The sequence below is a fragment of the Dipodomys ordii genome, unplaced genomic scaffold (assembly GCF_000151885.1).
Source record: "Dipodomys ordii isolate 6190 unplaced genomic scaffold, Dord_2.0 Scaffold177, whole genome shotgun sequence".
NCBI classification, from domain to species: Eukaryota; Metazoa; Chordata; class Mammalia; order Rodentia; family Heteromyidae; genus Dipodomys; species Dipodomys ordii.
This window is the reverse complement of record NW_012267393.1, coordinates 397,008-469,096: the sequence shown is the minus strand read 5'-3', so window position 1 is coordinate 469,096 and position 72,089 is coordinate 397,008. Positions and strand designations below refer to the sequence as shown.

Genomic DNA, 72,089 nt, shown 5'->3' with positions numbered 1-72,089 from the left:
AATCACTGGGAATCAGACAAACCCAGGTCGAAGCAGTCTGCTCCCTCTGCAGGGACCCTCCACTCTTCTTTCACATCTCAGCCTCTGCCTCTCTGCCATGCTTACAGGCTATCTTGGCTCCTGAGGTTGTGGCATGGGCCAACTCTCTCTCACAGCAAGATGAATGTCCATAAATATAAAATAGGAAGACACAAGGTACTAGTAGCTAGAGTTAGGGTAAGAAGAAAGGGGGTGGGTGAAATGCTCCTCTACTGAAAGAACTTCAGAGAATGGGGTAAGGCCATGGAAAGTCCAGCCCTAGTCGACAGGCCAGCATGCAGAGTATACTTTCTCTTTCCCATGTCCTCACCTCTTTCTTCAGTAGTATCCCCGCCACCTCTAAGGCTCTCAGCCTAGACTTTGAAAGTCTCATCTCACCTTGAGGCAGTGCCTACAACAAGGGCATAGCTAAGAACAGAAATCTGGACAGCATTAGAACCAGACAAAAGAGCAAACAAAAGTAAAAACAGAATAGTACCTGGGAAAGAGACAAGAGCAAAGTATCTGTTCATATCCATGGGTAATGGCTGCAGATGAAATCATGACCTACTTCTTCCTTCAATGTGGAGAATAATGTTTTTTGCCCATGGAAATAGCAACCCAAATTCCCAGTTCAGTTAGCCTGGAGAGAGAGGAAGAGCCTGCCTACCAGTCAGAGCAATGGAAGCCATTCTTTCCATGGGAGAAGTACCAAGGGAGCCTGAGGCAGAGGGTAGGTTCCTCCCAAGGCACAGTCCAAAGGCCTACATGAGGTAACTTAGAAGTACTGCTGCCATAACTGCAGGAAATGGAATCCTGGGGGTGGTGTGGTTACAAAAAGAAAGTACCCTCTGGTTTTGTTAGATTTATTTCTAAGTTTATCTAAAAGATTCAGACCAAAGCATCACCCTCACCTCCTTGCACTCACTCCGCAATGACTTCAGAGAAAAGTTGTAGGAACGAAACTGCTCCATCCCAGAAAAAAAAAAAAAGGACTTCCTTTGAGGTTAAGGTGTGAAATGACAAATACTATAGCACTTAAAAGGACCTTTCCAATGCTGACACTTCCTGCTTCCACCTCCAGAGCCACAGCACAGGCTGGGGAGAAGTGATAACCTAATTAGGCTCTTAAAAGATACAGATAAGGGGCTGGGAAGGTGGCTCAGTGGTAGAGCGCTTGCCTTGCATGCATGAGGCCCTGGGTTCGATTCCTCAGCACCACATAAGCAGAAAAAAAAGCTGGAAGTGGCGCTGTGGCTCAAGTGGTAGAGCGCTAGCCTTGAGCTGAAGAGCTGACGGACAGCGCCCAAGCCCAGAGTTCAGGCCCCACAACTGGACCAAAAAAAGAAAAAAAAGAAAAACTTTCATTGCACTCTTTTATAACCGAAGGATCTGACATTAAATGAGATAGGTTGTAAATAGGTTTCTTATTTATGACACCTCCTCAGGGAAAGATATGGAAGGAAAGGACTTTCATTCTCAGAAGTTAGAGGTATAAATCCTGTCATGACCTAAGGGAAAGTATAGACCAATTAGGAAAATGCTTTTCTTTCTCTTTACAGGTTTATAGTATCCAGATTGTAAGAATTATCAGTTACTAAAAGTGTGTTGGATCTAACAGTTACCAGACAGAGACAGTAATGATGAGAAAGTATAACTGCTTTACACAGTGGCAACCAAAAACTTGAGTGGAATGTATTGTGGAGTACCTACATCCACTTTGACAATCCTCCTGGAATTTGACAATATTATCTAAGTCAGCATTATCAACAGAACTTTTTGTAACAACTAAAATGTTTAGCTGTCCAGTATAAGAGCCATTAATCAATCACATGTGGGTTCTAAGTACTTGAAATATGGTTAAGATACCCAAGGAATTTTTTTTTTTGGTCAGTCGTGGGGCTTGAACTCTGGGCTTAGGAGCTATCCTTGTGCTCTTCAGCTCAAGGTGAGAGCTCTACCATTTGAGCCACAGCACCACTTCCGGTTTTCTAGTGGTTTATTGGAGATAAGGCTCACAGACTTTCCTGCCCCGGCTGGCTTTCAACCTCGACCCTCAGATCTCAGCCTCCTGAGTAGCTAGGATTACAGGCATGAGCCACCGGTGCCCAGCTTACCGAGGATTTTTAATTTCTAATTTTATTTAATGTTAATTACCTAGTCATATGTAACTACATGTAGCTAAGTGTGTGCTACACCGAACAACACAGTTCCATGTTCAATCTGTCCTGTTTGGTGCAGTTTGCCAAAGAGTAGGAGAATATGCACAGTAGGAGTTGGTTGTAGAAGTCACTACTATGAGAAGCAAAGCCCTTATGACCAATGATGTTAGGTATAGGCATCATGGCAAGATAAAGTACTTTGGGCATATAAAATCTCCCCAAGTACCTGCTGTGCACACAAAAATTTTGTACAAGGGGCTGGGGAGATGGCTCAGTGGTAGAGTGCTTGCCTTGCAAGCCTGAGGCCCTAGGTTCGATTCTTCAGCACCACATAAGCAAAAAGAGAAAAAGCCGGAGGTGGCACTGTGGCTCAAGTGGTAGAGCGCCAGCCTTGAGCTGAAGAGCTGAGGGACAGTGCCCAGGCCCAGAGTTCAGGCCCCACAACCGGACCCAAAAAAAAAATTTTGTACAAGTGCTAGACATTTGAACTCAGGATCTTGTGCTTGATACGTACTCTCTCACTTAAGCCCTACCTCCACCCCCATTTTTTTTTAGTTTGTTGATGTTTTTGTTTTACTGTGGCTTCTGTGTCTACCCCCATTTTTGTAAGGGTTTGTTGTTGTTGTTGGTTGTTTTCGTATCAATCGTGAGGCTTGAAATTAGGGCCAGAGTGCTGTCTCTAAGCTTTTTTTTCCAGTCCTGGGGCTTGAACTCAGGGCCTAGGCACTGTCTTTGAGCCTCCCTGTGCTCAAAGCAAGCATTCTACCACTTGAGCCATAGCACCACTTCCAGCTTTTTCTGTTTATATGGTACTGATGAATCAAACCCAGGGTTTCGTGCATGCTAGGCAAGCAGTCTACTACTAAGCCACATTCCCAGCCCCTCTGAGCTTTTTTTGTTCAAGGCTCTACTACTTGAGCCACAGCTCCACTTCCATTTTTAAACCATGATCCTCAGATCTCAACTTCCAGGGTAACTAAGATTATAGGTGTGGGACACTGGTGTCTAGCTGTGCTAGTTATTTTTGAGATAGAACCTTACAAACTCTTCTACCTGGGCTGGACCCAAACTATGATCTTCCTGTTGTTAGCTCCCACAGTAGCTAGGATTATACATTTTGTGATTTCAGCCATTTTAAATTTAACAAGACATGTTTTATGGCTGCATCTATGATTTATTGATCTATCATGGACAATGTTCCATGCACACTTGACAAATGCATATATATATATTATATTATATTATATTATATTCTACAGGACATATATCCTGTGGCTATTGAGTGAAGCATTCTATAGATTATCTTGTGACATTGGTAGACAGTTAAATCTTTCAGCTCTTACTGATTTTGTTTGGTTCTATAAATTATCGAGTATTGATGTGCTCAGCAGTTGTTTTGTTGAATTTCTATTTCTTCCTTCAATGGCCTGTTTTTAAAAATAACAAATTGGGTTCACCCCAAGAACTACAAAAACAGCCAACAAAGGAAATAAAGCTCACTGGGCAGTGTCTGTGGCTCACACCTGTAATCCTAGCTACTCAAGAGACTCTACTGCCTCCAACATCCTCCTATAGTCACAAGGTCAAAGGCCAAGTCCTAAGCTTAGCAACAACCAAAGTCAATGCTCACTGGTCTGGAGCCTACCCACTCTAACCTGCTAGATCTATCTATCCAAACATATCCTTTCACTTTTCCCACATACATCATGCTAGTTGGAACTTCCACATACTTCATTTCATCAGTCACTCCTGTCAGCTGGTCCACCCTAACCACATTCTTCCTTTTTCAACCACTTCAAGACCCAGATAAAATGCAACCCTTCAGGAAGCCTTCCTAGTTATCCAGTTTTGAGGGGGCCCTTCTTTCATCACACTTTTTTTTTTTGCTTCTTTTTGAAACTAAGTCTTGCTATATAGCTCAAGGTGTGTGTGTGTGTGTGTGTAGGTGTGTGTGTGTGTGTGTGTGTGTGTGTGTGTACCAAATATTCTACTGGTGCTAGCCTTCTCTGCCTTTTTCTTCAGGCAGATTTCACTTCTTTATTACCAAGAATCTATTGACTCTGTTATTCTGAGGTACAGTACTTTAGTTATCCCCTGGAGTGGCTGAGCTAAACACAAAGAAAATGTAGACATACATTTTATTTTTTGGAAAGGAAAAGCTGAGTCAGTAGAGAAAGCAACAATTCAAAACCTTAGATGTGCTGATTATTCTTTCCAGGATCAGGGATAGTAAGCCAAAAGTGAATTCATTTCTTTGACCAAAAATTATGCAGGTAGTGCGTGCGTGTGTGTGCGTGTGTGTGTGTGTGTGTGTGTGTGTGTGTGTGTGTGTGTAACTTCTTGTGTGTATATAAAGTTTTCTCCAAAGGTTTCCATCCAAGAACTAATCTCAATTCTAGGTGCCTGGAGAAGACAATATCATGTTACAAATAGGGATTAAAAGCTGTTTCCTTTTCTGAGGGCTATTTTTAAAATAGTCCCCAAACATTTATCCTTGAGAATTTAGAGCACCCTGAACAGGAAGTCAATGACCTTTGACCTTTTCCTGACACTTAAAATAGGGCCCAAATAAATAAGTGTTTGTCCTTACCAAAAAATAATCCAAATGTGCAAAAAAAAAAAAGTTTCTGATTTCAAGTAAACAACCTGACAGTAAAAAACAAATTAAGGTTAGCTAGTAGAAAGCCTTCACACCAGCCAGGGAATTCTGCTTTCCCATGTCTGTTCCTAAATGAACCACAAAGAGCAGCTTTTATCTATCTTCCACATCTCGATGAGGAAAATAAAGGTTACAGAAGGTATGGAATTTATCCAAAGATACTCAGATAGAAAGTGGCAAGGCTTGGATTCACAGGCAAGCTTTTAATTCTCAAGCCAAAACTCAAACTCTTAGCTATTTGTGAACCCAGGCAATAGAGAAAATGCAAGCAATAGTAAGACTGGGCAGGCCCCTGTGGGAAAGAACAGCAAAGCGGGATTCATGACATTTCAAGACACAGCATTCCAAGAATGGAAAGCTTCAGGGTAAAGAAGAAACTATGGCTTAGCTGCTAACAGGAAAAGCCAAGAAGGGGAACAGGAGATTCCTTGCTCAGGTTGACACAGATCCCTTCTATCTACACAAATCCTGCTGTTCCATGGGTCACCATGACGAACTGAAGTCTTTGACCAATCATCAGGGTCTTCTTCTGTCAGAAATACACTGGACATAGAAGAAGAAACCACTGAGAAAGGAAAAGAGAGGACCAGTTTGAGTCAGGAAAAACTAATGGGGTAATAAATGAGGGAATGGCTTAGGTAGCTCTAATGTCGTCGTCCTCGTCTTCCCCCGGCCCCCCCCTCCTTCTTTTTGTCAGTCGTGGGGCTTGAACTCTGGGCCTGGGCACTATCCCTGAGCTATTCAGTTCAAGGCAAGCACTCTACCACTTGAGCCACAGTGCTCCTTCCGGTTTTCTGGTGGTTCATTGGGGACTTTCCTATCTAGGCTGGCTTTGAACTGCCATCCTCAGATCACAGCCTCCTGAGTAGCTAGGATCACAGGCATGAGCCACTGGTGTCTAGCATGTTATTCTTCTTATATACACACTATCACAAAAATTGTAAATGGCTCAAATATGCTACTTTAGAAGGTGACTTACCTCCTCACTATGTTGGCATTCATAAGGCCCTCATCTGATAGTGACAATCCTGAGATAATCCTGACTCTGGAGAATGAGTAGAAGCTGAAGTGACTGAAGTGGTAAGGACTCTGGATCATTTCATTTGGAAAATACAGACTTCAAACAAACAGTGTAACTTCACACCTATGTCTCTGTTTATGTCCAGGGATTCTAGAAATAGACTCATCAATTGACTCATTTGTTTGTTCTTTTGATTTTACTCTGAAATACTGCAAACATGCTGTTAGGTTTGGAGAATCTTAACATTAGCCATAAGAGGCAGACTAGCTACCTATATACAATTTTTCCACTTTTACTAAGATATTTTGATTTTATTTGTGTAACTAGAAAAATAGGAAAAACTATACCTTTATTATTCACATTCTAGATGTGGCCCTATATTCTGGAACCTTCCAGAATTTGTAAGTAGTTGTTATGTAGACTACCAGCAAAACCTATAAAAGAGGAGGACAACTAGTTAGAGTAGACTTTTTTCAGCTCTTCCCCCTTCTATCTGTCCCTGACTTCAGATCTAGTTGAAGTATTAGTAGCCATCTTGTGGTACTAGAATGAAAGCAATTGACAAAAAAAAAAGGTGAAAAAGAGTCTGTGATGTTATAGAATCACTATAATAATAGTAGACTTCCTTCCCTACATGTGTTTATCTGAAAGAATAAACTCCTATGTGTTTAAATCACTAGGTGGGTCTCTATTTTAAGTATTTAACTAAGTATAGTATCAGACTGAGCTGCCCATAGATAATAACTATACACAGTGAGAAAGGCATAACAATCAATTACTGGAAGACATAGATATCTGACACTAAACTAAAGTAGGCAGAGTATGGATGGCAGTCAACCCTGTGGGAGGAAAAGGAAGAATAGTACAGGGTGATTTCCCATTTTCAAAATGGCTGCTAGTTTCAGAACAGACCACAGCTGTGATATACAAAGTAGCAGAAATCAGATAGGAAACATGATTTTTCTAACCTGAAGAATCAGTTCACAGAATTTGGGGCTGCAGGAGCTAGAGAGAAAGTCCCACTTTCCCTACCCAAAAAAAGAAAGAGGTAAATGAGTTTCTAATTCTATGTATAAACTCTGCCAAAATTTCTTACAGCCTTCTAAGCAACACATGTGTATTTTAGACTTTAAATATCACAGCTAGGCATATAAGGATAGGAGTAAGGACTGGGGCAAGGCTCAAGTGGTTGAGCACCTATCTAGTATGCACAAAGCCCTGAGTTAAAACTCTAGTACTGCAAAAAAATATTTTTTTCTGTTGGTCTTAGGGCTTGAACTCTGGGCCTGGACGCTGTCCCTCAGCTCTTCAGCTCTTCAGCCACAGCTCCACTTCCAGTTTTCTGGTGGTTCACTGGAGATAAGAATCTCATGGACTTTCCTGCCCAGGCTGGCTTTGAACCCTGATCCTCAGATCTCAGACTCCTGAGTAGCTTGGATTACAGGTGAGAGCCACCTGTGTCTGGCCTTCTGGCCTTTTCTGTTTATGTGGTACTGAGGAATCAAACCCAGGGCTTCATGAATGCTAGGCGAACACAAGATTGTACAGACTTTATAGTTTATATTCTCCCATGTTGCTTGCTAGAAACAGAATAGTATCAACACCCTTCAGCTGAATGTAACAGAATCTAAAGTCTACATCCCCATATTCATACCAGACAGTAAGCAATAAATCATTACTTAAAGTATGAAAAATAGGAACATGTGAAATGACATGGAGATTTTCCCAAAGGTAAAACAAATGGTGGAATTCACAAACAAGGATTTTATAGCCATGTTCATTTAGGTAAAGAAAATAATATAATTAATGAAAATAAGAGGGATCTCAAAGCCAACAACAGTGGGAAGAACTGGTAGAATTTGATTCAAGGCTAGCCCTGGAGAAAAGTTGAGAGACCCTTTCTCCCCAATCTCAACCAACTGCTGAATGTGGTGGCATGCACTAGTCCTCCCAATTATGGAGAAGGCTGAATTTAAGATAATCCCAGTTCCAGGCTAGTCTGGTCAAAAAAGTTGGAGACCCCATCTCAACAGAAAAAGCAGGACACAGTGGTAAATGCCTGTTATTCCAGCTATGTTGGGAAGTATAAACAGGAAAATCATGGCTCAGGCCAAACCTCAGCAAAAAGTGAGACCTGATTTCAAAAATAACCAGAAAAAAAAGTGGGCTAGTGGTATGGCTCAAACAGTAGAGGACTTGCTTAGCGAATGCAAAGCCCTGATTTCAAACCCCCACCACCAAAAGAAAAAGAGAGAGAGATCTCAGAAAAGTCTTTCAATAACACATTCAACCGATAATTCTATAACTGAGAAATACAATATCTAAACTTAAAAATTCACTAGAGATGGCAGAGGGCAGTCATTTAGGAAGAGAAGTAAATCAGTAGCTATCTGAGGAAAAGAGACAAGACTAAAAAAAATAACAGAGTTTAGGTAAACTGCCAGATAACCATGAAAGGGCTTTTACATTTGTTAAGATATAACATTTACAGATTCAAAGAGCTAAACAACCCCTGAAAAAACATAAATACAAAGAAAACCATCCAGTTAAGGGATATTGTACAACTACTTATCCATTCACCAGCTGGTGGATATTTAAATTATTTCTAGTTACTGTAGATTATAAGTTTTTTAAGTATCCACCTATAGGTCTTTGTGTGAAAGACCTCTGAGTCTTTCATGTCTTAAATAGTTAGGTTTGGGATTGTTGTTCATGTGATTAAGTATTTTTTCACTTCAAAAGGAATTATATTCCAAAGTACATGTATTACAGTAGTAATGTTTGATAATGCCAATTATTTGCATCTCTACCGGTAACTGGCATTGTCAAGTTTTCCTGTTTGTTTTGTTCTGAGTCATTCTAATAGGTATGTTAAACTACCTTAAGGTAGTCTCAATTTATTTTTTTGTTTTAGTCTGCTTGGACTGCTATAACAAAAATACCACAGACTGAGTCATTTAAACATCAAACATTTATTTCTCATAGTTTTGGAGTCTGGAAGAGTTCAAGATCAAGAAACCTGTAGATTTGTCTATAAGGCCTCATATCCTAGTTCATAAATGACTATCTTTAATTGTACTCACATGGTAGAATGAAGGCTACAGTGGTTTCTAGGAGTCTCTTTTATAAATATACAATTCCCACTCATGAGTGTTCATTCTAATGCTTAATTATTTGTCAAATACTTCTAATACGTCCCTAAAGACTTCCTAATACTATCATAAGGGGTTAGGAGTCAGACATGTGAATTTGGGAGAACACAAACATTTAATAGATAATAATTTTCCCTTTTAATCGTAAAGATATCCAATTGTTTGGCATTCTTAAAAAGTTTACTCTTAGGAAATAGAAACAAGGTTTTTATTTTTCAGTTAGTTGTTGTTTTCTTTTTGTCTTGTTTGTTCCATTATCTGTCTTTGGAAGGGTAAGAGGGTACAGAAATGGAGGGACTAACAGTGAACAAATGCAACAGTGGTATTCACTAGATACTATGTTAAAATGAAATATACAACTTATGGGTGGAGATAAGAGGGAAAACAGAGAGCAAGGGAAGGGGTGACATTGTCAGAAAAGAAATGTACTCAGTACATGACATGTAACTGTAACCCCCTCTGTATATTACCTTTATAGTAACAAAAAAATTTAAGTTCACTCCTTTCCTACCAAATATAGTGGCATTTGTAATAAATCAACTGACTGCTTTGTACTATTTGTCTAACCTGCTAAAAACATATCATTCTAATTACTATTACTTTGTAAGTCTTAACACCAGAGGTATGAGCTCTCTAAGTATTATTTTCCTTTATAATAGTTTTGCTAATTGCTATAACTTGAATGTCTGCTGAAGACCAATTATCAAAGGTGTGGTCACCAGCCTGTGATATTACTGAGAAGTGGCAGTACCTTCAGAAGGGGAGGGTTGGGTGAAATAGGTTAGTGGAAGCCTGCCTTTAGAGAAAAGTTTTGTTTTGTTTTTACTTTATGATGGTTAGGAAGAAAGTGAAAGAAGGTGTAGGGATGAGGGGTAGGAGACAAATTAAACCCTTCACATGTCCCTAATGACTTACTTTCTTAAACTAAGCATCACCTCTAATTAAAGTATGAACCTCTAGTAAGGTATGAACTCATCAATAGATGAATACATTGAAGAGGGTTTGAGCCTTCATGATCTAGTCATCTCTCAAGAGTGCTGCACTGGGAATTAAGCCTTCAACATACCAGTCCCTGGAAAATAGAGCATTAGGGACTCTGTGCCCTTCTTCTATCTCTCCTTTTGCTTCATGGCCATGTGTGTTGCCTTGCCACAGGCCCAAAGGCAAAGGGCCAAGACAACACAAACTGAAACCTATAAAATCATGAGGCAAAATGAACCTTTCTTCAATATTAATTAGCTCAAGTATTTTACCACAGTGAGAGAAAGCTGCCTTAACATTATTCATGATCTTCCATATTTCTGAGTCAGTTTGCTGGTTCTCTCTCTCCCCCTCTCTCTCTAGATTTTCTGGGGACTGCAGCAAACCTATAGATCAATTGGAGAGAATCATAGAAAATACAGATTTGTGCAATATTGCTAATTTCTTAGCAATATTTTATAGTTTTCTGTGTAAAAATATTATACATCTCTTGTTATTCATATTCCTAGGTATTTGATACATGATGCTGTTGTAAATAATTTATTATCTGATGTTTGAATTGTTGCTATTATATAAAATCTTGCTAAATTTGCTGAATAATAATATAAACATTCAATATCTCTGAATACAATTTTGCTTTCCTTTAAAATCTTTATGCATTTTATTGACTTTTCCTTCCTTAATGCACTGGTTAACACTTCTAGCATATTTTAAATATACATGGAAGAGAGAACATTTTGGGTTTTTTTCCAAATATCACAGGGAAAGTATTAAATATTTTACCATTACGATGATAATGATGGAGGTTTTGATCTTTCCTTTTTTTTCCAGAAAGTCTTTTCAAGGATATTTATAGCCAGTCACCAGAGGCTCACATCTATAATCCTAGCTACTCAGGGGCTGAGCTCTGAGGATCACAGTTTGAAGCAAACCCAGACAGGAAAGTCTATGAGATTTATCTCCAATTAACTACCAAAATGCCAGAAGTGGAGTTACGGCTCAAGTGGTAGAGCACTAGCCTTGAGCACAAAAACTCAGGGACCATACCCAGGCCCAAGTTCAAATCCCAGCACTAGTTTTTTTTTGTTTTTTGTTTTTGGGTCCATTCGTGAGGCCTGAACTCTGGGTCTGGGCACTGTCCCTTAGCTCTTCAGCTCAAGGCTAGCACTTTATCACTTGAGCCACAGCGCCACTTCCAGCTTTTTTCTTTTTGCTTATGTGATGCTGAGGAATCGAACCCAGTGCCTCATGCATGCAAGGCAAGTGCTCTACCACTGAGCCATCTTACCAGCCCCCACAAAAGGTTTTTATCATAAATAGATACTGGACTTTATCAATGACCATTCAGTTTTTCTATTTTTTCATTATTTTTAATTGAGGAATACTGATCTTTTTAAACAGGAAATAAATCTTCCACTAATGAGATATATCAAATTTGATTATTATGCATGTACCCATTTTATAAGTCACTGGATTTGATTCACTCAGGATTTTTGAACTGTGTATATAGGAGCTACTGGCCCTGACATTTTCCTTTCTGATAATGTCCTTGTTAAATTTTCTTAGGACTTTGTTATTATCATAAAAATAGCTGGAAATTTTAGGCAATTTAAAAAACAGATCACCCCAATGCTATCTAAACTACTTCAGGCCATTGAAAAGAAGTGAATATACTCCATTTTATTTTCTGAAGCTAGCACAGCTATAATTGCAAAACTTCATTTAGATAGTTTAAAACTATAATGAATAAAATCTAACAAGACCAAAAGAGAATCTCCCATTCTTATAAAAATAGAAAGCAAAATTACAATGAAAATTGGCAAGAAAGAATTCCTGTTAGCCAGGCACTGGTGGCTCATGCCTAGAATCCTAGCTACTCAGGAGGCTGAGATCTGAGGATTGCGCTTCAAAGCCAGCCTGGGCAGGCAAGTCTGTGAGACTCTAATCTCCAATTAACTACCAGAAAACTGGAAGTGGTACTGTGGCTCAAGAGTAGAGCTCTTGCCTTGGGCTGATGAGCTCAGGGACAGTGCCAAGGCCCAGAATTCAATTCCAACGAAATGCTGCATATGGTTTACTACTATAAGACTACAAAAAGAACCACCTAGAACTATGATAACAATAAACTACTGAAGCTATTTTAGAATGAAGTACCTGCTTTTGAAATATGGATACTTGGTATAACTGGCGCCATCTTGGCACCTTGGTGGATGACAGAGACTTTCTGAGAACTCTAGAATATAGGACATTCTTTGGATTGCAGATGTGTCATAAGTTGTTAAGCTCCAGGAAAATCTTGCTTCCCCTAGATATCGGCCCTTGGTGGCCCCTAATTGTTCACCTAAATGATTTGCTTTGCTTATGTATAACACATTTGTTAGGTTTAAGAGTCTTCACCTGGCTTGCTTTACTTATATAAAACTTCTTTTGTGGGTCCTGGGGCTTGAACTCAGGCCCTGGGCTCTGTCCCTGAGTCTCTCTGTGCTTAAGGCTAATGCTCTACCACTTGAGCCACAGAACCACTTCCAGCTTTTTCTGCATAGTGTATTGGAGATAAGTGTCTCACAGACTTTCCTGCCAGGCTGGCTTCAAACTGTGATCCTCAGATTTCAGCCTCCTGAGTGGCTAGGATTATAGCCATGAGCCACCAGTGCCTAGCTTGAATAACACTTTTGTTAGGTTTAATTCCCTATATCATGTGATTTGATCCCATATAAGCTGTATGCCAGCTGCATTCAGAGATGCAAGTTCTTTAGGACATAAGTCTACTTGTAGACACTGGCATTTTAATAGACTCCCCAATCAACTTTTTAAAGTGTGGCTTCTCTATATCTCGCTGATCAATTTCTTCCATATAACATCTGGAGGCTCCAGCGAGATCCCAGTGCCAGGGGGCACTTGGGTGCCTTGAAGCCACTGGCAGATGGCCTCAGTAGTCAAGCTGCTGGAGAATAGGAACCCCAAAGCAGAGGTGCCTCTTTAGATGATCCAGGGCCTTTTGGTCTTTCCACTGCTCCCACAGCCAGACTGAAGATGCTTGACAGGTCACTAAATTTTTTGAAGTCACTCAGGTGACCTCTGGGCATGAGTGAGTTTCTATTTTATATTTCTCTGTTTCTGTTTTCTGGAGATGGATCTATCTGGACTGCTGGGGCAGGGGAGCAGCGCTCAAGGCCTCACCATCAGACTGTGATGACAGCAGAGGGTTTTTGGTTTCTGTTGAGGAAGGAGATTAGTTTTGATCAGGCCTACCCAGCAGGCTCTCTGACTGCAAGGACAGTAGAGAATTTTGGATTCTGTTAAAGGAGATTGGATGGATCAAGCCTACCCAACAGGCTTTGGTTTCTGTGTTTCTGTTTTGGTCTAGACTTGTTCTATTTTCTTAAGAATTAGTACCAGTTTATAATATGGAGCCTAGTTTTTTTTGTTGTTCTTTATTCTTTTTTTTTTTTTTGTCAGTCATGGGGGCTAAACTCTGGGCCTAGGCACTGTCTCTCAGATCTCTATCTCAAAGCTAGCACCCTACCACTTGAGCCACATGGCCACTTCTGGCTTTTTTCTGTTTATGTGGTGCTGAGGAATCGAACCCATGAGAGGCAAGCACTCTACCACTGAGCCAACTTCCCATCCCCTGTGTTGTTCTTTACTCTTTAGACATCTCTATGGGGTAGAGTCAAAGCTCCAGTTATACCCCGACCTCCAGTGTGTAAGGTCCGCTCCTGGATGGCTAGCAGACTCCACCCTCCTCGCAGCAAAGTCTCCACCCAGTACCTGCGTTACCTAGGCAACTGGGACACCTGGAAGAGGTCACATCTGCATCCGCTGAGGTCACATCCGAATTTGATGTGGCCACACCTTTCCCCGCCCATACCCTACATAAGGCCTAGCCCAGGCCCAGACGCTCTCTTGCTCTTGCTGTTCTTTTCTTGGTCTCTCTGTTCTATTCTAGCTCTCTCTCTCTCTGTTCTTTTCTTGCTCTCTCTCTTTCCCAGCCACGTGGAGTGCCAACCTTGCCTGGTCCCAGCAGGTCTACTGAATGAACCTACCCCTTACCTGAATACCACGTGCGTGCTGGTGCTGTTCTTACTCGGTTACCTCTTTTTAAAACCTAACACATATAATTTGTTGTAAGATGCTATGATGTATACAAAGTCCCTGCCTTCCCTAAAAATTGTATAAAAAGTACTATAACCCTGGTCTCGGGGCCTCTTAGCATCATGGGCTGCTGCCATGTTATGTGGTGGGACCAAGTTCTAGCTTGCAATAAAGACTCCTTTGCTTTTAAAAAAAAAAAAAAATATATAAAAACCTAACACAGTGTATATTGGATAATTTTAAATTAGGGTCTACAGATCATTATGGGAGTCAAAGTTTTTTGGTTTTTTTTGTGGGTGGGTCCAGTCGTGGGGCCTGAACTTTGGTCCTGGGTGCTATCCCTCAGCTCTTCAGCTCAAGGCTAGCGCTCTACCACTTGAGCCACAGGGCCACTTCCAGCTTTTTTCTTATGTGGTGCTGAGGAATCGAACCCAGGGCCTCAGGCATACAAGGCAAGCACTCTACCACTGAGCCACCTTCCAGCCCTCAAAGTTTTTAAATCTAACTAAAAAGTTCTTGTACAGTAGATGCCTACCTTTGGGGTTGGCTGGCCAACCCAAGTCTCCTTTGACCCCAACTTAACCTTGGCAGTTTGGAATGCATTAACTGGGAATCCCAGGTACCTAGACCAATATCCTACATAGACCAAGGAGGAACCGGTTCTCCAAGCCCCTCAAGAGGAAGACGATTTTCCTTCCCCCTACAATCAACCACTGTGCAAGCCTACTGTCCTCCAATGTATGCTTAAGAACTTTCAGCAGGGATTCTGGGGAATACTGGGGGAAATCTAGTCTCTCTGTGAAATATAATTTTGCTTTAGTATAAATTGGTATGTAAAATGCTCTAGTCATAAAATGGGTGAAAAATGTGTAAGGTATGTTAAGTAGGTAGGTTTCATTAGGTAGCCAATAAAGAGAACACCATGCAGTATTAAGGCAGGAAAAGAAATTTGTTTACCAAACTGCTGCCCTCTCTGTGCATGGTTGAAAGGCTTGGCTGAAAAGGGAAGACCCACCCCCAGGGCAGGACTTATCTATGCCAGGGACAGGAAGAGGTGTGGTCAGGTGGGGGAAAGGTGTGGCCACACTGGATCTGGATGTGACCTCAGGTTCTGTGACCCTCCTAAAGTCAGATTGGGAGGTGACCAGATGAGGCCCAGGTTGTAACCTAGAGGAGAGGGAGGTGACTGCTTCTAGGTGTGCCAGTTACTTAGGTAATACAGATACTGGGAAGAAACTAAGCCAAGAGGTGGGGGGTGTCTACACAGGGCCTGCATGGCCCAGAACAGACCTGATAAAATAAGAGTAAGGCCACAAGGTAGGTTAAGTGTTCTGTTTCACACGACCCCACCCCTCCATCAAGCTTACTCCTCCACTTATCTAGAAAGTATTCAAGATATATTCATAAGCTAACTATGCCTTGCTAATAAAGTTGCCTCTCTTCACAGGCCCTGTAGACTAAGACTCACCTAATGTGCTTTGCTAAAAAGTTCTCTAAACAAATTATCTAAGTTTTGGTTATCTGTAAGAATAAGAGTCGGTTTATTTGTTGGCAAAAGTATTTGTTTTCTTTGTTTTTCTAACACTTGACCATGTGGTTCTATAGTGCTATGGGAAAAAGTATCTCTTGCCATGGGAATTCCAGAAAATTTATGGCCAATATGCATTTTTAAAATCTAAGTGCACCTTAAGACCTTAGGTGCACAAATGTGTGTGTGTAAATATGTTCAAAATAATCTGACATTTTTTAATACAAAAAAAACTGTCATCAGGCTGGGAAGGTGGCACAGTGGTAGAGCGCTTGCCTTGCATGCTCAAGGCCCTGGGTTCGATTCCTCAGCACCACATAAGCAAACAGAAAAAAGCCGGAAGTGGCACTGTGGCTCAAGTGGTAGAGCGCTAGCCTTGAGCTGAAGAGCTGAGGGACAGCGCCCAGGCCCAGAGTTCAGGCCCCACGACCGGACCCCAAAAAAAAAAAAAAAAAAAAAACTGTCATCATGGTGTGAGAAAAAGGTTTTATAAAGGTTATTTTAGAAAAAGGTTTTATAAGGGTTATTTTAAATGCAAAATTAAAGCAAAGGGAGTATAAAGAAAAAAGGGAAAGTCTTTAGAAAGGGAATTGAGGAAAAAAAGGGTTTCCTTTGGATAAGGAAAGACTTTACAAAGTAATAATTGTCTTAAATGTTTGTTTCAAAGTGGAGAAAGGAGGAAATTAGGACTACTAAAGGTTCAACTAAGTAGCAGCTGACAATGGTTTCAATCTTAATTAGTATCCTAAAGTGCTATATTCAGTTAAAAATTAACTAGATTGTCTAATCAGTTGCTGTTTCAAAACTCTCATCATTACTGTATTGAGTTTTGCCTTTACAGGTTTGCTCTTCTGTGGCTATTATAGTCAGGCCTACAGAGGGACAGATGACTCTTACAAATTTGTCAGATTTAATTTCAATTCTTAGTAAGTTCCAAGTAAGTCCTGTTTTGAAACTATTCTATTGATCTTGTTGTTGGAAATAAAGGGGCTATTGGCAGACTCATTTGATCTGTTATTCAGCCCCCTTCAACATGAGATTCAGCCAACTGGGACATTATCCCAGCAAGAAGACACCTCCACCCCAAGAAAGTTTGTCCTAGTAACAAGAGACCATCCAGAGACTGTCAGGAAAAAAACTGTTCAGAGAAGAAGGGATAATGTCAGATCCTAAACAGAGTCACTTGTGCTTATCTCTTCAAAAGTAATCAGAGCCAGGAGGTCATCAGAAAATAGTTCATAAGCATGCCTATCTAATATCCATACCTCTCTACTTTGTAACTGGGCAGGAGCTTACACCCTTGTCTATTAATCACTTGTTATAGTGGATAGTAAAATGCTAGGGTTGTCAAATGGGAGATAGTTCAAAATTAACAAAAATCACAGCCCCCTTATCTTCTCAAAACCTTAACTGGCAGTAAATTTTTATCTGGCACCAGCCATGTGAATTTATCTGGTTAGGAAAGGAAAGCAAGGTTAGAGTGTTAGTAAATCAAAACACTCTTTTGGACATGTAAAGAGGTCTTAATAAATATCTGTGAATAATCTAAATACGTTTTCTTGGCATTACATGCCCTGAAGACATTTTAAAAAAGGTTTGTTGGCTTCCCAATAGTTTGATAACATCTCAATAGGACATGGTCCTTAGATTGTGTCCCTATTGAGGGCTGTCAAGAAGCCTTTACAAGGTAATTGTTGTGCACTGTGAAGGTCACCAAAGATCAGGTTCCCCAATAAGACAGGAAAACCTTTTGCAAACTGGAATGCTAAACAGACTGTATTAACCTGCTGTATAAAAATGGCTTTTACACTCCTTCAGATCAATTTTTACCTAGATGGAAGGGACGCTATGCAGTTGTTCTCAGTATCTCTTGGTAAGATAGAACAAGACTTCAGGTCTCTGTCTAGGCAGTTGAGCCCTTACTCAGCTTGAAGCAGTTATAGAAGATGGATCTTCACCCATCAACTCCCCTTAAGATCAAGGGACCAAAGTCAATTTTTTGAAAAAATGAGGCAGGATAGATTAGAAAAAAATAGACATGGGAAAACAGAGGTAGTAAGTATAAACCCTCTTGAGTGTGGAGCCTCATGACCTTCTATGTCTGCCCAGGAAATCCTAGCCTTATTGGAGATAATCTGGTTACTGAAAGTTGTCACACTGGTACACTGTCCCAGGCATCAAAAAGGGGGTTCTGTAGTAGTAAAAGGTAATTGCACAGCCACTGCCACTCCCTGAGAGGCTACCTTAAAACCAGTAGGGCCCCTATTTTATTGACTGTTCCTGGGCCCAGCCTGCTATCCAGGCCAGCATACTCAGAGGAAACACTCCAGAAGGGCATTGGGAGATAGATTTCACTAAAATTAGATGCCCTCCCCCACTTAGGTTAAGTTAATAATGTCGCCTTACTTAAGTTTCTACAGAATTTACAGGCAATTTAGCAGGCCGTATATAAACAGGTCCAGGAGATACTGCCACTACCCAGCTCAGATTCCAGCATGGAGATTCCATTTGGATTTAGAAGTTCTTCAAAGATGACCTCATTCCCATTTGGAATGGACCCTGCATCATCATCATCCTGACCACTGTGGTTAGAGTAGACAGGATCCCTGCCTGGCTCCATCACATGTGACTGAAACCTGCTGACTCGGGATGGAAGTCACATGCCACTTCGGATCTGCTGAAGCTAAGACTCTGCATCATCCTGACCCTTCACCCTCTTAAGACTGTTACTTATTCTGTGTTCTCTTCCTCTGGTTAGTAGTGTTAATCCCCACAAACTGAGACCTCAATGGGTGCATGAGCAAAGAAATGACATAAAAACTCAATTAAGCTCATGGTCCTAAGGGCCCAGTACAGTCCTCTCACTGAAGAATCAATGATTTGATTTTATGTACATAAAACCAGTGGGAAATGAAATATGGATACTGGGCCTAACTGCCTCCATCTTGGCATCTTGGTGGATGATGAGGACTTTCTGAGAACTCAAGAGGTGATATAGACTGTTCTTTGGATTGTAGATGGGTCTTGAGTTGTTAAACTCCAGGAAAGTCTGGCTTTCCCAAGATAATCCTCGCTTGGCTGCCCCTAATTGTTCCCCTAGATGATTTGCTTTGCTTATGTATAACATGTTTGTTAGATTTAAGTGTCCTCACCAGGCTTGCTTTACTTATGTAAAACACTTTTGTTAGGTTTAATTGCCCATACCATATTTGGTTTAAGCCTATATAAGCTGTGTGCTGGCTGTATTCAGGGATGCAAGTTCTTTGGGACATGAGTCCACTTGCAGACTCTGTTTTAATATAAAGACTCACAATTTAACCTCTTAAAATGTGGCTTCTTTGTATCTCACTGATCAAGTTTCCATATAACATTTTCATTGAAACAGAATCATTCAGAATAGGGAAGAATAATTCCTCCCCAGAAACCAACAGAAAAATACATGCCAGAGATAAGAAAAGCTTTGGATGGATAACTGGTAAGAAGTTTAATTCTGTGGCTCTCTAAAGCTGATGTAAGGATTTCTATAGAGGAGAAAAATTTCTTCTGTCACTGGTCACAAAATTAGTATGAAATAAATATATTTCACACTTGCATGAAATAAACATTTGTATTTTGCTTATAAATTTAATCGACTAAAACTCCAAAGTAAAAAATAAAGTTTAACAAGCATAGGAAACTCTAAAATGTTAAAGATGAAGAATTAGCTGGGTCTTAGTAGTTCATGCCTATAATCCTAGCTACTCAGAAGGCCACAATCTGAAAATCAAAGTTCAGAGCCAGCCAGGGAGATAAATCCTCAAGATTATTATCTCCAAATAGCCAGCAAAGAGCCAAAGTGGAGACCTGGCTAAAGTGGTAGAGTACCAGAAATGAGCAAGCAAAAAAGCACGAGCCAGAGGCAAGCGGGGGGAGGGGGGGTGAAGAAAGGGGGAGGAGGAGGAAGAAATAAATATTTGATAAAACCAAGCATTGATAGCAAATGACTGTAATCCTAGCTGCATGTGAGGCTGAGATTAGGAAGATTGCAGTTACAAGCCAGCCAAGGCAGAAAAGTCTGAGATTCTAGTTCATGCCTGTGTGGGAAGTGAGATACTATGTCAAAAATATCCAGGGAAAAGAGGGCTGGGAGGCATGGCTCAGCTATCGATAAGAGTTCCTGCCTAGCAAACATGAGACCCTTAGTTCAAACCTATGTAACACCAAAAAGAGACATAAAATATATATATTTAGTCCATTCAGACTGCTATCATAAAATAACATAGACTGAGTAGCTTACTAATAATAGAAACATTTCTCACAGTTCTAGAAAGTTCAAGATCAAAGGCTAGCCAATTCAGCATCTGGTTAAGGCCTGTTTTTGCTTTCATGGATTTCATCCTTTTTTTATTTTTTCTTTTGGGTCAGTCGTGGGGCCTGAGCTCTGAGCCTGGGTGCTGTCCCTGAGCTCTTCAGCTCAAGGCTAGCACTCTACCACTTGAGCCACAGTGCCACTTACAGCTTTTTCTGCTTATGTAGTGCTGAGGAATCGAACCCAGAGCCTCACGCATGCAAGGCAAGTGCTCTACCACTGAGCTACCTTCCCAGAACCATAGATTTCATCTTCTTATTGCATCCTCACAGGGATGAAAGAACATCCTTATTCTTTATCTCTGTCATGAGCTTATTTTATTAGGTAGGAATCAAATCCCATTCATGGGGACTCTGTTCTCATGACTTAATCATTTCCTTAAAAGTAACCACCTCCTAATCACCTTCCCAACACCAGCAGTTTGGGGATAGCATTTCAATATATGAATTTTTTCCCAAATATTTCTTTATTGAGATTACATGACCACATAAATTTCACAATACTGTGGCATAGTTATACTTAGCTAAAGTAACAAACATCTTTTAATCTTCACAATCTACATTGCTTATAAACACTATGACCTTTAACAATAAAGCTATTTTTTTTTTTACAAATTGGGTGATATGTACATTTCTTTCTGTAAGGTATATTAAGTAGGTTGGTTTCATTAGGTATCTGATGAAGAGAACACCAAGCAGTATTCCAGCAGGAAAAGAAGTTTATTTATCAAACTGCTGACCACCCCCCTCCCCATGCATGGTGGAGAGGCATGGCCAAAAGAGGCAACCCACCCCCGGACCAGGACTTATGTAGGCCAAGGACAGGAAAAGGTCTAGTGAGGTGGGGGAAAGATGTGGCCACATTGGATACGAATGTGGCCTCAGGGCCTGGGACCCTCTTATGGTCTTATGGGCTGACCGGGGCAGCCCAGGATGTTACCTAGCAGAGGATGTGACTTAGCAGGAGGGGGAAGTGACTACTTCCAGGTGTGCCAGTTACCTAGGTAACAGATACTGGGCAGAAACTTAGCCAAGAGGTAGGAAGGTGTCTGCATAGGGCCTGAATGGCCTAGAGCAGCCCTTACACTTTCCTTTTTCTTAGTATCAGCTGTTCCTTCTTTCTCTCTCATTCCCTCTCTCTCATCACCACCCTTGAATTGCTTAGTTCACTTTCATCATGTCCAGTGCAGCTGATGAGCCCCTCTGCTGTATTTTTTCAACTGCTTTCCACTGATTCTGTGCTCTGCTCCCACCTTCCCTCAGATGTGCACATGTATACACCCAATATATGAATTTTGAGGGCATAAATGTTTTGACTACAGAAATAAATTCGATACTCTCCGCCTCAGAGGATACCACTATCCAGATGAACCAGAGAATCCTCAGGGGCACTGTTCAATGTTTCCTTGCCCACATTTTCATGTCCTAGCTTCCTCCACCAACTCTGTAAAGTATGGCAGATTCAGCTGATCTTGTTCATGAGAGGGTCTGGGCAGAAGAAAGAGGAACAGGAGTCAGGCACCAGTGGCTCAAGCCCAGAGGCTGAGATCTGAGGATGATTAGAAGCAAACCTGGGAAGGAAAGTCTTGAGACTCTTATCTCCAATTAACCACCAAAAAGCCTGAAGTGGAGGTGTGGCTCAAATGTTGAAGCTCTAACCTTGAGCAAAAGAAGCTTAGTTAACAGTGCCCAGGCCCTGAGTTCAAGTCCCAGGACCCACACCAAAAAAAAAAAAATAAAGGGAGAAAGAGAAGGAAAGAAATGGCTAACAACTAGGAAGGACATGTAAGGAAGCTGCTGTGAAAACCCCCTCCATCAAACACTCTGACAAACTTGTATGGCATTTGGGATTTGTCCATAATAGGTACTGAGAGAGAAACAAAGCCTGGGGTAGAGAAAACTTAACTCCTTGCCTACCCCACCAATGCCAAGGACTCTAGAGCAGACTGGCAGGCAGCCAGGAGACCTTCCTTTCACTCACAATTCAAGTTTATGCTGATTGCATATGTTACAATGTTATACATTATGAGCTGATCACAGGATGTATACTAGAGCCCCACTCTATTTTCCCAGGTAATTTCCACAGGCATCACCAGCTCATGGGCCTTTATAGTCCCCAAGAGATTAAGTGTGGTCAAGAAGATCTTGGTTCATTTAGATGGCATCTGTGACTAGTTCTTGCCAATGGAAATGATCACTATCTTTTTCCAGGAAAAGTTTGCAAGAATTCATCTCAACCAATAGCCTAGGCATGGTGCCATACATCTGTCATCCCTGCTACAATGAGAAGTGTAAACAGGAATATCATGGTACAGGCTAGCCCAGGCAAAAGATAATAGCCTATCTCGAAAATAACCAGAGCAAGCCAGGCATTGTGCCTTGCTACTCAGGAGGCTGAGATCTGAGAACTGAAGTTCAAAGCCAAGTCAAGCAAGAAATTCCTTAAAACTCATCTCCTATTAATCAACAAAAGCTAGAAAGAGAGCTGTGACTCAAGTAGTAAAACACCAGACTTGCGCAAAAAAGTTCAAGGACAGCTGCCGAGGCCCTTAATTCAAACCCCAGGACTCACACAGAACTAACAAAACTAAAATAACCAGAGAAAAATGTAGCTAAAGCAGTACAACACTCGTCTAGAAAGTATGATCCTCTGAATTCAGACTCCAAGATGACAAAGGAAAAAAAAAAACTAAAAAAAATTATCAGCTCTTATAGTAAAAGGAAATACAGGTTAGTACAGAACAAATAGAAGACATTCCTGAAGATAGGAGAAAAAAGATATCCAAGTGTTATTTTTAGGATGTGAGAATGCCCCACTCAGTTATGAGCCCTGTTACTTGAAGACAGCATTATTAACCCAAAATGTTTGTCCTTGAGTTTTTTCTTTTTCCTTTACTGTCTTAGTTTCACATGCTGTCTCTCACACTGTGCCTAAACAATTCTTGAATATTCAGGCAGCTTTTAGCTTATAGTGTTCCATATGTTTATAGTATAGGACTAGTCTGAGAAACTACCACCTCTTTCCCATTCTCATATCAAGCCACAATTAATTCAGTCTAAGATCACATTAGAGTGAATGTACTTTTTATTGCTCCAGATAATCAGCACACTTCCTATTTGTAATGATATAAGCCATTAAAACCAAAAAAAGGAGAAACCAGACTTCCTATCAGTAAGGCAGATTTAAATTTAAGCAATTAACTGGAAAACAAACAATAAAGCATTTGTAAGCCATTCTAGATCAAATGAACATATCTACCTTATGTTTTTCATCATTTCCCTAAATGCCTGTTGACTTACAGGCATTGTTAAGCTTTCATTCCTGATCTGAGTATTTTCCTACCATTCTAGACCAAATGAACACTTAAATATCCTTTTACCTACCTTATGTTTTGTCATCATTTCCCAAAACACTGGTTGACTTACAGACACTGTTGAGCTTTCATTCTCCAAATGAGTATTTACATCAAAATTGGAAATGAAGTTGGAATGACACACATATATGGCCGAGATGGTGGCTGACGATCAAATCTTTGTGTCCCATTCTATCATGTAGTTATTGCTGCCCTAGGGCTATGAGTGAGAATCCATTTTTCCCATGATCTTTCATTTAAATGGTACCTGGGACTAGTTCTTGCCAATGGAAGTATCTTTTCCGTGATTTAAAAAAAAAGTTAAGTATCAGAAAGATATTCTGACAAATAAATGGAGTAAATCAGGCTTTTCTCACTGTAATCTTGGAGGAATTTCAGTCTATACTCCTCAAGGGCTATGATTCAGCCGGTTCAAAATGTCCATATAACCTTGAGTCATGTACACAAAGCACTACTTTAGGTAATGTTATATGTAACCTTGAGACTAGGTGTACATGGTGTGGCCTTCTGTAACCAACTTTGACCAAATGCCAGTTTTGTGTAGAGGGTGTTTAAATGGGCACAATTGTTAGTATGTTGCCACTGGAGGGCATGGCATGATGAGGTGCTGCTGGGGGACAGAATGTAAAGGTTGTACCAATGGGCAGAATGTGAACCTGTGCACAGAACAAAGCTGGTATGGCTCTTCAGTCTGTGAATCTGTGCTGGGACAGGCCATGAAACAGTGCTGCTTTGCTTTGGCCTGCTGCTACTGTTACTGCTGGTGATGAATCCATGGACATAAACATGACCTCCATCCCCTCTACACTAGGTATCCTTATGTGGCCTGCCCCAATCAGAAAACCTGAGAACTTGCAATACTCTTTCTCTTCTCTCATTCTCTTCTGTGGTCATCTCAAAGAAAAAATTGTTAAAGACAGTATTGTTACAAGAACTAAGGAGCAGGAGACACATGTTGGATATTGTATGAAAAAGAAATAAACCTGTATTTTGTGCAGGTACTGAGATTTTGCTGTTTATATACAAGATAACACTACTTATTCCAAAAGAATGTGTCATAGGTGAACACACATTGAGGCCAAATAATTTTACACTTCGCCCAAATGTGAAAAACACTTATCCCAGGTTAATCTTTGTATGTCCTAGTCTACAGTGTTTAGGAATTGACTTCTTATTTTGAGAATCAGTATGACACTTACTAGACTCAGTCTTTCAGTGTAGCCTGATTCTCCGTAATTCCTTAGAGATTACACAAAATCCCTAAAGTCTTATGGGCCAAGTGAAATAAATTCATTTAAGCCAATCTCAATCTTTGTTATAAGCTTTTACCACGTAACAGGTACATTAAGCCTTCCATTGCTGTGATGAAATATCAGAGATAATCAGCTTAAAAGGAGCAAAGATTTATTTTGGCTCACGGTTTCTGAGATTTTAATCCATGGTCAGTTGACCCATTTTGGGTTTGTAGTGAGGCTGAATATCATGGCAGAGAGCATGTGTAGAATAGCAGCCTAATATGCACTCCTGTAAGCAGAGAGAAGGAGATCAGAATGGACCAGAGACAAGCTATATTCCACAAAAGTACTACCCCAAAAACTCACTCTCTTTATCTTCTCATACCTCTTAAACTGACATCTCCTCCCAAAGACCACTGATGAGATCAGAGTCTCATGATCCTAGCACCTAGCAAAACAAAAGTCTCACTTCTAAATATTGCTGCAATGGGGGTCAAGCCTTTAATACAAAAGCCTTGGGGGATATCGAGATCCAAACCATAACAATATGCAACTGCTTTCCTTGCAAACACTTACTGTTCTCTTTTTTATCTCAAGATCACTGAATGGCAGAAAAGGGCAGATGTAGATGTGTAGGGTCTATGTTATCTGAATCATCCATTTATATTGCTCTACAATCCCAAACAAAAAATTTGAATCCTACTGTGTACTTCCAATGTTTGTTTCCCTCCCAAATGCCTGTTGAAACTCAATCTGTAATCAGTAGTGTTTTAGTACTTTGGGAAAATGAACAGGTCAGAAGAGTTCCTCATTGGGAAAGGAGATTAAAGCCTTTACAGGAGGTTTTACACAGCTTTAACCTTCCATCCCTTCCCCCATATGAGGACACAGCATTTGTCTCTGGAGGATGTAACAAGGCACTCTCTTGGAAGCAGAGAGCTGGCTCTTTACAAGACACACCTATTAATAACACTTTGGTTTTAACCTCTGCTACTGTAAGAAATAATTATTAGTTATAAATTATCTAGTGAATAGCAGTTTGTAATTTCATTAACATTTAATAGATTAATATTCTTGTCATGCTTTCCTTATCTGAACCTAATTTTGAAACTTCTTTGGGGTACTGGAAATTGAACCCAGGGGCTTGCACATGCTAAGTATGTACCCTACCACTTACTTAAACCCCCAACACCTAATCCTAAAAATCTTTTGATGTTCTTAACAAATTTTGATGCCTTCTTATATTAAGAACATTTTGAACAACTTTTTCTTTGTTTGTGGGTGGTGGGGCTTGAACTCTGGGCCTGGGCACTGTTCCTCAGCTCCTCAGCTCAAGGCTAGTACTTGAGCTGAGTGCTCTACCACTTGAGCCACAGTGCCACTTCCAGTTTCCTAGTGGCTTATTCGAGATAAGAGTTTCACGGACTTTCCTGCTGAGGCTGGCTTTGAACACAATCCTCAGATCTCAGCCACCAGAGTAGCTAGGATTACAGGTGTGAGCCACTGGCACCCAAATTGAACAACTTTTTATATTTAAAATATAAGCTGTTTTGTTTATTCACTCCACAAAGAAATTCTGTGAATGTATTCTTTTTTTTGTTTGTTTTCTGTCAATCATGCAGCTTGAACTCAGGGCCTGGTTGCTATCCCTGATAGCTCAAGGCTAGTGTTCTACCACTTTGAGCCACACCTGCCACAATTCTACTTCCAGTTTTCTGGTGGTTAATTAGAGTGTCAATAGACATTCCAGCCCAGGCTAGTTTTGAACCATGATCCTCAGATCTCAGCCTTCTGAGTAGCTAGGATACAGGCATGAACCATCAGTATCTGGCTTATATATCGTTTTAAGACCAAAAAATTAAACATTTCATTGTAATATACAAAATGCCAAGAAGAGGTAAGTCCAGAGTATATTGGTACGCAAAGAGATGAGGAACTTGATGTAATCTAGAAGGAGGTGATTAGGTCCTAAATTTCAATTGGCTTCCCTTCCAGATTCATAATTTTTGAAATCTGTAGCCCAAAGTTTATTGGAAGGCAATAGAAAAAGTTTCTTCAGTGTTAAAAGTAAAATAAAGAAATGGCTCTTTTGTTAAAAGCTGTGTTGATACCTAACTATAACACTTTAAACAACTGAAGGTATATTAGGAGATATAACCTGAAGAAAAGCAGACATGCTAATAAAATAGAAGAGATGGCTGGTGGAGATGAGAGGGTGCTCAAGATGAAAAGATACCAAACTGAATTATTATTATCAAATACCAGGTAGGTATGTCCACTGGGAAGCTGGATATAAAAGTCAAGAACAGAGATCAAGAGAAGAATTCAAGCACAAGAGGCCAATTTAATAAATCACAAATATGTACGTGGTTGACAAAGCAGTTGAAGTAATTAGGATCCTTCCTTCTACAGTACACATAGTTACAAGAGAAACAGGAACTAGTAGTGTGCATACGTGTGTGTGTGAGAGAGAGAGAGAGAGAGAGAGAATATGTGAGAATCAGAGAGAAAGAGCGAAGGTTGGGCTTGGCCAATGAAGAGGAATCAGCAAGGGAACCTGTCTGTAAAAAGAACTAGGGATCAAGTAAATTGAAGGGAAAAAATGTCAAAGTGGCTACTGGGTTTGGCCACTAGGAGGACCCAGAACACTTTGTCAAACAATTTTAGGGAACGAAGTAATTTATTAAAAGTAAAAAAAAAAAAGAATGAAGAACAAAAATAGGAAGTGAAAATACAATAAATGAAGCCTATGGTTTCAAGTAGCATAGTGATGAATCAAAACCAGAAAGATGACTGTGAGCCCATAAAGAACATGAGGGACAATATCAAGAGCATACGAAGGACTCATAAAAACTAAACAGTAAGAGAACAAATAATACGATGAATAAGAGAGCACGCAAGCTGAACAGGCAGTTCTCACAAGAAATATGGGCTGTGGCTCACGTGGTAGAGTGCTAACCTTAAGCAAAAAAAAAAAAAAAGCCCAGGTCCTGAGTGGGAGCCCCAAGGTGGGAACTCACACCCACACCCCATTTTGGGGCTCGCCAAATATCCATAGCCTCAATTCCTACTGTTTTTCCATATAGGTAACCGAAGTGGTCCTGGAGCATCTACAAAAACGAAACCAACCTCTTCAACGTGGCGCGAGCTGAGGCGGGCGCCAGCCGTGGACACCCCAGGCCTCTCCTTCCAGCCCTCGGCGCCTCCATGCCTGTGGGGGGAGACCCGCCTCCCGCTCACAGGACCCGGCCTCACCGGCCTCACAGGAGCCGTGAAGTTCTGGTGAAGTATGGTTGGAGAGTCCGCCGGCCTCAAGCCAGGAGGCCACAGACTCCACCGACCTCGCCACTTCACCTCAGGGAGACACACGTGCTGCACGCCTTTCCGGAGACTTCTGGCCCCGCCTCTCCAGGAAGTCCCGCCCCTCCAGCAATCTCCACCCCTTCCGGCTCCTGCCTGGGTCCCGCCCCTTCCAGAGGCCTCCCTGGGCTCTCTCTCACGTCTCCCGTGGTTGCTTGCTCGATACCATTAGCTCCCCTGGGCGCAAGAAGGGTGGAAAAGACTCTACTCCTTCCTTCATGAGCTTTTGCCCTAGCTGAGGGGGTAGAGAGACCATAAAACATGCATAAATACCCTCAAGGCGTGTATGTGGCATACAGAAAAATGGAGCTGGGTAAGTAGGAATGGGGAAATAAGTACGTCAAGTTTTTGAAAGGCCTCTGGAGACTTTGATCAGTCTTGGGCCATGGCCCAAACCTACCCAGGGGAAAAGCCAGGGTGAGGGACCACCCTCCTTACCCTCCTCACTAAGATGCTGAGGCCTGTGTGTGGCTGAAACAGGAACAACAAGGAGGAGGTGGTAGGAATGATGAACCATGCTCTCTCTGACCTCCTTGACGGTGGAATGGCCATGGTCTCCCAGATTTAGTAAGGATGGACATGGCTACAAGCTGGCCAGTGTGACACAGACACCGTATGACTGCTCCTCCAAGCCCACCATCACTGATAAAGAGGCAAGGTGGCTTTAGAAACTGTAAAAATTGTACCATTGACGCAGCTTTTTCAACCACATACAATCCTTATGTTTAGAGTTGTCAAGTAATGTACAGGATATCCAATTAAATTTTGCAGTTCACATCAATGATTGTTGTAAGAGTAGCGTGAGTAAAACTATTCCTTGTGTAACTGAAATTAAACCATTCCTTGTTTGTGTTTATTTGCTGTATCTGTTATCCCTAAAGTTAAAAGAGTCATGGAATTCAGAAACAGGAACAGTACTGTGCCAAGCCATACGGGAACCTGAAGGAAAAGGAAAAATAGGTGCCCTTCACATATATACATACATGTATATATGTTTTTGTGTCTTTTTTTTGCCAGTCCTGGGGCTTGAACTCAGGGCCTGGGTACTGTCCCTGAGCTTTTCCTCAAGGCAAACACTCTACCATTTGAGCCACAGCACCCCCTCCAGCTTTTTCTGTTTATGTGGTACTGAGGTCGCAAACACAGTGCTTCATGCATGCTAGGCAAGCAGTCTACACCATTAAGCCTACTTCCTAGCCCTTTTGGAGTCATTTTAATGGTTTATTTTCTCCAAAAATTTGTTAGTTGGAAATTTTAACATTTGTATAATAAAATTCACAGTAAGTTTAAGCATTTTATTTATAACCATTACTTTAACAGAAACAAATTGTACAATTTTCAAAATTTCTTGACCAAGTGACCAGTTAGCTTAAGATAAGTGCACTTTACTGAAAGTTACTTTGCAGGCTGCTGTTATGATTGGTATTGCTTAAAAAACATGGCATTGTTTAAAAAGGTATAGTTCAAATAATAGAACCCAGATTTGAGTAAAATACAAATCCAAGGGGGGGGGAGTGAAGAAGGTGGGGGGGAAAGGGATAGTGGGAGAACAAAAAAGGAGGGGGTAATAATGCTCGACAAGAAATGTATTCATTACCTTACTCATGTAACTGTAACCCCTCTGTACAGCATCTTTCCAATAAAATAAAATTAAAAACAAACAAAGCCAAGTGAGAGTGCAAAATACTGAGTTCAAACCCCAGTACTAGCATAAATAACAAAGACGATTTCTAAGTTTAGATAAGATTGTACAAAGAAAAATTCATTAATCAGTTTTACAGGATCCAACTATAATGCTGATTTCATAGTAAAAATTACTGATGTTACATACCACTTAAAATTACTTTAGATGAAATTCCTGCAGGACTTAGAGACTTAATCAGCAAGTTAGTGGGGTTTTGTTTTTTGCTTTTTTTTTTAATAAATCAGAGGTATTCATAGAAAATAACTTTCGGGTAAGAAAAAATTCAAAATTTAGACACTTCATTTAATGTTTCCTATCTCCATCTCTATATGTCTATATTGTTGAATATTTATTTGACATTTTCCCATAATCATTCATGTGTTTCATCCAGTAATTTCCAATTTTTTCTTCCAGCATATTCATTCTTACTAAAGTTTCACATTAATCAAATATATTTTTGTTACTGTAATTTGTAATTAGCAAAGGGATGGGGAGCTTTTTTTAAGTAGGGAGCTTTGTATATAGTCATGTTTAAAATTTTTAAACCTTAATTCTTTCTACTGAGTTCATATTATCACCTCATACAGAAAATTTACATAAAACTTACAACTTATTTGCATCAAGATGCTATTTCAGAATTTTATCATTGATGTTATCTACTACTTGACATCTTTAATTTTTTGTGCCTTAATTATAATTGATCCCAATGCCTCTCAGAAATCACTGTGTGCGCACACACATATATGCCAGTCTTGGGGCTTGAATTCAGGGCCTAGGCACTGCCCTTTTGCTTTCCACTCAAGGCTAGTGTTCTTCCACATGAGCCACAGCTCCACTTCCTGGTTTTTTTGGTGGTGAATTGGAGATGAGAATCTCATGGATTTTCCTGTCAAGGCTGGCTTTGAACCCAGATCCTCAGATCTCAGCCTTCTGAGTAGCTAGAATTACAGGCATGAACCATTTGTGTCTGACTGATAATGACTGTTAAGGTTGACTAAAGTAAGAAGCACATCATTTGCATCCTCAATTTTTAGAGGCAACTTATTATGGACACTAAAAACAAGGCCAAAGGAAGATGACAGAAATTGAAAAGTGAAAGGGCATGAGGTAATTAATGTTATGTGTCATCTTGCTTGCTGATGGTAATCAGTAGCAGTTTGGTTAAATGCTAGTCAAGATCTTCGTCTCACATACCAAAATATAAGGTATCCTCTTAGCTTTACCCAACAGAACGGGGACTTAAGTTGCTAGGCAAACCAGAAAGCTATAAATAACTACCAAAAAAATGGCAAGGGTGAAAGAGGAGCAATGGAAGATTGTGACTATCAAACTTCTAAAGTAAAAAAAAGAAGCAATAGTATTTATATAAGCATATGGTTTATTATCAGCAAAATTAAAAACAAAGACAATTGAAACATTCCTCTAGGAAGTAAGACCACAAGTAAGGAGCAATAGGGTGAGACAGAATTATTACTCTTTTGCCTTATTTATTTGGCAGTACTAAATTCAGAGCCTCATGCTTGCTAAGCAGATGCTATAACACTTGAGCCACACCTTTTTCCATTGGTTATTTTTATTTATTTTATTTTTTGCCAGTCCTGGGGCTTGAACTCAGGGTCCAGGCACTGTCCCTGAGCTTCTTTTGCTCAAGGCTAGCATTCTACCACTTGAGCCACAGCACCACTTCCGGCATATTCTATTTATGTGATATTGAGGAATGGGACCCAGGGTTTTACCTATGCTAGCACTCTACCACTAAGCCACATTCCCAGTCCCATTGCTTTTTTGGGGGGAAGAGGCTGGGGGGGGGCGTTGTCAGTTATGGGCTTCAACTCAGCCTGGGCGCTGTCCCTCAGCTCTTCAGCTCAAGGCGAGTACTCTACTACTTGAGCCACAGCACCACTTCCAGTTTTCTAGTGGTTCATTGGAGATAAGAGTCTCACGGAAGCCGGGCGCTGGGCTCACTCCTGTAATCCTAGCTACTCAGGAGGCTGAGATTTGAGGATCCCAGTTCAAAGCCAGCCCAGGCAGGAAAGTCAGTGAAACTCTTATCTCCAATAAACCACCAGAAAACTGGAAGTGGTGCTGTAGCTCAAGTAGTAGAGTGCTAGCCTTGAGCTGAAGAGCTGAGGGACAGCACTCAGGCCCAGAGTTCAAGCCCCATGACTGAAAAAGAGAGAGAAAGAGAGAGAGAGTTTCATGCACTTTCCTGCCCGGATTAGCTTTGAACCACAACCCTCAGATCTCAGCTTCTTTAGTATGTAGGATTACAGGCATGAGCCACAGATGCCCAGCCCATTGCTTATTTTTAAAGTAGAGTCTTGCTTTATACTCATAACAGCCTGGGTGGCAATCTTCCTACTTGTGCTTCCCAGTGTGCCCAACTGTAGTGCTTCTCCTGTAGCTAGAATAACAGGTATGCCACCACACCTAGCCATTGGTTGAGATGAAGATCTGTGAACTTTTATGCTAGGCTGGCTTTGAACCTCAATTCCCCAATCACAATCTACCAAGTAGCTAAACTACAAGCTTAAACTCCCATACCCAACTTATTTGTCCTTCTTGAACCATTTGTATATATTTTATTTTTTGTGCCAGTCCTGAGGCTTGAATTCAGGGCCTTGGCACTGTCCTTCAACTCTTTTGCTCAAGGCTCTACCACTTGAGCCACACCTCCACTCTGGCTTTATGGGGGTTAATTGAGATAAGAATCTCATGGACTCTTCCTGCCCAGGCTGGTTTTGAACCATGATCCTCAGATCTCAGCCTCCTGAGTAGCTAGGATTACAGGTGTGATCTACGAACTGCCCAGCGTAACAGCTAAGATAGCTTTTGTTGACCAACTGTTATGCAGAAAACAAGTCCCCACAAAACACAACAAACAGAAAGCTATCTCTTAAAAATAATGTGAAGGATCTAAGCACCAGTGGCTCATACCTGTAACCCTAACTACTCAGAAGGCTGAGATCCTGAGGAAAATGGTTGAAGCCATTCTGGACAGGAAAGTCTGTGAGACTCTTACCTCAAATAAATTAGCAAAAAGCCAGAAGTGGCTCAAGTGGTAGAGTGCTAGCCTTGAGCAAAAGCAGCTCAGGGATAGTGAGCAGGCCCTGAGTTCAAGTCCCAGGACCAGCACATGTGCATACACGCACACGTGCGCGCGCACACACACACACACACACACACACAAATCATATGAAGGAATTGATGATTTGGTAAAATAGAAAAGGGGGTGAAGGATGAATTCTGTATTAATGAACCAAAAATCCATAATTCATTTGCTGATCCTAGACATGAGGTAAGAATGAGGATCCAAAGTAATGTGCAACTGCTAAGAGGCAGAGAAATCACAGAGCTCTTGGAAGTATTAAAGGGCACTGAAACACTAAAAAGTAGTCTGTGGTTTGTCAGGGTATTGAATAGGAAGAGGGCATTCTGAAGCTGGGTAGAATAAGAAGACACTAATAAGAAAAATATTTGGCTTCAATTAGAAAATCCAAATTCTCTGAAAAGGAGAGCAAATTTGGGAGACAGAATCTAGATACCGAGGATACAGTATTAGCCTTGAGGATCTGACAGTGGGTACTGTTTGAGTGAACACTGTAGGTTCTTATTGATAACTCTCTGTAGGAAGATTCCTACATCCTGCAGGAAGGGAACAATAAAGGTAAACTAGGAGTAGTCTTAACAGAATCTGCAAACCAGCCTTAATTAAGTCAGCTCAGGCCTGAAGAGATTAAGATCCACTCTGCCTAGCAGAGGGAGGTATGAACCCTTTGTGGAGAAGGTTAAGATCATCGAGAGCCTCTATAATATGTCATATATGATATTTAGCATTTGGTCAAAAAATATTAATGATAGACCAAATGTCCCAGTAAACAAGGGAGCCACAGAGAATCTAAATCATGGAATTATCCTACAAGATTTTTTAAGTAACTGATTCACTGATCCAAGAAAAAACATAGAGAAAATTAAAGAAAAATCCCCAGGGATTTTTCCATCAACAATATATTAGCTGTATTAATGGTATAGTCCTACCAACTTATGTTAAGCAAACAAACTGTAAAAATTAAACTATACAATAATACAAATAAACCTTAAAAACTATGCTTAATTAAGGAATCAAAATGCAAAAAGTAATCTGATTCCATTAGAAAAAGCTTAGCCAGGCACTGGTAGCTCATGCCTATAATCCTAGCTACTCTGGAGCCTGAGATCTAAGCATCATGGTTCAAAGCCAGCCCGGGCAAGAAAGTCTGTGAGACTCTTATCTCCAATAAAACACTCAGAAAACCAGAGGTGGCGCTGTGGCTTAAGTGGTAGAGCGCTGGCCTTGAGCTGAAGAGCTGAGGGACAGTGCCGAAGCCGAGAGTTCAAGCCCCACAACCAACAACAACAACAGAAAAGCTCAAAATCAATTTTAAAAATGAAATAAATAGATTTAGTGATCAAATCACAGACAGTAAAACTCCCAAGTCAAGCAAAGTACCAGTTACCACAGATCACCAGAGGATGGTTACCATCCAAGGTGTCAGGGACAGGAAAAATGTGATCCATGAAGGTTTCCTGAACAGCTCCCTGGGTACTGACTGGAAGTCATGATGGCAGCACAGTGATTCCTGGTTCACATTATATTCATGTGTACTAGACATACACAATTCTGTGTACATCTCCAATTTTTTAATTAAGAACTTCCCCATTCTGAAGAGAGAAAATGTTACCTAACAGAACCAAGACTGGATCCAAGAAGAAACACTTCTATACACATCATAGTAAAAACATTAGACTTGAATAGCAAGGAACTGATTTTAAAAGCCACAAAATCAAAGAAGGAGCTATATTACAATGGAAAGAAAGAATCGCTGCAGACCTCTCCACACAAACCCTCAATCCAAGGAGAGCCTGAAATGATACAATCTAAGCCCTGAAGATCAACAGCTGCCAACCCAAACTGATCTACCTAGTGAAGCTATCATTTACTTTAGATATCGACACTAAAAACTTGCATGACAAAAATTAGAGTTCATGATCACTAAACCAGCATTACAGAGAATACTAAAGGGAGAAATACAATCTGAAGAGAACCACCAAAATCAAAGAAACACATCCGACAAAAATCAATAGGAAACTAATTTAGTAAACACAGTAAGAGGAAAGAAACAAAATATACGTAATCAAGAAAATGGCAGGAAACATAATAACCCTAAACATTAATGGACTCAATTCCCCAATCAAAGGACAAAGAACAGCAGATTGGATCAAAAAACAAGATCCATTCAATGTTTGCATTCTGTTTTGGGTTATTTATAATTGATTAATGCTTCCATTAATTATGATATACAACTTTTACTATAATACCTATATATCACATTTATTGAATAAATCAAAGATGCTAATCTCTGATCTTAGATAAAAGAATTCAGACATACATTTGCAGAAAATAGTATTCCTGGACTGGGAAGGTGGCTCAGTGGTAGAGTGCTTGCCTTGCATGCATGAGGCCCTGAGTTCAATTCCTCAGCAGAAAAAGCTGCAAGTAGTACTGTGGCTCAAGTGGTAGAGCACTAGCCTTGAAATGAAAAGCTGAGGGACAGCGCCCAGGCCCAGAGTTCAGGCCCACGACCAACCCCTCCCCCACCAAAAAAGGGAAAATAATATACCTTTAAATATAAAAAACTATATGAACTATATGCAATTCAGAAATAGAAATACTTTGCCTTTAAATAATTTTTGGAAATAGCTATTCTTTTTATTAACAGGCTGATTATATGATGGATGCTATATTCAAGATTAATAAACGAGTATAAATAAAATTTCATACATACATCATCAAAATAAAAGGAAAGATTCAGCCTAATAGTCACATACGATACTATTCCCTCCTTTTGTAAATAATGAATGATGCTTCATTAGGTGTAGGTACTACATTTTGTTTATGAATTCATCTACTAACAGAATCTTTTTTTGGGTCCGGTCATGGGGCCTGAACTCTGGGCCTGGGTGCTGTCCCTCAGCTCTTCAGCTCAAGGCTAGCACTCTACCACTTGAGTCACAGCGCCACTTTCGGCTTTTTTCTTTTTGCTTATGTGGTGCTGAGGAATCGAACCCAGGGCCTCAGGCATACAAGGCAAGCGCTCTACCACTGAGCCACCTTCCCAGCCCCTACTAACAGAATCTTTTTAAGGTGTTGTTAACCTATAATAGAAAATAGCTTTTCAAATCTTGAAATCTTTCTCTGCTTTACTTTTTTTCTAAATGTTTCTTTTTATTGCAAAGAAAGTTAAGAAGAGTGAAATTGAGCTAAGATATTAAAATAAAGACATTTCAAATAATTAAGATTCCCAATCATGAACATCGATGCTCTCTACATTCTCTGAAAGACAAGGAGAGACTATTTATTTACTTGTCAGAAAAGAACATTGAAGCCTGGAGCACACACAAGCATTGAAACCAGGCCTAGAACCCAATGCTACTGTGGCACTGCTAAAGAACTCACTATCCAGACTCTACCTGTACAGAGGGGATGCATATGAAATGGTGAATATGGTTTAAAAAAAAAAAAGCAAACAAAAAACCTCCTGGTCTTTAAAAAAAAAACGCAAAAAAAAACAAACAAAAAACAAAAAAACCCCAACAACTCCAAATAAGGCTTATGACAGGGACATTTTATTTTTTTTGGTTAAAGCCACAACTGATAGAAATTCCATAAAAACAAACATGTAAACAAGGTATCAAAACTTTGGTTCACTGAAACGTCTCACACCTAAAACATCTGAGGTACAAAGGCACCCTATTAGTGCTAGATAGTCTGGCTCTGCTGCAATCGCTCTGATGTTATCCTTGGAATCAGAGACAGCATAGTATGATGGCAGAGACTGGGGCCCAGGTCACACAGGACTTGTCCCAGTACACTCTCCACTTCAGTCAAACATTGACTCCTCCAAAGACCTGCCTGATAGGAGCTGGAACATATAAAGGTGTCTGTCATGCTGAACTTGACAATGACTTGGGCTGTAGGGCCAGGAAGGGAAATGGCAGAAAAGGACATCAGTCAACTTCTGTTGATCCACAAGGCCTCAAGAATTCCTGTCCTCGTTCATGGAACCACTTATTGGAGACTGTGAAAAGAAAGAAAATATGTTACAATTCCATTGGTTCACCAGCCAAAATCAATGCCTTCCCCGTGTTTCCTATACTGTGCTCTGGAATGAGACCCAAATAAGCACTCTCCTGGGCTTTAAGTTGCTGATGAGCTCTTGAGAAAGACAGATGAGCACACCAATAACTATGAAATTCTACCAGTTTCATAATGTTTATGTGCATGTTGTCATGGGAACAGAGCCCAAAGGTATCTGACAATGTAAGAGAAAAAAAGAGATCTTAGAGCTGGAATGTGAAGTAGAACAGCTGTTACCTTGGGAAGAAGACAAGCACAATTAATGATTCCCACATCAAGGGAGGTACAAGAAGTAGGAACCCTTCGTTGCTATAACCCACTCTTCTGGAAGAGCATCTTGGACCTACCGTGTTTATACAGCTTAGGGCTTTCTCAGCTCTCTAGGCATTTGAGTGTTGCCAAGTAGCAATTTTGGAACTTAACCAGTTTAAGTAGACTGGTACATGACTGAATGGTACTACCGGTGAGCAGGAGAAAAAAACAACTTCAGATGGAAACATCTTTGACTGTGTCAAAATTTGGCAACAGTCGTCTCCCAGCTCTGAGTATAAATCCAAGTATCAAATCCCGGGCTGAGGCTGCCATAAGCACCGTCCCTCAAGCCACTCACCCCATTTGCAGCCCACAAGCACAGGGCAGGCTGCATGTCTTGTTCGGTAGTCACCTTCCCCGCTCCGTAGAAGGTTATACCAGAATACAGCTGTGCCCTGGGAAAAAGGTGGCCTGTTAGAACACATTTTGAAAGAGATAAGGCATAGGGACCTGACTCTAAACACCACAGAACCCTTGTGCTGAGCAGAAACACCCTATTTCCTATGTATGGGGGTCAGGGCTCTGGGACTCCAACAATAGTTAAGTTTCCCAGAAAGCACCTTCCCTACATCATGGGGTCAAAGTTTAGAAACCTACTTGTCCCTGAAGGGACTTCCCTTCCCAAGTAAAAACTGGGACCACAGGTCTACAATATGGGTAGGAAGAGGCTAAGACATAATTACAGACATATTCAAATGGACCAAGCAACAAGACTAGCAGTCATGAATATGCCTGAGCTCTGTTTCAACTTCTCACCCACAAAAAAGACTTACCTTCTTAGGCCAAATCGCAGCCCCCAGATCCGGGAAGACAGTGGCACCACCAGCTTCTACATCACTCATCTGGGAATATAAGGTACAGAGCTTGGCTCCTCTCTCCAAGAAGGGCAAGTAAGCCACAAAGAGCATGCGGAGGTGTTCTGATCACCCTGCCCTGAGCATGTATGGGCCTGCTTGGAGACTCTACTTCATGCCCAATTTCCTACACCTGCTGAATCTGTGTGGACAATCTCCATATTCAAGAGCTGAGGCCCTCAGGAGACCCACATCCAGGCTGTCCTTGAAAGTCAAAAAGTGCCCATCCTAGCACCCATGCCTTGAATCCTCACCTAGCCTGGACCTTGTCTCAGCTGCTGTGCGACCCTGAGCTCCCTACAGGCTCCAATCCCAAGTGTGTCCTCTTTGCCTGGTGGGGGCTCTAGCCACTTGCGGCTCTCTAGTTCAACCCACATGTTCCCAGAAGTTATGTTCTGGATGAACAATTGGGATTCTATGTCTTAGAGGCTCTACAGAGGTACAGAGCGTAACTTCCCTACCTAAGTTGCTTAGAGCAACTATGCCACAAAGGACACGTACAGAGGTACTGTACAGATCACCCTGCTCTGACCGTGTGTGGAGGCTCTCTCTGCTGCATGTCAGGTCTTTCAGTCCTCTCTCCCAGAGAGGCATGAAACTAAACTGAACACACGCTATGTAGCAGCCAGCCTGCACTCATGCCCTCAGGACACCCCCACAAATACCAAAGCACCACTTCTTTTTCCTTTGGCTTTTCTCTCAAGATTTTGGCCTATACTATAATGAAAATTGGAGCTAAAAAATATTTCCACAGGACACATAGCAGACTAACTAAAGGGTATTCGACAGACACAAGATAAATGAATAAGAGGAAAAACCGCTACAGCTTCCCCAGCCCTGGGAATCAAACCCAGGGAAACCCCCACTCCTGCCAGTCTCACCAGCCTCTCCCTCTGGAGACACTAGTCTTTTTCTCCTTTTCCAACATCTCAAGTCCCTTCTCTCTTCCAGGCTTACACATACTCTTTTCTCTGCCAGAAACACATCCCACCAGCTAATTTCCACTCAACCTCAAGTCTCAAACATGTTTCTTCTAAGGGAGGCCTTCTCTGAACCCATGCTTGGGCTACTTTTTTCACAGTGTTTGTCTCCCTGGTAACTAAATAATAATCTCCCCTGTGTTTATTTAAAAGGCTCTCATGTTAGAACCTCAAGTATCCTAAAAGAGACAATGTATGTTCTGTTAACCAGCATATTGACAGCCATAACCACACAATTAAAACTGTAAAGGAAAAACTGAACTTCTGTCTTTAAGTTCCTTGACAGACTTTATGACTTTTTTTTGCCAGTCCTGGGGCTTGAACTCAGGGACTCAGCATTGTCCCTGAGCTTCTTTTGTTCAAGGCTAGCACTCTACCACTTGGGCCACAGCGCCTCTTCCAGCTTTTTCTGTGTATGTGGCACTGGAGAATGGAGCCCAGGGCTTCATGCATGCTAGGCAAGCACTCCATCACTAAGCCACATTCCCAGTACCACTTTACAACTCTAGAGCAGGCCCTCACCTTTCAGAAAAGGCAAACTGTTTCTCTGTAAAGGAAAAGTTCTATGGACAGAGCAAAGGCAGCAAGTGGGAAGCAGGCAATCTAGTCTCTTGGGAAACAAAGGCAGCTCCCATCTAAGAGCATCTCATAACTTCTTCCTCACTCTGCTGCTAGAAGAGAACCCCAGGGCATTCTTCCCAAAAGCCCAAGTAGTACTGTGCCCACCAACAAGCAGGCAGAGTAAGCTTACAACAGAAAATCTTGAAGACATTGCATTAGGTGAAATAAGCCAGCCAACAGAAGGAAAATACTCAGTGATTCCATTTACATGTGGTTACGTGATCAAAATCATAGTGACAAAAAGTAGGATGGTGGCTGCCACAGACCAGCAAAGGGGAATTTGGGATTTTTTTTTTTTTTTTTGGTTGGTCATGGGCTTAAACTCTGCACCTGAGCACTGTCCCTCAGCTCTTCAGCTCAAAGCGAGCGCTCTACCACTTGAGCTTCAGCGCCACTTCCAGTTTTCTGGTGGTTTATTAGAGATAGGAGTCTCACGGTCTTTCCTGCCCAGGCTGGCTTGAACCATGATCCTCAGATCTCAACCTCCTGAGTAGCTAGGATTACAGGCGTGAGCCACCAGCGCCCGGCTTGATCTGGGATTTTTTTTAACAGGGTTTAATTTTACAAGAAGAGTTATGGTAATGGACAGTGGTGATACCACATTAGGAATGTAATTAATATCACTGAAGTACAGTTAAAAATGGTTAAGGTTGTAAATTTTTAGTTATGTATACTTTACCACAATTAAAAAAAGAAAACTTGGAGGGTGCTGAGAAGTATGCAGATCAAGTGGTAAATCATCAGCTTTTCATAAACATAAAGTCCTGGGTTTAAACTCCAGACACACACACACACACACACACACACACACACTGAAAAAAATGTATGGGGGGGGAAAAAGGAGCCAGGGATAATAATAACTCTAGCAGAGGGAGAGACTAGATAAGAACAAAAGTAAGCCCTCTCTAGTCTAGCCAAGAAAGGCACTTACGAACAGAAGGATCATTATTCAACTGGTAGTACCAGCCTTGATGGGAGTGGGATAGGAGAGCCCTCTGGACCCACAGCCCCCTTAGGGCCCATAAACTGCATACATCATACTCACGTAGTTTAAGAATGTGGCCACACGATTCCCAGTCCCTAACTGCTTGAAAACATCTTGCTCATCGCTCTACAAAATTAATGAGAGTAAAGGAGTGGGCCTGGACCCAATACTTACATAGTTAAGAAACGTCGCTAACCTATTTCCCTCCGTTTTGAGGCCGCTGTCAAAAGGTCGCTGCAATAGACAACAACTTTCACCCAAGTTTGCAACCAACTTACCCACCACCCAAAGGACTGGGGTCAAAATGGGCAAGGGAAGGCATTAACTAGCCTGGAAAATGGGCCATAGCCACAGAGGAAACACTGGTCCCAGCATGGCATAGGGGAAAAGAAATATGAACAAGACCTAGTGAAGTCTTCTGCTTTAGAATCTGGGCAAAGAACCACAAGTTTAGGGCTAGGGTAACATTCCCTATATCTACAGGGAACAGCCAGGCTCCATTAGACTCAGCAAATGCTGTGATTCCAGATATAGGCTTCATTAGTAACAGAGTTTTCCTGGTGAGGTGGGAGATGGGAACAAGGTAATGCAGAGGCTGAAGTGCTCCTTCTCAAATCAGCCAAAGTGGGGCCCATTGGAAGTATCTGTGATTTAGGCCTTACCCGAGAGAAGTCAAAGTGTGGTTCATACTGTCCTCCCATTCCGTAATTTGCAACCTGGTGAAAAAATAAAAGCATTGGATCTTGCAAGCAACACCAATAGCCCTAGAGCAGCCTATCTTTCCAGGAATGTCATCTCTCTAGGCCTAAAAACTACCAGAAACTCCAAAAGCAGCCTCTCTAAACATGTCCTGCCAGCACAGGTAGAACAAGTATGAAAATGCTCATCGTTGGGTCTAGGACTAACACAATCATGGTTTCCCAAAAAGAACCAGACAGAGGATACCAGATGGTCACTGTAGAGGAGCTCTGACCCTGCAAGGACAGGCATATGGCAGCAGAGGAGACCCTTCCTGAAGCAGGCCCTGGCCCTGGCCTTGTGTGGGAGACAATGAGAATGTATGTGATCCAGAAGTAAGCCAACAACCAACTCACGACAGATTTGTTCTTGGTTTTTTGATGGTTTGTTTGGTTAGTTTTTATGTGTTTTTGTTTTGCCAGTCGGGGTTTTAACTCAGGGTCTGAGCATTGTCCCTGGGCTTCTTTTTGCTCAAGGCTAGCACTCTGCCACTTGAGCCACAGTGCCACTTCTGGCATTTTCTCTTTATTTGGCACTGAGGAATTGAACCAAGGGCTTCTACATGCTAGGCAAATACTCTACCATTAAGCCACATGCCCATCCCCTTGTTCTTGTTTTTTTGTTTGTTTGGTTTTTTAAAGAGACAGCATTGTTATGTCCCTAGCCTACAATTCCTAAATTCAAGCAATCCTAGTAGTAGTGGAACTACAGTTCATGCCACCATACCTCCTCTTTAACACTAGATTTAGACCTGCAAAGCAGCAGGCACTGCTCTTGTTCTTTCCCAGTGGGTATTCTAAGTCAGACTGAGTAAAGCAAACATTCCACAATAGTCTGTTGCATGGAATACTTTAGTATCCACATGAGGCAGGAACACAGGGGACAGGCTGTAGTTAGCTAAGAACTGGAACATCACCCCAGAGTAAACCGGGTCATGTACTAAGACTTGAGCCACAGCAAATACTAAGTAGCATTAACTCAACTGAAAACTGAATGTATGGATGTATGGATGTAAACGTCACAGTGAAATTCTCCCCTTGTATAACCAATACATGCTAATAATAAAACCTTTAAAAATGTAAATGCCAGATGGGGCACCGGTTGACTCATGTCTATAATCCTAGCTACTCAGGAGGCTGTTATCTGAAGATATCAGTTCAAAGCCAGCCTAGGCAAGAAAGTCCTTGAGACTCTTATCTCCAATTAACCACCCAAAAACTGGAGGTTGTACTGTGGATCAAGTGGTAGAGCCCTAGTCTTGAGCAAAAAGGAGCCCAGGGGCAGCATCCAGGCCTAGAGTTCAAGCCCCATGACCAGCAAAGAAAAGGTAAATGCCTACACAATGTATCATCCTAAAAAGACACAGCTGATAAGCAGATACAATTTGAGATAGAGTTTAAGACAAAATACAAAATCTGACATGGAAGCTGATAGACCAAGTGGCACCACCAGTGTGTATCCAGAAAGAACTGGCTTCTGTGTTTTACTAGAACCCTGAAAACCTTTTGGATTCAGCACTGGTTCTCAGAAAGCTATATTCATTTATTCTTTTTCATAACTCAAACAGGTACAAAAAGACATTGCAAAACTGCCAAAAGTGGAGACTTTTAAACATGGCAGTAAAAGAGACAGTGGACTTCAGAGGAGAGGAAATTCTCTTGTTAGAACTCAAACAGTATTGGCTGAATACAACAAAATGCAAAATTTAGACAGTATACTTTTCAGTGTCTACAAATAAATATTTTGATATGAAGAATTAGTGAATAAAAACATGCTATTATCTGCAGCTTTAGTTTTCCTGCACCAGAAACATCTGAAATCCAGTCAACCGCCCAAGGAGGACTGGTATAGCAGGTGATCCAGAGGTCTGAGATGCAGCTAAGGAGAGAATGGCCAGATCAAGTAGCTGATCAAGTGCTGTCACAAATGCTTTCATGGATATTTCTTTGGATATTTCATGGATATTTCTTTGGTTCCAGACTAGTCAAGAACTTGAAGTAAAATCCTAGACATGAATGTGTCTACTGTGTCAAGGTACTCCAGAAAGTCTAATCACTGTGGCTTGTGTCCAGACTGGCACTCTCCAACACTTCCATTCTTTGGACGGAGTCAAAGAAGGTGCACCATTAAAACTGGCTCATCGTTTAATAGCTTGGAGAATTAGTCATATATGATCATAACTTCTACATTCTTTCGCTGTCTCAAATAAACACAAAAATCATGGAAGCTTTTGCAGCGATCAGATCTACCACCCTAGCATAATCAAGTCATAAACTTAATAACAAGCAATTGTACCTAAAACTGTCCTAAAAAGAGATATTCATTAGAATCTTCAGGCTTGTTGCTGTAAAAAAAAAAAAAAAAAAGACAGGCGTATATATGATGCTGAGGCCAGAGTGAAGGTAAAACAAAAGACCAGGAAACACTCTTCTATTTTTTTTTTAACCAGTCCTGGGGCTTGCACTTAAGGCCTGGGCACTGTCATTGAGATTCTTTTTGCTCAAGGATAGCACTCTATACCACTTGAGCCATAGCATCACTTCTGGCTTTTTCTGTGTATGTGATACTGAGGAATCAAACCGGGCTTCACACATGCTAGGCAAGCACTCTACCACTAAGCCACATTCCCAGTCCTGGAAATCACTATTCTAGAAGGCTGAAGTTCAAGCCAGAAGTCTTGAATCTTAGAGGATTTGGGGAGGTACAGCATCTCCTCTTCTATCAAAAAGGCCCTTATTCAATTCGTAACTGCCTTTTTTCTTCCCAAAGGTCTATAGGAAACATAACAAGAGCTCGAAGAGTAAACCCAGTCTGAGCACCATGGGAAGACAGACTCTTTCCTAGTTTCTGTGTTCCCAAGGATCAGTTGTACCTGCAGTAGTTCTGCAGTCTTTACTGTTAGCCCTGTGATGTGCTGCATCCGACGATTTAATCGAGCCACAACAGGATCATCGTCCTCCTCCAGCCAGGAGCTGGGGGAAAAAAAAAAAGAGCAAAGATCATGGGAGCAGGGGCAGGTTTAGGTCACGGCTGTGCTCCCTGGGAGCCGATACTAGCATTCATAGGAGGTGCTAGCAGGCAGGAGAAGCCATGCCACCCTACTTTACCAGAGGAGCTCTAGAGTTGGGAGTTGGGCAGCTAGTCTACCTCCACCATCTCTGCTTACCTTTTGGAAACTCTGTAGCTGGCGACAGTGAGGACACCTGTCTTCGGATCACGAACAGTGGCTCGTGCAAGCTGGAAATCAGAAAGAAGGGCAGATTTTTCTTTGGGGCCTTTTGTGTTTTTCCAGAAAGCACTTGAGCAAGACATGCTGTTGCATTAGTAGAGGAAGCAGTTTTGTGGGCAGTGGCTCTAGTCAAGGGTCCATGATCCTGAAGGCAAAGCCAAAAGAAGAGTCCAAGGCTCCCAACATTACCTCTGTGATATCAGAACCTGGCCATTTCTCTGCTTGAACACTATCATTCTGCTTGGTCTGTCCCTGAATCTGCCTGAACTGCCTGCTTCCTTACCAGACCCATACCCCACTCCTGTCTAAGCACAACATGAGTTCCTACCACATTCAAACCGTGATACCATCTCTGAGCTATAACTTGTAGAGTTCTCTTGACTTGGTCAAATTCTGCTATTATAAATGGTCTCTTTTGCCAAGTAACCCATTCAAACACTGATTTGCTGAACTGTCTCACACTGGGCTCCCAGTGCTGAGAGCAGGAAAGATAGATGGTATAGTTTCTCCCTTGGGAGCTTCACAAAGTCAGATGATAAAACCAGAACTCTACCTGAAAGCAAACCATGCCCCCCATGTATACACTTACACATAATACACACCCCCTCCTCTGCTTCATCTCACCTACTACTTGGGGCCAGCTACCATAACCAAAGTGCATCGTGCTACAGCTATGAGTAGAGTCACAGGCCTGGATACCCTTACTTCAATGGCACTTCCCCTTAATTTTAATAATTGGTAATTGCTTAGAACTATGTTGGGTGGCTAAGGTATGTCTCATACCCTCATACAACTCAGTCCAATGGAGAAGGCATAAAACCAGCCAGGGGACTACAACAGAACATGAATAAGCTTAATATTCTGTGGGAGCTCAGCCAAAAGGTCAAAAATGGTTTCCTAAAGACTACCTAGCTGAAACCTCAATATCACAGGAATAGGCAAGGAATCACAATAGAGAGGCCCAGGAAGGAAGAAGAGTACAGCCTTGACTGTGGATTATGGGTTTATGTGAAGCAGTTAGGTGAGACTAGGCTGAAGAGGCCAGTAAGGGCTACATACTGACCAAAGGCATGGAAGGCATTGTGCAGGGCAGAGACACAATTAGATGTGGAAAACATCTCTGTGAGGAGCTAAGTAAGAAAGAAGATTAGCAAGAATGCCACAATAGAAGTCAGGGCAAGAGAAAAGATAGTGACCTGGGCCAGAAGATGGCAGAAGAGATGGAGAGAAACAGACAAACCAGAAATCTGACCAGGTGGTAAAATAGACTGTCTAGACTCTGAACAGCGCTAACATGTTCTAAAGTGGTCAGCATGCCCGGGGCAGGTGTCTTCCTATCTGTGGCCTTTCCTGAGCTCAGCTGCAGTCAGTCCCTCCTGATGACAACTGCGGCCACAACCAGACTGTCAAATATCTGAGACACAGAGCTGGCTTGGTGCCCCTAAGAAACTCCATGCAGCTGAGCTTTGCTCCTGAGTCAGACAGGACTAGTTTGAAAACAGGTTTCAGGCTGAGGACCTACAGGCAGCTGCCAGGCATTCCCCAGAGGCCAAGTTAAGCTCATTGGCCCCACTTCAAAGCCAAAACAGCATCTGTCTCTCAGAGCCTCCGGAAAGGAGAGGTCAGCTTCTGATGGTGAACATGTTTGGCTTGTCACATGGCTCCTGTTCAAAGATAAGTTTTCCCAAAGCTCGCCTCCCCACCCCAGCTACACATGTGCATGCATGCGTACATACACATATAGAGGAAGAGAGATGGGGGAGGGAGACAGAGACATGGAGATGATGTTCTCAGTGTCTAGGACTGAAGGACAGGTGTGGAATCTCTCAGGAAATTTGTTTTTCCTGGAAGACTCTGGAGTTGACCCAGGAGTTGAAAGGTGGGTTCTAGTTGCCATTCTACACCCATTGTCTAGACTCATACAAGTACTTCTGTGATACCAACATGCTAGATATTCTGGGACCTGAAGCCAACATCTGAGCTTCTAAGATGAGGTCCAGTGACCAGGATAAGAAACCTGTTTCAGGTTCCTCCATGAGATGGTTAATCTTGATTGTCAATTTCACTGAGAGATTTTTTTTTTGATAGGTCATGGGACTTGAACTCAAGGCCTGAGTGAGCTCTTTTGCTCAAGGCTAGAACTCTACCACTTTGAGCCACAGCTCTACTTTCAGTGATTTGGGGGTGATTAACTGGAAAGTCTCACAGACTTTCCTTCCTGGTCTGGCTTTGAACCATGATGCTCAGGTCGCAGATTCCTGAATAGCTAGGGTTATAGACATGAACCAGCAGTGCCCAGCTTCACTGGGAGATTAAGAAATCATTTCTCAGCCAGGTGCCGGTAGCTCAAACCTGTTATCCTATCTACTCAGAAGGCTGAGAGCTGAGGATACTGGTTCAAAACCAGTCCAGGGAAGGAAAGTCCATGAGAGTCTTATCTCCAATTAATTACCAAGAAAGCCAGAAGTGGGGCTGTGGTTCAAGTGGTGAATACTGGCCTTGGGCACAAAGGCTCAGATCTTGAGTTCAAGCCTCAAGACAGGAAATTTTTTTCTCTGAGTGTGTCTATGAGGACATTTCCAAAGAGGATTAACCAAGGGAGGAAAGTTGGCCCTGAAACTGGGCAGCACTATCCCATAGTCTGGGAGCCTGAATGGAAATAAAAAGGGAAAAAGAATAAAGCCCATAATATAGGCTCAAGGGTCCTCTCTCCCCTCCTCCTTCCTTCCCTTTCCCTCTCTTTTTCTCCCTCTCCTTTCCTCCCCAGCTTTCCCTCTCCTCCTTTCTCCCTTTCCTTTTCTCCTCCTCTTGCTCTCCCTCTCTCCTTCTCCCTCTCCTTTTTATCCACTCTCTGTCTCCTTTCTCCCCCTCTCTTCCACTTCCTCTCTCCCTTTCTGTACCTTGTCTGCCATGAGTTGCTCTGCTGCCTCCCTGCCATGATGGACTGAACTCTCTGAAACTATGAGCCAAAATAAACCTTTCCTCCTTTCTGCCAGGCATTTTGTCACAGCAATGAAAAGTCTGACTAACACTCTCCAGCGTCAGCCTCCTCACCACCTCAGCTGCTACAATTCTATGAGGAACAAAGCAATAACCAATCCAACTAAATCCTCCTCGTAATTATCAGTGTTGGGAGAAAGCTGGGTTAATGGAGGCAAGCAGTTCTCTTTGAATGAAGTGGACTCAAACTTTTCATGAACTAGAAATAAAAGAATAAATTTAGAACATGACATAATTAAAACTAATAGCCAAGTATACTTAGTAGCAAAATACCAGAAGAATTTCCAGGAAATTCAGAAGACAAAGCTAACCATTGTATTGATGCTCTAGACGTTCCATACAATCCAATAAGACAATAAAAACAAAAGAACTCTTAAGTACTAGGAAGGATATTCTCCTTATTTGCAGGTGGTAGTACTATCTGGCCAACCCAAGAAAATCAGCTAACAGTCAAAAAGGAGGGCTGGAAAAATGGTTCCAGCATATGCCTACCAAATGTAAGGCCCTGAGTTCAAACCCTGTGCTGCCAAAAAGAAAACAGAAGTAATTTCAACCACTATCTGTGACCGCACAAGTCAATATTCTTCAAAGGAAAAGCAAAAACAGAGACACAGTCTGCTTAATAAACACACGCATTAATATTTGTTTAAACTACAGGACAGATCCTGTCACATTTAACTCAATAAACACTAGCTATTATTGTATGATATTTTCTTTTTCTTGTCTGTTTGTGCCTATAAAGGGGTTTGAATTCAGAGCCTTGCATTTGCTTGGCTTTTTCCATTCACAACCTGGTAGTGTACTACTTGAGCCATGTCTCCACTTCTAGTTTTTTGCTATGTAATTAGAAATAAGCGTCTTGAAGGTTTGCCAGAACTGACTCATGTTCAGCATGTAAACAAATACTATAGAATGTTAAGTTACATAATAATGGAACCAGTTCAAATATAGTGAAAAGGGCTGGACCTCATGATTCATGCCTGTAATCCAATCCTCAGGAGATAGAGAAGATCACACTGGAAAGATCACAATTCAAAACCAGACCAGAAAAAAAAAAGTTAGTAGACTCCATCTCAACCAGCTGTTATCTCAGATGCCTGGAAGGCAAAAATAGAAAAGTGGTGGTCCATGCCAGCCTGAACAAAAACATGAAGACTCAAGGAATAAGTAATGGCTGGGTGCCAGTGACTTACATCTGTAATCCTAGCTACTCAGGAGGCTAAGATCTGAGGATTGTGGTTCAAAGCCAGCCCAGGCAGGAAAGTCCATGAGACTCTTATCTCCAATGAACCACTAGAAAACAGGAAGTGGCACTGTGGCTCAAGTGGTAGAGCGCTAGCCTTGAGCTGAAGAGCTAAGGGACAGTGCCCAGGTCCAGAATTCAAGCCCCATGACTGTATGAAAAAACTCAATGTCATACAAATGTACACCTGCCTCAAGCTGACAATTTCCAAGTCAACTCTATCACTGGAGTCCTATTCAGGAGCACCCCAAGACCCCTCTTCCCAGCACTCTATGGCACATTTCCTCAGGTCCACCCACACCCACACATCCACCCCCAAGCAGGTGATCTGACACGTCTTGCTGTGAGCAGCACACTGCCCAGTACTACCTTCTGTCCCAGCACTTGACCATCCATACCCATTCCATCAGTTTTCTTCTCTGGATCATGAATCCACAAATTCAGGCTGAGTTGTCTGTGTATCAGTAGACTCATGCTACAAACTGCTAAGACAAACTAGGTAAGCAAACTGCCCCACCATGCCAGAGATGGGAGAATATGCCCCCTTCAGTGCCCAAGAAGGACGTACAGACACACGTACTTTAGGTTTTGCGAGCTCCTTGATTCTCTCAATTTCCTCGTCAGACATCACATCGTAGTACCTGACGATGTGTGGGCTGTCCCACTCGTCTTCCTCTTTGAAAGGAGCGATGAGCAGCTGTGGCACCCTGTCGCCATGATGGTACCTACAGAAGAGCCTCTTCTGCCTCCTGGGTGTCTGGGAAGCACAGAGCAAGAGGCCTTGAGCTGAGTGAGTTGGAACCCTTAGTCCCAGTCCAGCTGTCTGCGGACACAGCTCTTACACTCCAGAGCCAGCAGCTGCCCCCTTCCTCCCTGCCACAGAACAAAACAAAGCCCCTCAGCTTGACTAGCATGAAGTGACACCCTACATGTTGGACAACTTTTCCTTCTCTTCCAAGGTCATCTCATGTGCACAAATCCTATGGCAGAGGGCAGCTCCTGACCTCTTTGATGGAGATTTAAACAGGTCTGAAGGGGACAAGAGGGAAGCCTTTCTAGAGGTACAACATGTGGGCGTGAAAAAGACAATTACATCCCTCACAAGGGAGTCCTCATGAGCAGGTGATAGGATTTCAGAGCTTTCAAAATCCAGGGACACCAACACCAAGCTCCAAGCTTCACAGAGATTTACTCTCCCCATACATTGTACTTTCCCTTGGGACCTGAGGCATCCACACCCATCTTCTTGCTCATACTAGTGAGTCAAACCAAAGCTCAGCACATGGGGGTAAGGAGGGGAGAACACTAATAACTTGGAGGATAGAAATGCTACCTGGGGGGCTGGGAAGGTGGCTCAGTGGTAGAGCGCTTGCCTTGCAAGCATGAGGCCCTGGGTTCGATTCCTCAGCACCACATAAGAAAAAAGAAAAAAGCCGGAAGTGGCGCTGTGGCTCAAGTGGTAGAGCGCTAGCCTTGAGCTGAAGAGCTGAGGGACAGCGCCCAGGCCCAGAGTTCAGGCCCCATGACCGGAAAAAAAAAAAAAAAAAGAAATGCTACCTGGCCATTAGGGGAAAGAGTGTTCCACCCTACACCTCCAAGAATACCTATGTCAGCCTCAGGGATGTCACCAAGAATTAAGAAGATGCCAAGAAAAATAAAAAGAATCCACAGATGGAGGAACTTCCTCCCTGCACTGCCTGTCCAGAGCCAGTGTCCAGATCCATGTACTGGACTGCTCCCACCCAGGTCTCACCAATTTGACACCTTCCCCACGACAGAGGCTCTCATACACGTCCCTCTCAGGCAGGTAGTCCACAGGCCTCTCATAAACACCTTCCTGAGTTGCTAGAGAAGATGCTGTCTGATTTGATGGTGGTTTTTGTCTTTCTTCCTCTAGCAGCCGCTCAAAGTACCGCAAATTCCCTCCAGCACGCTCATGGCTTGGATCTAGAAAAAGCAAAGAACAAGAAGGAAAAGGAAACCACAAACATCTGTAAAGTCATTTAGGGAAATTATTCTGTAAGCAGTTTCTCTCCTAGTAGCTCATTTGTATGTTACATTCTGTATTCCACAGCACCTAACCTTGAATGTGGAGGCCAAAGTAAAAAAAAGACACCATCTTGGTTAGAGATAAGAAAGGAGCATCAAAGCAAGAGAAACTTGGCCTCTGAGAAGGCTTCCAACTCAGGCCTCTTTTCAGGTTCTAAGGATCCAGTCCAAAGAAGCAGTCATGAATCTTGCTTCCACTTTGCTACTTAAAACCATTCCCCATGGGCTGAGAAGGTGGCTTAGTAGTAGAGTGCTTGCCTCACATGCATGAGGCCCTGGGTTCAATTCCTCAGCACCACATAAACAAAGAAAGCTGGAAGTGGCACTGTGGCTCAAGTGGTAGAGTGCTTGCCTTGAGCTGAAGAGCTGAGGGACAGCGCCCAGGCCCAGAGTTCAAGCCCCTCGACCAACAACAACAACAACATTTCCCAGAGTGTAGCCATTACTTGTGACCATATCACAAATGGCCACATAGCTAGAAGATTAGATGAATGCTAGGAGAAATAACCACAGCATGCAAAGAGGCAGGCATGGTGAGATTTTTGTGCTACTCCTCAGATAAGGAAACTGAGGCCCAAATGTTAAGTGACTTAAGTTGAGGTATATAGCCACTGCTTCCCATGGGGCCCTGCATCTAAAGTCAGCTAGCATAAGATGTGTCCTGCAAGTTTAGTAAACCTTGGAGATTTTGCCAAGTGAGCCAATAAGAACCTTGGACAGGGATTTATGGGAAGCAGTGGCAAAATAAAATCTGCCAGTGGCAAAATAAAATCTGTGAAACTCCAGATGATAACAGCATCTGTAGAAGGTAGAACAGACAGGTTGTAAAAGCTTGGTACTTTTGGCCTCCTTCAGTCCTATATCACAAGACAGACAAAGCACCAATGCCATGGGCAAATCATACGTTAGATGCCAGGACACTAACACCTGGGGTCACTGTTTGTCACTGATGCAACCCTGAAATTCAGATATCCTCTGGAACTGTTTCTGACACAGGTTTCCAGCCCTACTAACCTTCCCTAACCTCCTTACCAAGGGAGAGCAGGCGGCGCGTGAGCTCCAAGGCACGGTGCAGGTCACCCAACTGGAAGACAGCATAGCTAAGGTAGTCCAGCACCTGGGACTTGGCTACGGTAGCCTCCTCTCCAGCATCAAGTTGCTTTAGCACCTGTTCCATCCACAATACTGTATGATAATAGTCCCCTTCATTATAGGCTGAGCGGCCCATCCCAAAGCAGTCATCCACACTGAGTACTGCCTGGTATTTAGTTCCTGCAGAAGGAGAAACAAATCATCAAGCTCCAAAGAGCCTCTGGGTTATTGAGGGGGGAAAAAAATCTCACTTTAAGAAAAAGCCAGCCAGGTGCCAGTGGCTCACACCTGTAATCCTAGCTACTCAGGAGGCTGAGATCTGAGGATCACAGTTCAAAGCCAGCCCAGGAAGGAAACTCCATGAGACTCTTATCTCCAATAAAGCACTAGAAAACTGGAAGTGGCACTGTGGCTCAAGCAGTAGAGTGCTCGCCTTGAGCTGAAGAGTGCAAGGACAGCGCCCAAGCCCAGAATTCAAGCCCCATGACCGACAAAAAAAAAGAGAGAGAGAGAGAAAGAGAGAAGAAAAGAAAAAGCCAAAGCTATTGCAAGGAAAGCATAACCCAATAAGAACCCTTCAAGGGCTTATATAAAACACATCATGAAGTGTCATTAATACAGTAAACACAGATAAATAGGTCAGTCTTGCGCAGTGACAGGGTTATAGCTTATCTCCTAATAGCAGATTCCCCTTCTTCCAAGTGGTAAAGGGGTTTGGGATGAGGAAGCCCAGAAAGACCACCAATCATTATTTAGGAGACCACCAACTATTATTTGGGCTCATAGGACCACACAAAAGATGCTTAATGGGTTGCTGCTCATATGAGCCTAAAGGGCAGAAACATTTAATGAATTTAAGAATTAAGGTGGCAGTAAAGGCTATGGATGAGGATAGTCACTTGCAGGAAACATCTGACGAAAGAATGAAGAACATGCCTGAGACTGGAGCCATAGGAAACATAGGACAGAGAGGAACATTGAAAAGGAACTAAAAGGGAGAAGCAGAGAGAGCAGGCACAGTGTGACAGACACACCAAGGGAGGTCAAGAGCCAAGGCTGCAGTGCCAACTTTGGCCGCTAGGTAGCAGGGCCCTTGGTGAGCACCAGCTCAGCAGGCCTTGTGAACATGGGTCATTCGTGAGAGCTGAGTGAGCACTACAAAGTGACTATGAGGACAATTTCAGGCCTAGAGGCAGCAGCAGCTACAGAGTCACGGGGATTAGGAGGGACTCAAGATGGGAAGGATTGCGTGTTCCTCAGAGAATAATGAGATCCCATGAAAAGCAAGGAAGGCTGAGACCCTGACTAGAAAGCACTGGTATCTCCCAGACCCCACTAATAGCCGTGGGCATGGCTAGCACATGAGCAATGCCTGAGATCATCTGTCCAGGAGGAAAACCCTAACTTCAGGAGGGTAGCTGCTGCACACTTCAGGGTCTTCTTGCCTGTACGTGGATGTATACCTTGAGACAGTATCTCAAGGTGGTCCAGGAATCAACATGGGATAGAAAGTTGAAGAGTAAACACAAGATGGAATCCTAAGTGGGCCAAGAACTAAGGGGTTCATGGAGTTCCTTTCTCCACTCACATGAATCTCCACAGATCTCTTCTGACTCTGTAGGCATTTGAACCTGCCCTGATGGAGGCAGTGAGCCCTTAGGCTCTGCAGCAGGACAAAGCTGCATCTGTGTGGGCCTCAATATAACTCTAAATGCCGCCTAAGTCTCAGTCCCTAGCCTACCTAGAGGTTATTCATTATCTATCTAAATAGAAATAAAACCTTCAGTTTTAAAGGGCTGGGGGCAAGAATTCTAAGAGATGAAATGCAAAGATATCTCCTTGGAATGCTAATAACTGGTAGCTATTATCAACATATCTCACAGATGCCAAGAATGTTAAGAATGGCTTTCAGACACTCAGCATGCATCCTCCCCAGAAGCCAACTCAAAATGTCTCCTCCCCAGAGGATAACAGCTGAGCTTCCTGCTGAAGGGTAATCAGACATGGATCAGCCCAGCTGACATGGACAAAGCCATTCCTGCAGAACGAGTAGGATGAACAAAGGAGCTAAGCAATTCAGAAGGTGAGAACAATGGGCAAGAAAGCCAGGGAGGCAACAGGACCTCAAAGATTACATATAGGAGGAGTTTAGGGCTATCCCTGAAAGTTAAACATTGCAATCAAGAAGGGGATAGAGGGCTGGGAATGTGGCTTAGTGGCAGAGTGCTTGCCTAGCATGCATGAAGTCTGGGTTCAATTCCTCAGAACCACATAACCAGAACAAAGGCAGGGAGTAGCGCTGTGGCTTAAGTGGTAGAGTTTAACCTTGAGCAAAAGAAGCTCAGGGACAGTGTCCATGCCCTGAGGACTGGCAAAAAAAGGAAAGAAAGAAGGAAGGAAGGAAGGAAGGAAGGAAGGAAGGAAGGAAGGAAGGAAGGAAGGAAGGGAAAGAGGGAGGGAGGGAGGGAGGGAAAGGAAGGGAGGGAGGGAGGGGACAGATGTATGTTCAAGATCATGTGGAAAAGGAGGGTCTTACTAAGTGAGCTAGAGATATGAGACAAGTCAGAACAGTATTCTAATAATCAAGAAGTGGGAGGGGGAAGTGTATACAGAGAAGTGCAAAAGACACCAAGGAGGTAGCCTTGGTGTCTTAAGATGCTGGCTGATGGGGCTGGGAAGGTGGCTCAGTGGTAGAGCACTTGCCTTGCATGCCTGAGGCCCTGGGTTCGATTCCTCAGCACCACATAAGCAAAAAAGAAAAAAGCCAGAAGTGGTGCTGTGGCTCAAGTGGTAGAGTGCTAGCCTTGAGCGAAGAGCTGAGGGACAGCGCCCAGGCCCAGAGTTCAGGCCCCACAACTGGACCCAAAAAAGAAAAAAAAAGATGCTGGCTGACACTGCCAATAGATAGAAGTGCTTTTGGCTGATGGGGGCAAGTGAGGAAAGTAAAGAGTTCAAATGAAGGGTGAGAATTTCAATTTGGAATGCATGAAATTTAGACGTCCATGGAAAAATGCAAGTAGAGATGTCCCAGAGGCATTTGCCTACACTGGATGGAACTTGGTAGGTATGCTCTGACAAGACAGCCACAAGATTTCATCCGTGTACAGGCAATGCTCTGGGAGATGAAAATGATTTGGTCTACCTGGAAAAGGTGTTCAGATGGAGTCCAAGAGAGAATCTCCCTTCTGCCCTTTTGTCCCCATTCAAGACAATCAAGGAACTGTTAATCAGTGTGAAAGATCAATGTCAAGATTAGCTCCTCCCTCCTCCCAACCAAAGGTACAGGTAGAATAGATAGATGTTGCAGGTACCCTGAGCTGCCTTCTTTAACTGACTTCATGGTCAGACTTGGTCCAAGACCTGACTTAAGCAAGAACAAGGGTAAGTCCACCTCCCTTCCTGTTGGCTCATCAGACTCTTCCATACCAAGGTCTAAGGCCTTGACAAGCCAGTAACAGAATACCTAAACATGAAGAAAGCATTCACGCACTATAGATCCCTCTAGACTCCCCAGAGATGAGATGACATTGAAAGTTTAATGGGGTACAACTGAATCCCTGGTTTATTAGTCCTGAATAGCCTTTGGAAAGCACCAGTTTCCCCTAAACTCCACTAACAGCTATTGGGCTAATACTGGAACTATTAGTGGGAAAGGAGGGACAAAAAGAAAAAAAAATGAAGGAACAGAGAGGTCAAAAAGTAGCAGAGAATGATAGTGTAGAACTCACAGGAGAGGAGGATATTAGGCAAAATGGAGAGATCGATGTGTGAAATGCTAAGTTAAAAAACATTATGCCTGAAATCTACCCACTGGTGACCTTGTCAGAATAGAATTGGTAGCTAGTAGAGACAAAGGCACTGTGGTTTCAGGAGTATATGGGAGTGTAAATCACTCTACCCAGTGGCCTAACTAGGACAGAAAGAAGAGATTGACTTCAGCAGCAGAGTTGCAAAAGAACCTTGGATCTGGGGGAGTAGCTTGAAAGATGAGCAAGAACAGAGCCTACACATGACTCAAAGAGAAAGCTCAGAGAAGTGGGCATCAAGTGAAAAAGGGTGTAAACTGATAGAGACTGGATGAAGGACAAGAAATAGTGAGTTTGCACATCATCCTTACATAGAAACAGAAGGGTGGGCTGTAGAAGCCTCTGTCTGGCCACGGATCTCTGATGTTCTAGGAGTAGCAGCAAGGGGGCTCCACAGTAGCAGCCTTGGCTTTCCCTGACACACAAGAAGATAGGATCTTGGCTAATACCTGGGGTTAAGGAAGCAGGACAGGAGATAAGAGGGGGTGGCCTTTATGGTAATGAGACTGGCACCCAAGGGGGATCTAAGCAAGGATTACCATAGAAGTAATAGTGCAACAGAAACGGTGGCATGCTGGTACAGCTAATGGAAAAGACACCTACAAAGCCTGGAGTGGGGAGTTACCTGGAAATTCCCCTCTGGAAATCATGGCTGGGTCTAGCTTGTATGTGTCTTGAAGTCTCATCAGGGCTTTGGCAGCTCCCGACTCATCCTCATCAGTGGGGAAGAACTGCCGCTGCACTGACAGGTTGGCAATGAAACCTTCCAAACAACAGTGAGAATAAAGGTTACCCTCAATCTAGAGACAGAATTCTACCTGAGACCAGAGAGGCAGTCACTAAAGGACCACTGGCTTCTGGAATCTTCCTGCCTCTTCCTTCAAATGCTGGGAAGAGGGTCTGTCCCCTAATCATGGGTCCGGGATGTAGCTCAGTGGTAGAGCACTTGTCTGGCATGCATGTGAGGTCCTGGGTTCAATCCTCAGCACTGGGGGGATAGGGGAAAGCTGTTTTTCCCTTCCATTAAGAAATCCTCCCTGAGGAATTGTTGGAAGAACTTCTCCTTTCTTATTCCTTCCTGTATTCCTGCCTATGTTACTCATTTGGAACTGAACAAAGCCTGCACATTGGTTAATACATGTGAGTCTAACAGTCAGGGCATGAGCTTCCTTATTATAGTGTCTAAGACCACAATTCGGAACCCCAGTCAGCTTCCAACCACCGAGTGTTTGCTGGGATACCAAGCCCCGGTCATAAAGTAAAAGATACATCTCTCCCTCTACCAAGGCTCTAGAAGGAAGCCAGACCCTCTTGTGCTGATTTAGGCCTTCCACTGCACCTGTGAGCTGAGAACTGGGAGAACATGAAGGCATTCCTTCCTTGGCTCCTTTCCAAGAGCAGCAGCACCTGCTGGCACCTACTCTCACCACATCAAGCCTAAACATCCATTTCCAGCCAAGCCTGGGGCCCCAGGAACCAAGATGCTGCTTTCTTGTCTTCCTCATGATTGTAGGGGCAGAGAGACACTAAAGAATTTAGCATATGATGCTGGAGGGGATGTGGACAGAAGGGAACCTTACTGCATTGTTGGTGGGAGTGTAAACTTGTTCAACCACTTTGGAAAGTAGTATGGAGGTTCCTCAAAAGACTCCACATAGAGCTCCCCTATGACCCAGCAATCCCACTTTTGGGCATTTACCCAAATGTTCACAAACGAGACCACACTAAAGCTACCAGCACAACTCTGTTTATTGCAGCACTATTTACTATAGCTACGATGTGGAACCAACCCAGATGCCCCTCAGTAGATGAATGGATCAAGAAAATGTGATATATATACACAATGGAATTCTATGCCTCCATCAGAAAGAATGACATTGCCCCATTTGTTAGGAAATGGAAAGGCTTGGAAAAAATTATATTAAGTGAAGTAAGCCAGGCCCAAAGAAACATAGGTCCCATGGTTTCCCTTATTAGCAATATCTAGTATATGTCTGAGTCAAGCAGAAAAGGTCAGATAAGGTGATGTTGAACCCTAAGATATGTATTCAAATGTTTTTTTTTCTTTCATGCAATTGTTTCTATCTCATTTACAAGATTATTTCTTTGTTGCTTTGTATGTCCCTCCCCCACAGTATACCCCTGCTTTCACTGTATTTGATGTTGGTATAATTTGTGGAGGGGAAGGGAAAAAACAAATCATTTAAATAGGGATACAGGTGGACCCATTGCAACAATGAGATGTACAAGTCGTTATGTCGAAAATGAACTTTACAACTTTGGTGTGTGGGGGGGAAGCGGGGAGGATTGGGGGGCGGGGGGGAGAGGATGAGAAGGGATGGGAAGGGGAAACAAAGGAGGAGGCTACAATGCTTGATAAGAAATGTACTCATAAAAAAAAAGAAATGTACTCATTATCTTGCCCATGTAATTGTAACTCCTCTGTACAGTATTTTCACAATAAAAAAATTTTTTTAAATTTAAAAAAAAAGAATTTAGCATGTGAGAAAAAGAAAAGGTGCCCCTCTAATAAAAGCTGTCAGTGTGCCCCCTCATTTCAGACACAAGCACAAAGCCAGAAATGAATACAGCCCAGTGCTTTCTGGTCCTGCCCAATCTCCTTCCAGGTGATTATAAGGTTTTCCAGATGTTGATATGAAAGGGAGAAAGCAGAGAACAAGATCAAAAAGCGGAGATCATGTGTGCAGGCTGTCTCCTGCAGGGCAGGCAGAACAGCCTGTGCTGAGATACAGGCCCAGCCCAGGGAAGGGAAGGGGGGAAGGGCGGGAGGGTCTGGGAAAGGCAGCCCTGGTTCTAGAGGCAATGAGCTCACAGGGCACAGCTCCAGCTCCGCTGAGCTCACCAATCCCTCCCAGGAGGCCACCCTGCCTCTAGCCAAGCCCAACCCTGTCTGGTCACATGGGCTGAAACATGTCTCAGCCAGAAAGACTGCTTAGTCTGAAGTTAATCAGCAATCTCAACTCAAAAAAGAGACAGGGGCCGAGCCCAAGGCTGAGAGTCCATGAGGGCCACCTCCAGGTCTGCTTACCATCACTTCTTGTTGACAGGAAAAGTAGTAAATCACGGAAAGCACTACCACAAAAAGAGGATTAAAAAAAAATCAAATCATACTTTGACCTGTAAATGCCATTTCTAGGAATTTATCCTAGAAAAATAACCAGAGATAGACAAGAGATACATAAAAGATTGCTGAAATTTTGGAAATAACCCCATGTGTAGTAACTTGACCAATATAGCAGATTACTATCTAACCCTTAAAATCACATTGAAGAACTTAATCTAAGAGCATACAGAGAAATGGGAAAATCGGGAAAACAGTACATATTTACATCACAAATCCCTCCAACATGTATGTTTTGTTTGTAAAAGACAAAAAAAAAATTCAGATGAGGCCTATGTTACCCTGCCTGCCTTGGTCCTAACACCCTGACTCCTTCTCAATTTGCTTGTTCCTCAAAGCAAATGAGTTTTCATTCCTGATATAAGTAGGGTTCTATTTTTTAATGCATATCTCTGGTAAAGAAGATCATAATTTTAGCAGTGCTTATCACTAGGCAATTGGATTAAGAATTATAATTATTGTATATACAGGTACAAGGGCTTGAAATCAGGGCCTTGCACTTTCACTTGGTTTTCTTGTTAACAGACAGCATTCTATCACTTGAGTTAGGTGTCCAAGTCCAGAATTTTGCTGGTTAACTGGAGACAAAGTCTTGACTTTTATGCCCTGGCTGGCTCCAAACTTCCATCTTCTAGGTTTCAGTCTCCTTAGTAGCTAGGATTACAGGTATGAGCCACCAGTTCCCAGCTATAATTTTATGTGGTCATGTTTGTGTTTCCAAACTTTACTGCTAAAACATGTATTACCACAGTATAATCTGAAAACAAATGTCATTACCAAAACTAGGGGAGATAGATAGCTAGGCACCGGTGGCTCATGCCTTTAATCTTAGCTACTGGGGAAGCTGGGAATGGGAGGACAGAAATTTAAGGCCAGCCTGGGCAGAAATGCTCAGGAGACCCCCTTCTCAACCAACAGCTGGGCAGTGACACACCTGTGTCAGGTTGTGGGAGGCTGAGGTTGAAAGATACGAATTCCAGATTAGTCCTGGCAGAAAAAGTCCAAGGGATTTCAACTCCATGGAAGGAAGGCTGACATGGTAGCACACACTGTGATTCCAGTTATGACAGGAAGACTAAAGTAGGTAGACTGAAACTCAGGCCTCCACCTGGGCATGAATCAAGACCCTATCCTAAAGATTACCACTGCAAACCAGGACTAGAGGCTTGGCTCAACAGTATGGCAGCAGTCCAGTAACATGTAAGGTCTTGAGTTCAAACCAAGAAGAGAGAGAAAGGGGCTGGGAAGGTGGCTCAGTGGTAGAGCGCTTGTCTTGCATGCATGAGGCCTTGGGTTCGATTCCTCAGCCCTACATAAGCAAAAAGGAAAAAAAAGCCGGAAGTAGCCCACGACCGGACCAAAAAAATAAAATAAAATAAAAAAACAAAACACTAATTAAAAAAAAAAAGAAGAGAGAGAAAGATAGGTGATAAAAGCACTACAAAAGTCAACAGTTGTTTATTACATGTTAAAACATACATACATACACACACACAGACAGAAATAACCAACCCTTGGGTTAGAGGCCTGGTACTGTTGACAGAGCACCACCCAATGAGTGAAAGGGTTAAGTACTCAATTTGAGTCCTAGTCTCAGGCAAAAAATAAAAAGACAACTCATTTCCAGCATTCACAGAGATGAGACTCATGATATTGACAGAACCATGTTTACATATTACATTTGTCTATCAGACCTAAGATGGCCTCAGACAGACACTAAGACTCCTAAGTACCTACTCACTGTCCCTTACCTGCGGCAGAGTCTTGCAAGACAAGGTCTTCCAGTGCAAGCCAGTCTGTGTTTAGCCGCTTCACTAGTTTATAGGCATTCACAGGGTGAGCCAGGTAGCCCTCAGGGTCAGCAGCTGACTTGCTTGTCAAGGCATCCATTTTGCTGGCCCAGCTATAAATCCAAAGAAAAAGACTATCACACCCACCCACATAGGCCTTGACCTGTAATAACTTCCCTGGTAAGATCCAGGACCCTTTCTGTCAAGAGATAACAAAAATGAATATAGTAACTCCTACAGATACATCTAGCCCTTTAATCTAGGTAAAAGCTGGGAATCCCGATGTAAATTAAAAGGTAGAAAGAAAAAAACTGTAATTTTTAATTTGCCCATGTACTTAGCTACTCCAAAGGATTAGCATGAAGCAACCTCCAGGCCTGTCCCACATCATATCTCAAAGACTTGAGGGAGGACGATCTGACTCCAGTTGAGTGTGGGGTTTAGGACATTGGTACACACCTCTTAATCTTGGAGAGCTTGGCTTCCTCCACAAGGATATACTCCTTCAGAGACTGCACCAGGTCTTTCTCTGCATAAATCAGGTCTGTCATGTGCCCTACAGGAGAGAAGTAAGGGCAAGTGAGAAATGAGTAAGGGAATATACAGATCCCTTCCTAGAAGTCAAAACATTTAACACAGCAGTGAGTCCCCTAGGATAAAGGCATTTCAGCTCTCTGATAATGACAAGGACAACTTGGAGTTAAGGGGGCGGGGGGGGGGGCGTGGAGCACTAGATATCCACATGGCCCCGCCCCCATTTCAGGAAGAAAAGAGGTAGAGGTGCCAAGTGGATGTGTAGGATAAGTGCACTGGGGGCTATTCAAGGAAGAAACCCCAAATTTCATCCTGCCCCTGGGGCATGTATATCCATCCTAAGGGCTCAACAGGTGAAAACAAGCTCTGAAACTTCAGGTGAGAAAGAGAGGAGGGAACTGGATCTTCAGAGCACAGAGTGCTTACTGCTCAGAAGCACTCTCTGGACCAGGACCAAAAAGAGCACATGTAGCCTATACTTTTCAGAGATGAGGACCCAATCCTAAACTGGTCAAAACCAGTGGGTGAGGCCATCCCACTCTGAATGAGAATGAGCTTCAGGAAGTGGCATTCCCTAGCATTTGAGCCAAGAGCTGCTTGGGCAGACAATAATCCTGTTAACACATACCAATAGAAGTGAAGAATTCAGCTTGCACATAGCTCAAGACTCCAAGCCAGGCCATCAGCAATACAGACACTTGAAGTTTCATGGTCGGAAAGGGCAGTGTCTGCAAAGCATTCAGAAATATTCATTAGATGATCATAGTAAAAACAGTCACCTGGGTGAGAAGACACATACACACACATGCACACATATACACACTCAATGCATATACATATACAAGTACATATACATATTTAAATATATCTAAAACTAAGAAAGATATTTAGGATCACCCAGGGGGAAAAAGCACAGGATATGGAGCCAGTGATATACATTCAATCCTGGCCCCTGCCCTGGGAAGCCGCATGCCCTTGAGAGAGGCCTCATCCTCTCAATTCCTGGCAACCACTTACAACATGAGAAGGCTGAATCACAATAGGGTATATTCACCTCTGGTTCTAACATCTGGTATCCAAGATTCTGGCCCATCCCTTCACATTTCACAGACTGCTTATCTGTTATTATCTTATCTTCCCATACATGTGGCTAGGATAGTGCCAGATGCTGGGACCTTCCCCCAACCCATAAGAAAAGGCAGGGGAAAGAAAAGGCAATGACAGAAAGAAAACTCATACAGAATGCTCTGAGGGGCCCATACAAACTGAGGTGTGCAGCAGATGGTTAGGCAGAAGAGAAATGAAGCTGACCTCTGCCAGTCTGCACCTGCCAAAAAAGAAAGCAGTCAAGAGAGTTGCACTTCTGGGCAGACACTGTCCTATTCTCACTGGCAAGTCATCATTCATTCACAAATATTTACTGACAACTCAGCCAGGCACTAAGCTAGGCACTCAGGATACAAAAGTGAATCCAGCCACCCATAGCCAAAACCTTGGGCTGAGTTTGCTGACATGGGAAAGAAGCCAGCGCCAGTGCCTTCTCATCAATCTAGAAATAGACACAGCTCTGAGGGAGGCTGGTGCAACCAGAGGCAAGCCTCGCTGGCAGTGGACCTAAGTACACAATGGAAGCTTCAGACATTGTCTGCCCACTCAGCAGGCAGCCTGCAACGTGCCGGAGGACCAGTACCCGTCTGAGCCCCTGTTCTTCCCATCCTTCCTCTTGCTCCACGTTAGCCGGGTCACACTAGGGTGCTCGAGTGGAAATTTCCAAGGAGAAAATAAAGGAAATAGGAATGCTGTTCCCCAGAATGTAAGCCTTATCTAACAGAATTCCAAGTCTCAGCTGACTCATGCCAGCTTGTCAGTTTTTGCCTTCCATAGTCAATGACTCACCATTCTTCACTCACCCTTTCAGGAAAAATCCCTCTTGGCTGTGGCTCCAGCTTAAGCTCAAAGAAGACAGGCCCTCCCAAGACCCCCTCCCAAACAGGCTCTTCTACTAGAAGAGGAAAGTATAAGTGGCTAGTTCCATATGTTCATGTTAAGCCTAATATCTACAGAGGTAACAGCTTGTCTGTCACAGTCCAGGTGTGCAATACAGGACAATTATCTTCTAAGCTAGTCCCTGCTGCAAGGCAGGGACTATTGGCCTAAGGGAGTGAGGTCAGCAAAAGAAAGCAAGTCACGCTGGGCACTGGTGTCTCACATCCGTAATCCTAGCTACTCAGGAGGCTGAGATTTGAGGATCGTGGTTCAAAGCCAGCCCAGGCAGGAAAATCCATGAGACTCTTATCTCCAATTAACCACCAGAAAACTAGAAGTGGCGCTGTGGCTCAAGTGATAGAGTGCTAGCCTTGAGCTGAAGAGCTCAGGGTCAGCACCCAGGCCAAGTTCAAGCTCCATAACAGACCACCTCCCCCCCCCCCACCCAAATAAAAGAAGGTAAGTAGGCCTGGGCTAGCTCTGAGGCAGAGCCCAGGTCCTCCAGACTCCAGCCCGGTCAGCTCTCAGGCCTCACCACACTGTCTTCTCCACTCCAGAATCCTTGGCCTGTCCTCTTGCTTCCACAGGAAGCAAGCACCCCTTCAGAATTGGTGTATCTGTTCATCAAGAGCTCTGAAGAGAACCTGCTGTAAGGAGAAGACAAGAAAAACTCAGAGCCATGAGGATCTGTGGACATTGTGGGACTAGCCAATGTTCCTCAGAGGTGGGATGCTTGGGAGAACAGATGAAGAGATCAGACTAGAGAAACAGACAGCCTCTCTCTCTCTCTCCTCTCTCTCTCCCCCCCTCTCTCCATTATACCATGATCAAATTTATCTTATCCATATTATTTTTAAGCCTCCTTACTCCTCTATTCTCCTTTTTAACAGTTTTCATTATGCTATTTTCGTACATGTATATAATATACTTCTATCATATTTACCAACCTCCAACACCCTCTTCTCCCTCCTTCTCCATTCTTTTCAAGTCACCCTGCCAATACCAACCATGCTTTATACATTATAGCACTTAGAAGAAAAGCAGCCAGGTTTATTACATGAATACCATCTGTCATTTCTCTGGAATGTGCTGCCTGGCTTAGATGCCCATCCACGAATCCCAGCCTGCAGGCAGAGCCTCAAAGAAATGACTTATCAAGAGCCTGCAAAACCCTATTCTGGCAGAAGAGGGGGAGGCTGACCCAGAGAGCTGGGTACCCTTAAGTAGCTTCAAGACTACCACATCAACTCTGCCATCCTAAGCAGGTGCAATGTTGAAACCCCAGCTTCAACATTTAGTCCCTAAACTCAGAAGGTTTTGTACAAAATGTCATCTAACTAGGGTCAAGTTGGGAGGAGGAGACATTTAAGAGGAACTGTGCTCTGCAATGTGGGAAAGGCCAACCTCCATCTCATATCTACACCTTCACCTACACCTATACCTCTACCCAGAGCTTGCTCTAAACAGAGGAGGTAGAAGTACAGATAGATGCCTGACTTATGTTCTACAAAGTGTTAATTTTTGCCAAAAGTCCTCCTAGAAACCCTAAGATATCCATGAACAATAAGCCTGGAGATGGTCAATTTCAAACTGCCTTTAAAAAAAAAATAAAGCAGCACTAAACCTAAGCAGAAAAATAACACCGAGTTTTACCTGCACTGCATTCCCAGGGTTTAGAATATCTGTCCTGTATCAGGTAACTCTCCCCGGCCCACACTCACCAAAAAATAATAACTTGTTTAAGAAACTACACAAAAAAATTCAATTTCTTCCATATAGTGGATTGTTTTGGAGTATATAAGAATGGAGACACTATGTAAATCAACATGGAGAGATGAAGCAGAATGAGAAGAGCAGGCCCCAAACAATCAATATATACTGTATGACTCCATTTTTTGTAAGGAAAAAAATGCACATATGTACATATGTAAGTGTATATATGTAAATAGGTGAGAAATCATAATTAACTGTATCTTGATAAAAGAATCTAATTTTTCTTTTTATGCTTGTTTTCCTAATCTTTCTATAAGGAATTTTTTAAAAGTATTTTTATAATATGGTTAAAATGTAAAGAAAACAAAGCATACCCTTCTCAAATGAACTTGAAAAGAGTCTTGGCAGCCCCAGAGTTTGGATCCCCACAGGGAGGTCCTGAAAAACCTGCCAACATCCCAGTGACAGTAATTCACCCACCAGGAAACTGGCACTGTTTCTAAGCACAGTGATTCCAAGACATACAACCAGAGGTCCTACACCAAGTATGCTCTTTGGAAGGGACATTTACAAGCTGGCCAAATGGCCATGGAAAGATGTTTCCAGATGCAAACCAGCAGCAGCCTCAGCTTCTCCCCTTACCTCATCAGGCAGGACACTCTGCCAAGCTCCCAGCTGCAACCCAAATACGACAGCTTGAGTTTTAACAATGTATTTAACAGCCTAGAGATAGAACATGGGTTTGCTGAGAACAAACAGGTCTCTCTTGGCACTGGACAAAATGCTGCCTGCCATCTACCAAGGGGCAAAAACTCCCTGAATAGGGGTCCAGACCCTCCCGCCCCCTCACTCCCTCACCGTGACCCTGCTGCTCAGTGCTTTAGCCAACTCCATTCATTTACATGAATGCTCAGAAGTAGCTGACACTGGCACCCCAGCAAAAGATGTAAAGTACCCAACTCCTACCTTATATTATGCCTCAGCCATTACCTTGGTCTGAGCCATCTCTAGCAGCCTCCTCCACCATGCAAGTCCTCACTCATTCTCCACATCTCTGGCTCCACTCCCAACTCTTTTCTACCAGGATTAAGTCCAAACTCCTCAGCCCAGAGGGCCCTTGTACCTGTGTGACCTGCCCTGCTGCCCTCTCCAGCTCCATCTCAGCTCTTGGAGCCCCATACCTTCAACAAGGACTTGATGTGAAAAATATTCTCCTTCACCAAGAACTTAATGAAGCCTAGACTGGTGCTCAATACAATGTGTTCTCCTCATCCAAGTGTCCTCTTGAATCTCAGCCCTCACTCGACATTTAAGAAGACAAATTGTCAGTAAAGAAGCTTGATTGGTTGCATCAGAAGAAGTGGGGACTCAGGAGGCCCTGGAATGGATAAGGATATGTGTGTCAGATAATGTATATCTCTACCTACACTTTCTCTATCTAGTTACTAGATTCTAGAACATGAACAAATTGATTTCCAAGTCCCCACTTGAGGGAACCAAAAAAAACTACAGGCCTCTACTTCAGTAACAAGACAATAAAGTATCAGAGAAGGTTGATAAAAACACTAAGCAGGAGGTTGAATACTATCAAAGTAGATTATTCACAGCTATGAAAAGGGAACAAAATGCCGGCACCAGAGGCTCACCTCTGTAATCCTAGGTACTCAGGAGGCTGAGACCTGAGGATCGTGGTGCAAAGCCAGCCAGGGCAGAAAAGTCCCTGAAACTCTTATCTCCAATAAATCACTCAGAAAAAGCCAGAAGTGGCACTGTGGCTCAAGTGGTAGAGCGCTAGCCTTGAGCTAGCTCTTGAGGGGCAGCGCCCAGGCCCAGAGTTCAGGCCCCACCGGACCCTAAAAAAAAAAAAGAATTAAAAATAAAAACAAAAGCCAAAAACAGGCAAATTCCAAGCTAGGTGTTCAGTCAGGGTCTTGGCAGAGATTTGGCAGTCTGTGTATACCTAACTAATGAGAAGGAAATGTACCTGAAGACAAAATCCACACACTAACATATTGGAAGCATCTTACATGCAGTCTCCAACTCTCTGGTCTCATCCATATCCTAGGCCCTAGGCCATTTGCTGTGTCTCAGCCCAGTAAAAGAGACTGTAGGCTCAAACCAGAACCTCTGGCTCCTCCCACCACCTCTACTCCAGCCTCTCCAATGGCTATGGAAGGGGCCCTACTGAGGAGTGAGGGTAAGTTAACTTCCCAGGAGGCAACTCTGACCAATAAAAGCAGGAAAAGGCATGGAGTTTCTACAGGGCTTGCATAGAGAGGTCCTGAATAGATGAACAACTAAGACACTAGGTGTGGTGCAAAATACTTTCCAATAAAGCATTAAGCACTTAAGCCCTGCCTCAGGCTCTATTTTCTGGAATAACCACAATTTATGTTTCTACAAATCTTTCATTTCTGCCATCTAATTCTCCCTAAAACCCTTGTAAGCTAGATAATCATCTTCACTTCAGATACAGTAGTCTCCCCTTGTCTAAGACCTCAGTGGATGAACCACAGACAATACCAAACCCGGGAAGACGATATTGGTTTTGTTTTCTCTAATACATACATACCTGGGATAAAGTTTAATTTATAAATTAGGCACAGTAAAAGATTAGCAATATTAATATCAAAACAGTAGCTATAACAATGAGCAGAAATAAAATTGCCATCATCACTACTCTTGTACTTTGGAGGCTTTTTTGGGGGAAAGAGGGGTCCGGTCATGGGCCTGAACTCTGGACCTGGGTGCTGTCCCTCAACTCTTCAGCTCAAGGCTATCGCTCTACCACTTGAACCACAGCGCCACTTCCGGCTTTTTTTTCTGCTTATATGGTGCTGAGGAATCACACCCGGGGCCTCATGCATGCAAAGCAAGCGCTCTACCACTGAGCCACCTTCCCAGTCCCTTTGGAGGCTTTATTACATGAAAAGTTACTTGCTCACAAACATTACAATGTCACTATAGCAGTCAGCCTGATAACCCCAATGGCTACAGAGTAAGGAAGTGACTAACAAGTGGGATGCACACACAGCTTGGATTCACTGTACAAAGGGATGATTCATAGCCCCCGCAGCACTGTGCAGAATGGCACAAGATTTCATCATGCTATTCAGATAGGTCCACAATGTAAATCTCACAAATTCATTTGATAGGACAAGCATTACCAGGAAAACCAGTGGATCTGAAGCAGTCTACTGAGCAGTGGGTCTCTGAGTGAAGACTAGTAGACAATGAAGATGCAAATCTAGGTACCAGTGGCTCTCAGGAGGTTCAGAGATCTGAGGGTGGTGGTTTGACGGCAGCCCAGGCAGGAAAATCTATAAGACTCATCTCTAATTAACCACCAAAAAGTGGAGCTGTGGCTCAATGGTAGATAGAGTGCCAGCCTTGAGTACTTTCATGTAACACCTAGACCATCATGGAATAACCTTGGAAATAGCCCATCCCTGTCCTAGAGCCACCAAGAAAATGTCCCTGGCAAAAGACAAGGGACTAGACCAACACTCCAGAGGCTCATGTACTTCTGTGCTTCTGACCTGCTCATTCCAGGTTCCTACAAGTACCAGACCTCAGGATCTCCACCACACCCTGGCCCTCAGGAGTGCTAGGCACAGAGCAGGCTAGGCTTTAGCAAGTACTTCTCGAGAAGTCTAGAGCAGAAGCTGGCCTGTCACCAGGCTCAGACAGATCCTATCTGAGTTGGAGAACATTCACCAAACATTTAATCCCCTGCCCTGCGATGACACCAACTGAACAAAAACTCTCTTCTGGGACTCCAAGAAGTCCAGTCCAATTTTCATTCCTCTTTGCTCTGAGAATAAGAAACTGTCTATCCTTCAATCCATGTCACCCACAGACCACAGGACCCACCAGCTCCCTTTGCTGTTTTACACACTGAAGTTCCACCCTCGGGCACTTCAATGATTCAAACCATCAGACTTGAGCAGCTTTTTCAAAGTTTAACTGTCACTCCAGTACTCTGCTGGGCCTGCACGTGCCTGCATTACAGTATTTGCTGCCAAGCTCCATCTGCATAAAATTAAACTCTTAACAGATCCCCAGAGCCAGGGACACACCTACTAGCCCTCTGCACACTATCAGCCAGCGTGGCCACAATTCAGCCAAGACCTCGAGTCCAGCCTCAGACCCTCGCAAGGATGTGAGAGGGCACAGTCAATAAGGGAGGCTTAACCCTAGAATCCCTCAGAGTGGCATGTAGCCAGTTGTACCCTTTGATAAGCACCCACATACCCAGCTTCTCCTCTGGCACATGGCCATCTGCCAGAGGGAAACAGCCATCTGAGAGATCATAATCTAGGCAAGAATAGTGTCTCTATCACCTCCTCTCTCTTCCCTCCCAGCCCCAGGCAGAAGCCACACATGCAGGAGGTACTCCAGGAATGAACAGAGATCAGCTGTAGCCAGTCCAAAGCAGCAACACCTCATTGCACGGTCTGTGGCTGGGCAAGGGGGAGGAGGGGGAAGAGACTACATAAGCAACACAAGATGCTACAGTTTAGCTGTCACCATGTGTGCTTGCTGAGCTCCCCTCTCAATAACCAGGGTATTTTAGTATGACAACATCTTTGGAATAAGGCCCTCAGCCAACTTGACTCCATCCATGCTACGTGGCTTCACTGACAGGGACAAATAGTGGACATGCGTAACCATGTGAGAACAAGGAGGCCCTAGGAGAAAAGAATTTGAAGGCCAAACATCCTGTGAGTGGGGAGAAATAGAGGCACAGAACCACAGCGAGAGACTGCACCCTAGATAGTTCAGGGGTTGTTGAAGCAAAGCCAAAGGAAATGCTGTGGTCTATTTAACAGAGAACTCTCGCATGGAACCTGTTGTGTTGGCTCAGACATGAAGCAGGCTGAGAACAAGCAGTGGCTGGCAATAACGTCCTACAAACTCTTAGGCAGATGACAAATATCTGTGAAGTCTGGGAGCCCTTGTTCATAGGGCTAGGTGCTACCTAGCCCCTGAAGATATAAAGCAGGAAGTAAACGCCTGTAATCCTAGCTGCTTAGGAGGCTGCAATCTGAGGATCACAGTTTGAAGCCAGCCCAGATAGTAAGGTCCCTGAGACTCTTGTATTCAATTAACCACCAAAAGGCCAGAAGTGGAGGTGTGGGCTCAAGCGGTACAGCATCAGCCTTGAGCAGCAAAAGTTAAGGGCCAGCTCCCAGGTCCTGAGTTCAAGCCCCCAGTACCAGCACAAAGCACAAGTCTTACATGTCACTCTTCAGAAAAATAAATCAAGCCTGTCTTGGGAGCAACCCCAATGTTTCCCTGTAACCTCTTATATGTGTCAAATTACAACACAGAGGCCAGGGGCCTCCATCTGTACTATACAGTAGCAACACCTGAGGCACCAAGTGCTCTGATTCAAGCTCATACTGCAACGATTGCCTGGGCACTTTCCACACGCTATAGGCCCCAGCACTGTCCATCCAGGCTCTTGTGGTTTCTACCCCATCATCTTGCTATCTTTAACCAGAGTCCTGCAAAGCATGATGCTGGTCCAAGTCTGCTCTCACCCCCATCAGCAGTCCCCCTGTGCAGATTATGGTCGCAGTTCACCAAGTCACCACCACCTCCAGGAAACCCTGAGCCCTGGAACATCCAAGATGCCACAACCCGTGTTCAACCCCCCCTTTCCACACCCCCCCACCCCACCCAGCCCCAGCCTGCACAGCACTCACCATGATTCAAGGCCTGAATTTTCAGACTTTGCCACTCTGCCTGCCTGCCCCGGTGGCTAGCAACTCCTTGCAGGACTCGTGGGCTGAATTACTTCACTGATGACTACTTGGGCTCCTTGTAAGTGCTGAGAGGGAAAGAAAAAAGAAGAAGAAGTGGGGGGCAGGTTGAGAGGCAGGACTGGAGGGGCAGCCTTTTTCGGAGCTAACATCCCATCTAATTAACTGGCACTGGGCTGGCTCCCAGCCCGGCTCAGGATTGAGGGGCGCGGCCTCCCGAACACGAACAGCCCTTGCCTGGGGCCAGGCCGACGCTTCCCGCCACGGGGTCAGGCCCCGCCGCTTCCCGGGAACCTAACCAGGGGCAAGGGAGGCCAAGTCCCCGCCCGGCCTCGCCAGGGACCGGCAGGAAGGGCGCCGCCGACCTTCCGCACCCCGAGCTCGGGAAGGGGAACGCGGGCCGGGGCAGGAACCCGCGAGCGCTGAGGGACGCCGGGGGCTGGCGGGCCAGCCAGCCGGCAGGGGTGCGCGACGCGACCCTCCCGGGTCCCAGCCGCCGCCGCCGCCCCTACCCTCCCTCACTTCCCGATCGCCCGTGGACAGAACCCCCCCCCACACACACACACCCGGCGATTCCCCCCCCCCGCGCCCAGTTCCTGAGACCCACCGCTGAGGCGACCCACGGGGCGCTCACCTGGACACGCGCCGCGCCCGGCGTTTCCAGAACCTCCCGTGGCGTCGCCCAACCCGCTCCGGCCCCGCCTCCCTCGCGGCTCCGCCCCCTGGTGGGCGCCGGGCCACGCCCACTCGCCGCGGCAGGCTCCGCCCCCTTGAGCTTCTGCCACATCCCCACCTCCCGCCCCTCCCAGGCCCGCGGGGTGGGGGAGCTTTGGCCCTCCACTCCCCTCCCGGGGAGCTCTGCCAGGATGGGAAGGCTGGGGCCTCCCGACCTCACGGGCTGCCCCGGGCGCGTGGGCATCGTGCCAGGCTGGGGGGGGGCCGCCAGCGCCCGTCATGCCGCCCGCCGCGCGCTGCACGTAGGCGGCGCCTGCCTCCTCTCTGCACGCTCTTCAGACACCTGTGGGACTCGATCTGCCCAGGTCTCCAATCGCGGGGCGCCGAGCCCCTTCCTCCCCGGCCCCCATCTCCACGTGGATGTGCAGAATTAGGGGAGGGGGTGAGGCCTGGGGAGGAGCTCATGCCCATTTCCTTAATGGTCCTGCCGAACACTTGGTCCTTTCTGCCCTGCTCCATCACTATCCCACAAGCATGGGGGGCACCAGGAATGGGACTTGGGGGGCTCACAAGAAGGGACCAAGCAGGAAATAGAGGGACTGGGGTTCATCCTCTGGGAGACTCACCTCTAGGGCCAAGTTTCCAGGGGGGTTTAGATCCCCACTACCCACTCAGGCATTCACACACACACACACACACACACACACACACACACACACACACCCCTCCTGTGTTCGGGAGCAGTGGTTTTGCTAGAAGGGAGCCCACCAGACTGGGGG

The 72,089-nt window shown here is 43.5% G+C and overlaps 1 protein-coding gene across 6 annotated transcripts; it reads right to left on the bottom strand.

Annotated features, from left to right (window-relative positions):
* Positions 1–36,260: 36,260 nt before the first annotated feature.
* On the bottom strand, positions 36,261–71,330 carry P4ha2 (prolyl 4-hydroxylase, alpha polypeptide II). Of its 6 annotated transcripts, XM_013033822.1 has the most exons (19): positions 71,270–71,330; positions 70,579–70,703; positions 66,049–66,245; positions 65,858–65,944; positions 61,797–61,896; positions 61,094–61,190; positions 60,596–60,747; positions 56,328–56,465; positions 51,837–52,076; positions 50,509–50,702; positions 49,336–49,512; positions 44,450–44,520; positions 44,156–44,255; positions 41,208–41,261; positions 40,720–40,779; positions 40,606–40,671; positions 37,879–37,947; positions 37,404–37,500; positions 36,276–36,734 (listed from the first exon to the last, which is right to left on the bottom strand). In XM_013033822.1, exons 4-19 carry the CDS (start codon positions 65,870–65,872, stop codon positions 36,664–36,666), a joined length of 1,701 nt encoding a protein of 566 aa, XP_012889276.1. In that variant the 5' UTR covers positions 65,873–65,944; positions 66,049–66,245; positions 70,579–70,703; positions 71,270–71,330; the 3' UTR covers positions 36,276–36,663. The 6 variants fall into 6 exon arrangements, with proteins under 6 accessions (XP_012889271.1, XP_012889270.1, XP_012889275.1 ...); XM_013033817.1 differs by lacking the exon at positions 40,606–40,671 and having other exon boundaries at positions 36,261–36,734; XM_013033816.1 differs by lacking the exon at positions 40,720–40,779 and having other exon boundaries at positions 36,261–36,734.
* Between the last annotated feature and the right edge of the window lie 759 nt (positions 71,331–72,089).

Coding starts and splice junctions, on each gene's coding strand:
- P4ha2 (XM_013033822.1), bottom strand. Junction 52,077..56,327: donor TTCCAGAGGGGAATTTCCAG/GTAACTCCCCAC, acceptor CTCCTTCTGCAG/GAACTAAATACCAGGCAGTA. Junction 40,672..40,719: donor TAGCGACGTTTCTTAACTAT/GTAAGTATTGGG, acceptor TTAATTTTGTAG/AGCGATGAGCAAGATGTTTT.